The sequence below is a fragment of the Geotrypetes seraphini genome, chromosome 15 (assembly GCF_902459505.1).
Source record: "Geotrypetes seraphini chromosome 15, aGeoSer1.1, whole genome shotgun sequence".
Taxonomy (NCBI): domain Eukaryota; kingdom Metazoa; phylum Chordata; class Amphibia; order Gymnophiona; family Dermophiidae; genus Geotrypetes; species Geotrypetes seraphini.
Genome location: NC_047098.1, coordinates 31,964,163 through 32,031,450, shown reverse-complemented (window position 1 = coordinate 32,031,450; position 67,288 = coordinate 31,964,163). Strand labels below are relative to the sequence as shown.

General features: G+C 42.7%; 2 protein-coding genes and 2 non-coding genes across 4 annotated transcripts; 1 reads left to right on the top strand and 3 right to left on the bottom strand.

The window, feature by feature from the left end:
- The first annotated feature begins 16,032 nt into the window (after nucleotides 1–16,032).
- Nucleotides 16,033–34,280, top strand: LOC117349170 (calfacilitin-like). Its single transcript, XM_033922288.1, has 4 exons — nucleotides 16,033–16,482; nucleotides 18,641–18,723; nucleotides 26,874–26,956; nucleotides 32,799–34,280. Exons 1-4 carry the CDS (start codon nucleotides 16,292–16,294, stop codon nucleotides 33,237–33,239), a joined length of 798 nt encoding a protein of 265 aa, XP_033778179.1. The 5' UTR covers nucleotides 16,033–16,291; the 3' UTR covers nucleotides 33,240–34,280.
- An 11,746-nt stretch (nucleotides 34,281–46,026) lies between these two features.
- On the bottom strand, nucleotides 46,027–63,718 carry RPL23A (ribosomal protein L23a). The gene is made up of 5 exons (XM_033922534.1): nucleotides 63,564–63,718; nucleotides 61,962–62,142; nucleotides 60,425–60,601; nucleotides 50,916–50,985; nucleotides 46,027–46,101 (listed from the first exon to the last, which is right to left on the bottom strand). Exons 1-5 carry the CDS (start codon nucleotides 63,586–63,588, stop codon nucleotides 46,087–46,089), a joined length of 468 nt encoding a protein of 155 aa, XP_033778425.1. The 5' UTR covers nucleotides 63,589–63,718; the 3' UTR covers nucleotides 46,027–46,086.
- LOC117349486 lies at nucleotides 50,503–50,569 on the bottom strand. Its single transcript, XR_004537174.1, has one exon. It is a non-coding gene; the product is annotated as a small nucleolar RNA SNORD42 (small nucleolar RNA).
- Nucleotides 61,041–61,113, bottom strand: LOC117349487. The gene has a single exon (XR_004537175.1). It is a non-coding gene; the product is annotated as a small nucleolar RNA Z17 (small nucleolar RNA).
- Nucleotides 63,719–67,288: the final 3,570 nt, after the last annotated feature.

Below are 67,288 nucleotides of genomic sequence, written 5' to 3'. Positions count from 1 at the left end.
TCATATGGAACCTTGTCAAATGCCTTCTGAAAATCCAGATATACAATGTCGACCGGGTCACCCTTGTCTTTCCGCCTATTTACTCACTTGAAGAAGTGCAGCAATTTTGTCAAGTAAGATTTTCCTTTGCTGAAGCCATGCTGGCTGGTCCTCATCAGTTTGTGTCCGTTAAGGTGATCAATGATGCGGTCTTTTATCAGCGCCTCTACCATCTTTTCGGGTACCGAGGTCAGACTAACTGGTCTGTAGTTTCCCGGATCTCTCCTTGAACCTTTCCTGAAGATCGGCGTAACATTCGCCAACTTCCAGTCTTCCGGAAACCTTCCTGATTTGATCGACAAATTGTCTATTAGTTGAGCAGTTCAGCTACAGTCCCTTTCAATTCCTTGATTTCCCTCAGATGGATGCCATCCGGTCCCGGGGATTTATCATTTTTAAGCCTATCAATCTGCCTACATACCTCTTCTAGACTGATCATCAACCCAGTCAGTTTTCCGTCTTTGTTTCCCATGTATAGCCTGTCAGCTTCCGGTATGTTGTGTATATCCTCTTCGGTAAATACAGACGCAAAAAAATGCATTCAGTTTGTCAGCGATGGTTTTGTCATCCTTTAGCACTCCCTTTATTCCATGGTCATCCAACGGCCCCACTGCTTCCTTTTTGAAATCATTGCAATAGCGGCCACAATAGTGACCCATCAGATTTTGCCACAAACATTAGAGCTAGTTGATGTAGTGTATCTAGATTTTCAGAAAACTTTTGATAAAGTTCCTCCTGAGAGGCTCCTGAGAAAATTAAAGAGTCATGGGAAAGGTGGCAAAGTTAAGTTGTGGATTAGGAATTGGTTATCAGATAGAAAACAGAAGGTAGGATTAAATGGTCATTTTTCTCAATGGAGGAGAATAAACAGTGGAGTGCCGCAGGGATCTGTACTGGGACCGGTTCTATTTAACTTATTTATAAATGTTTAAATATTTTTTAAAAAAATATTTGTAAGAAAAATTAGTACAATCATACTACATCAGAATACAACAATCTCCCCCTCCCAGATCATTATATAGCTTGGTTTCCCCACACGTTATCCATCTACTGCACAATAAGAATCTAACAAGTTCCAAACTTTTGAAAAATTTTAGATATAGAGTATTCCACCATGTACATTATGAAAGTTCAGAACTATTTTTCCAATTGGCTAATATATGTTGGAGTGCCATTCCCATTAATATGTTAAATAATCTAACTTCATATTTATTTATAAATGGTCTGGAGACCGAACTAACACAATCAGAAATGTCCCAAGCATCACCTGCATCTACTACATATGAACTTCTAATATCATGACAACTCAGATGTAATCCTTAACAACTCAAAGAAATGTACAAATTACTCCCTAAATATTTCTAATACTAAATACTTCTAATCTCAGGACAATCCATTTGTAATCCGCCTTGAACCGCAAGGTAATGGCGGAATAGAAATCCCTAATGTAATGTAATAAATCTCATTTTCCTTCCACATCTTGTTTCAAAAGTTTTAACTTTTATTTCACACACATCATCAACATTGGTTTTTTCATGTATACAGACTATATAACCTGCCCTGTTGGCATCTTATTCCTTATCCAGTTCCAACTCTCAACATTTGTTTAATATAATTTAGGCCCCCTTTTATAAAGTCTCATTAGGATTTTTTATCAATGGCTGTGTTGGTATTAGCTCCGACACTCATAGAATTTCTATGCTGTCCAAGCTGCACATACCACGGAAGGTGACGAGGTCATCTGTTCTGCCATCTTGCAATCCGGGCCCTTTGGCTTCTCACAATCCTTCTGCAGTGATTTCACTGCCAAAGAAAATCAGATCAAAATCAAGAGCCACAAGCAGCTGCTCCAGAAGTTTACGCTTCTGCTGATGTAAAAACGCTATTGATTTATCAAATTAAATTGGCAGTTTTTGTAATGAATGTCAGGGGAAGCACAAATCTCCGTTATTCAGCATCCTCTCTGTATCAGCACCACATGACTTTGCTATCTATATCATCTCCTTATTGACACCCAGAAAATCTTCAAGTTCTGTCCTCTGTCTTCACACATCACTTCTGCTTTCAGACCCTTCCTAAGGTCTTTTAATTTGCTGAACACCCCGTAGGCTAGGTTCTGCTCTCACAATGAAAGAACAGACAAGTCCAAGGTATAACTGAACAAACTGGAATTCTTTATTAAATTGCTGTTGAATTAACTGCAGAACTATTTACAACTTCTTTAAATGTTTAAACAGATACAAAGGCATTTCATAACAAAAGCGGCAACACGGTTATTATGGGAGACTTCAACTACCCTGGGATAGACTGGAGGCTTGGAAGCTCGAAATGCGCTAGGGAAACAAAATTCCTGGAAGCTACACAGGATTGTTTCATGGAACAGCTTGTTAGAGAACCGACGAGAGGAAATGCCACTCTGGATCTAATCCTAAATGGGTTAAGGGGACCTGCAAAGGAAGTAGAAGTAGTGGGACCGTTGGGAAACAGCGATCATAATATGATCAAGTTCAAGGTTGAGGTAGGAGTGTCAAAAGGCAAGAGATCCATTGCGACAACTTTTAACTTCAGGAAAGGAAACTACGAAGCAATGAGGGAATTGGTAAGGAAGAAACTTAGGAACACTTCCAAAACATGGCTAACGGTAAATCATGCCTGGTCCTTCTTCAGGGACATGGTGAGCGAGGCGCAAAATCTGTATATCCCCAGATTCAGGAAGGGGTGTAAAAAGAATCGAACAAAAGACCCGGCGTGGATAACCAAAACAGTGAAGGAAGCGATAGGCAATAAGAAAAAATCATTCAAGAAATGGAAAAAGGACAAAACTGAGGGGAGCTGGAAAGAGCACAAGAAGCATCAAAAAGAATGTCACCGTGAGGTTCGGAAAGCCAAAAGAGAGTATGAAGAGAGGCTAGCCAGGGAAGCAAGAAATTTCAAACCATTCTTCAGATATGTTAAAGGGAAGCAGCCGGCTAGAGAGGAAGTGGGACCGCTGGACGACGGAGACAGGAAGGGAGTGGTGAAGGAGGAGAAGGTAGTGGCAGAAAGACTTAACATGTTCTTCTCATCTGTATTTACAAACGAAAACACGTCCAACATACCGGAACCTGAGCAATTCTTCAACGGAAGTCAGGCAGAAAAATTAACATCCATAGAAGTGAGCCTTGAGGACGTTCGTAGGCAGATAGAAAAACTAAAAACTGACAAATCCCCGGGTCCGGATGGCATACATCCAAGGGTTCTGAAGGAATTAAAGGAGGAGATAGCGGAACTACTGCAGCAAATTTGCAACTTATCCCTGAAAACAGGCGAGATCCCGGAAGATTGGAAGATAGCCAACGTTACGCCCATCTTTAAAAAGGGATCAAGAGGTGACCCGGGAAACTACAGGCCGGTGAGCCTGACTTCGGTTCCAGGGAAAATGGCAGAAGCACTGATAAAAGAAAACATCGATCAACATTTTGAAAAAAATGAACTTCTGATAACCAGCCAGCATGGTTTCTGCAAGGGAAGATCGTGCCTAACGAATTTATTGCACTTCTTCGAAGGGATCAACAAACGGATGGACAAAGGAGACCCCATAGACATCATATATCTAGATTTCCAAAAAGCCTTTGACAAGGTGCCCCATGAACGTCTACTCCGGAAACTGAAGAACCATGGGGTGGAAGGAGACGTACATAGATGGATCAGAAACTGGTTGGAGGGTAGAAAACAAAGGGTAGGAGTGAAGGGTCACTACTCCGACTGGAGGAGGGTCACGAATGGTGTCCCGCAGGGCTCGGTGCTCGGGCCGCTGCTATTTAATATCTTCATAAATGATCTAGAAACAGGAACGAAGTGCGAGATAATAAAATTTGCGGACGACACCAAACTATTTAATGGAGCTCGGACTACAGAGGACTATGAAAAGTTGCAAAGGGACTTGAACAAATTAGAAGAATGGGCGGCGAAATGGCAGATGAAGTTCAACATTGAAAAATGTAAAGTATTACATGTGGGGAGCAGAAACTCGAGGTACAACTATACAATGGGAGGGATGTTATTGAATAAGAGTACCCAGGAAAGGGACTTGGGGGTAATGGTGGACATGACAATGAAGCCGTCGGTACAGTGTGCAGCGGCTGCTAAGAGAGCGAATAGAATGCTTGGTATAATCAAAAAGGGTATTACAGCCAGAACGAAAGAAGTTATCCTGCCGTTGTATCGGGCGATGGTGCGCCCGCATTTGGAGTACTGCGTCCAATATTGGTCGCCGTATCTTAAGAAGGATATGGCATTAGTCGAGAGGGTTCAAAGGAGAGCAACACGTCTGATAATAGGTATGGAAAACCTGTCATATTCTGAGAGATTGGAGAAGCTGGGTCTCTTTTCCCTGGAGAAGAGGAGACTTAGAGGGGATATGATAGAGACTTACAAGATCATGAAGGGCATAGAGAGAGTAGAGAGGGACAGATTCTTCGAACTTTCGAAAAATAAGAGAACAAGAGGGCATTCGGAAAAGTTGAAAGGGGACAGATTCAAAACAAATGCTAGGAAGTTCTTCTTTACCCAACGTGTGGTGGACACCTGGAATACACTTCCAGAGGACGTTATAAGGCAGAGTACGGTACTGGGGTTCAAGAAAGGATTGGACAAATTTCTACTGGAAATGGGGATAGAGGGGTATAGATAGAAGATTACTGCACAGGTCCTGGACCTGTTGGGCCGCCGCGTGAGCGGACTGCTGGGCACGATGGACCTCGGGTCTGACCCAGCAGAGGCATTTCTTATGTTCTTATGTTTATGACCGACCCACAATGGCTTTATCCTCTTTCTTCTCTTGGTACTCCACTAAGAGTAACTTTAATCTCTATGTCCTTCCCCTCCCAGAGACAAAAAGAGGGGTCTTCTTCTCATATCAGGAACGTGGCAGAAAAAAAGGAGCCTCCCTTGGTGCTAGGGCTTTGACAGGAGCATGGGATAACTGAAAGCCTGAGCTATGTCCTGTCAATGTCTTCATTCTCTGTCCAACTCCCCAGGGATCATTAGGGCTTGGGGGGGTGGGGAGGGATGGACACAGGACAACCAAAGCCTTGAGTTTCTCACTCACTCTCTTTTTAAAACCTCGCCCTCCCACTAAGATTAGTGGGAGGAGTAGGAGGTCCTCTTATTCCTCCCACTAACCTCTTCTAACCTAGAGATACCAGATGTCCGGATCGACCAGATTTCCTCGTTAAAAAAAAGAGACCACATAGCCTCTGCCTCATTCTACCCCCAGTCACGCCATGTTCCGCCCCCAGCCCTATCACCACATGAGATTCGTCTCTTCTTTCCCGAACTCGGGGCCATGTCTGGAGGGCCGCCGAGCATGCACGGATGTCACACAATGACATTACACATATGCGCGTATGTGTGAGACATCATGTAGTGGTTACAGCTACAGCTTCAGCACCCTGAGGTTGTGGGTTCAAACACCATGCTGCTCCCTGTGACCACGGGCAAGTCACTTAATCTTTCACTGACCCAGACACATTAGATTGTGAGCCCACAGAAACAGATAGGGAAAATACTTGAAGTACCTGTATCTATTCTAAACTGCTTTGAGTGTGGCTGCAAAACTACAAAAAAAAGCAGTGAACAAGTCCCAATCCCTTTCCCTTTCACCCACTGCTGGCCAGCAAACTATGGACTCCTTTGTGATTTTTGAGTTTGAGGTTTCTGCTCTGGTTGAACTTGCTACTATTTGGGTTTTTGCCAGGCACTTGTGACCTGGATTGACCACCATGAAGATGGGATACTAGGCTAGATGGACCATTGGTCTGACCTAGTAAAGCTATTCTTATGTTCTTATGAGATATGCTGCCCTGGAGAGCTTGCATCCACTGCAGAGAACATGACATCCACCAAAACCCCAGAAGTGAAACTGTTTCCTACAGTTTGTGCCAGTAAAGAGGCTGCAGGAGGTGAGCTTTCTTCTCATGTGTCTGGTAGGGCCGCTGCAATGGTTTTCTCTTCATCTTTGGACAACCCCCGAGAGCTGCCTGCAGCTGCTAAGATAGATGGTGAAGAAGTAGCCAGGACTGAAGGTATAAACTTTAAGCGTTTTGGTACTAGCATTGGTGCAAGTAATTTTAGCCATAAGTAGGTTGGAGAAAACTTCCTGATCGTTTGGATAAACTTTCTGCTAGTTTTGAAACAGGGAGTAAAGCATGGGGGATGAATAGATAACATTGTTGAGTGACTTACAAGCATGTAAGGTGACTTTGATTAAACGGAAAGATGCAGGACCATTCATGTATAGTTGGAGGCTCTGAAAAATGAAGTAAGGCATCTTCATTTGAGATTTGTAGGTTTCCCTAAGTCACCTTTTATATCAATCATCTTTGCAAATGGTGAAGTTACTCCTGAACCTAACTTACTATCTCAGATCTTCAGACCAGGATGGAGATGGAGATCATCAGTCAGATATATCAGTGGATAGTTTGGATTTGAACAACTTTCTGGAGAGCTCCTGTCAAAAAATGATCTCTCATGGAACCTTACTAGCCACCTTTTCCTTGGAGCCTGACAGGAACTGGGGTTTGAGATTGTATTTCTGACACCATGATGTATTGTTTATGGGACAATGCTCTTTTTCCTGATTTCTCTAGGGCCACAGATGTTAGGTGGAAGGCTTTTATATCCTTGTACAGTACACACTCAACTAACATCCATGGGGATTGGTAGATGCACGATAAATATCGTTTCTGGTTGCCTAACTAATACTATACCATACCATAAACTGTTCCAGACAAACTTTTGGACATGTGGTAGACAAAGTGTGGGTGTACTCGGGTGTGGCATGCCAAGTTTATACTTAATTTCTGCCAGAAAATGGTTTTATTTAAAGTATTACTGTATTTCTTAGATTTTATTTTGCTGGTTGCTTGAATTCTGGTTAAGAGAGTCTATTGTACCAACAGATGTTGTCTACGGGAGTACAATTTGTCCTACAATTCCCTTGTAAATGCTATGTAAAGCTTGATAGCAATTGAAACATTTTATTGAGTAGTAGAGCCAGTCCATATTCTATGTGGTAACAGTTGCTTCTGGGGGTCCGAGTGGCTGAGGCAGGAGGGAGCCCCCTCCTGTTGATTTTTTTTTTTTAAGTTCAGGGGCCCTCAGGGGGGGAGGCACAACTTTTTTTTTTTTTTAATGGGGACAGATATTGTGTGTGTATAACACACGCACATATCTGTGCCCAGTAAAAAATGCTAAAGCTGTTTTTTTTAATGCTTCTGACACCTCAAGACCTGTCGGAGATTTCGGAGCATTTAAAACCTGTGCTTCATTTTATATATCATGTGGGCATTGATCAGAGTGCTCATTTTAATACTGATGAGCTTGTTGTAATGTATTTACATATGTCAGAGGCTACTACAAACCACGAAAAAGACCGCAATTTGTCATTTTGTGCATCGATAACTGAAATACTTCGATGCTAAACCAATTAAAACTGGTTTAGCCATGATCATTAAATACATGGTGAGTTTTGTGTATCCAGGCCTGTGATTTGCTGTTTTGTGCATTGATAGTTGAAATACTACACTGCTAAACCAGTTAAAACTGGTTTGGCCATGATCATTAAACACATGGTGAGTTTTGGGCATCCAGGTCTGAGACAGGCATGTATAATGTGTTTGAGTCACTGCTCACTGCCAGCAAAGAACTGAGGCGTTTAAAAGTTTGCGAGACACTGCCTTAGCGGATCCAAACCTTTTTTCATATTTGGTATATCTTTTCCTTGGTTTTAACTCCACATCAAATATGATTCTGTTCTATTAAATGTTTAAGAGTTATTTTGTCGCAAACAGAAAGGTAATCTTTCATGACTCAGCTCCCTTGGTCTTTTTCCCTCTTTTTAGCCATGTTGGTGAAGGCTGCTTGCTTCAGTGTCTATTGCACATGTGCAAAGCGTTCTAAGCAATTCTAGCCAAAGAGCTGACACTGTGTTTATGGTGCCATGTAATGATGTTACCACATGTGGAACTGTTTATTTTGCTTCTCCATGGAGAAGTGTTCTTTTTTTTTTTTTTTTTTTTTAGCAGCTAAATAAAATTAGGACAAAGTAAAGTTTCCAAGTGGCTAGCTAACTCTGAAGATCATTTTAAAAATCTACCCTAGAGTAGTAAAAGGAAAGAATTACAAATTACAGAAGTGGAAATAATGATCAACAACCAACTTGTAAGTGATACCTTTTTACTGGACTAACTTAATATAACTCTGACAAGCTTTGGAGAGATTTAATACTGTAGTAGACATTCCGAATATGGCTGCAAAAGGGGAAGCATTACTAATAGGTGATTTTTAACATGCCAGATGTTGATTGGGGTATCCCTTTTGCGAGGTCTTCTAGAAGTACAGAGATCGTGGATTCTCTACAAGGAGAACTGTTCCAGCAGTTGGTAATAGAACCCATGTGGGATGGGGGGGTCTTACTGGATTTAGTACTTACAAATGGGGAGTGTTTCTGATGTTACATTGGGTGATCATCTGGCATTCTGTGATCACTGCATGGTGTGGTTTAATATTAAGACAGGTGTAGAGAAGGGTCATTCAAAAGTAAAGTTTCTAGACTTTAAAAAACTTTGTTCAGATGGGGTTGTCTGGAAAGTTGTGGGCAAAACTGAAAGGAGCAGGTCAACAAACCATTTCGAAAGGAACATACTGATCTCCATATTCACGAGTTCGGTACTCATGAATTCAATTATTCGCAGTTTTCATTTTGCTGACCAACCCTACCTCCCGGACCTCTTCATAACTTACTTTTTAAAGCCTGGTGGTCTAACGGTGAAGCAGGGCATGATCGATCTTCCTACGTTCCTGCCCCAAGCAGAGCCACAAACAAAAAACGGCTGCTGTGAGTTCCTGCTGTAGTCTGGCGAGACCACAGGAACTCATGGCAGCCATTTTTGTTCATGGCTCTGCATGGAGCAGGAGCATACAAAGATCGCTACTACCTTGCTTCACTACTAGACCATCAGGCTTTAAAAAGTAAGTATGTGGAGAGGTCCGGGAGGCGGGAGGGAAGTGGGGGTGGGTCAAAATCAGCCCTACAGTTAGTTATTTGTGATTTTTTTTTCCCTATTCACAGGCCAGATTTGCACCTAATCCCCCGTGAATATGGAGGGAGGAGTGTAAGAAGAAAAGAAGGCCACTTTGTTCCTCAAAAGTAGTAGCTGATTTGGGAATCAATTATCATAGCTGCAAAAGACCAAGCACGCAGCCTAGGGATGGGGCAGGTTAGCGATTATTATGATCCTTATATCCACATGGATTTGCACAGTGATCATAATTCTCTACTCAAATTACAGAAGAGAAGTAAAAAGTCAGCAAAGAGGAGGTGAGTCTTTTTCATTGAACTAAAGACATTTATAGAGTAAGATATGGAGAGCTCTGCTGCCTGATCTGCTGAAGAGACTTGGGAGTGCTTGTAAACAAGTCAATGAAACCATCCACACAATGCGCAGCAGCAGCGAAAAGGGCAAACAGAATGCTAGGAATGATTAAGAAGGGGATCACAAACAGATCTGAGAAGGTTATCATGCCACTGTACTGGGCTATGGTGCGCCCCCACCTGGAATACTGTGTCCAACACTGGTCGCTGTACATGAAAAAGGACATACTCGAAAGGATCCAGAGAAGAGCGACAAAAATGGTTAAGGGACTGGAGGAGTTGCCGTGCAATGAGAGGCTAGAGAAACTGGGCCTCGTCTCCCTTGAAAAGAGGAGACTGAGAAGGGACATGATCGAAACATTCAAGATTCTGAAGGGAATAGACTTAGTAGAGAAAGAGAGACTGTTCACCCTCTCCAATGTGAAAAGAACAAGAGGGCACTCGCTAAAGTTAAAAGGGGATAGATTCTGTACAAACGTATGGAAGTTCTTCTTCACCCAGAGTGGTAGAAATCTGGAAAGCTCTTCTGGAAAGCACCCTCCAGGGATTCAAGAAAGGGTTAGATAAGTTCCTGCTGAACCAGAATGTATTCAGGTAAGGCTATACTCAAATAGGACACTGGTCTTTGACCTAAGGGCCGCTGCGTGAGCGGACTGCTGGGCACGATAGACCACTGGTCTGACCCAGCAGCAGCAGCAGCAATTCTTATGTTCTTATGAAGGCTGCATAGCTTTTAAAAACTAGTTTAACATGTAATTATTTTTTAATCATTTAATTCCATGCATCATTAGTTCTAGCCAGATCATCATATAACATAGATAATAGTAAAAGTTAGTTCATTGCTGGCCCAGTGGCAGTGTTGAGCACTTCCATGTGGTCAGTCTCCTGATGAGTTCCCAGAAAGGATCTTCCACAACCTGACTAAGCTGGGGTTGGGGGACTCTGTTGCCAGCACTCCTAGCCTGTGAAAGGGAGGGAGGGCTGACCAGAATTGGAGCCCATAATACAGGCTTCTGAAAGGAGCCCCTGTGCATGTTTCAGCACTGACTAGACTAGGAACAGAAGGAAGATGGGCCTGATAAATAGGAGAAAATCTTCTAGTAGTTCTGAATAAAAAGTTCCTGGCAACAGAGTCCCAATGCAGGTGCCAGATGAAGAAGGGGAAAGGAGGAGCAACCAGACCCTTCTCCTCTAAATATTGTAGTCCAATAAAAAAGTCTCACTTGTATTTTATTTGTTCATCTTTATTTCTGTATATCAAATTAGCAGGGCAACTGCACCATTTCATGACAAAGCAAAGAAAGTCACCAAATCGTTCCACAGAACAAATGGAAAGCCAGTGAATAAAGTTTATTAATGTAAGGTCTTCTCAAACCCAAGCAATTGCAGGCCAATAAATAAATCCATATTACGCCCAGTAAAAAGGTATGGTATGGTCTGTGTTTCAGTTATAAATAACCTTCCTCTGGGGTCCTAAGATGCATTTGAACTTTAAAAGCTACAAGGCCACTAAATTACATGTGTTTTAATCTACTGTCTCTCCCTTTTATGTCTCCTTTTCTTTATGCATTGTAGTTTTTCCCCACTCCCCTTTTGTTCCTGTCTGTTTGTCTAAAGGGCCCAATTCACTAACCTGCCCGATTATGACTGATCCGTTTCCGATCTGGGCAGGGCCGATCGATTCTGGAAGCCAGAATATTCTAATGGGGGCAATCGTAGGCACACCCCCATCCGCTGACACGGATCACTAGGTAGCGATCCCGACGCCTGCACAGACCATCTACTTTGCCTGTAGATGGTCTGCGCATGTGTTTGCTATCTGTTTTTTTTGTTTTACTTTTTTTTACTGGTCCCGACTCACCTGCTCTCTGCTGCCTTTCCCTGCAGTGCGAGCCCGTGGTTTTAACCCGCGGGTTTAAAGCAGGTTAAAACCACGGGCTCGCCCTGCAGGAAAGGGCGTCAGAAAGCAGGAGAGTCGGGGGAGGCAGAGAGCAGGTCACGGCAGAGAGCAGGAGAGCCGGGGAGCCAGAGAGAGTCGGGGAGGCAGAGGGCAGGTTTATTTCAGGGCTGCAGGGCTGGCAGGACAGTTGGAAACGACGTGAGCAATTGGTCGCCAGCAGTCGCTTCTTGTTGATCGGCCAGCCCAGTCAGTATTCAAGAAAAAAGTTTAGCGAATCGCATCCCTGCCCTCATTTGCATGCACGGATCAGAATCGGATCGGTACACAGGTTAGTGAATTGGGTCGGAGAGAAATCGGATCGCAAACCGAGCGGTACACGATCAGTTTGCTTAGTGAATCTAGCCCTAAGTCTTTTATTCCCCAAAAATATTCTATCACTCCCTTTTTTTAATTTTGCACATTGCGTTGAATTTATGATAAATGCGTTTTAATCAAAATTTTATTAAACTTGAAACTTGAATATTGTTTATTCAGATTTTTGATTAAACGCTTTTTCGAAACTACAAAGCGTTGAACAAGATTTAAAAAAACGAGAATAGGTTAATCTCTAAAATACAATTAATCAATTAAAAGCATCTTTAAAAAGAAAGCACTTTAAATTGCTTTTAAAAATTTTAAAGTTTTTTTCCATTTTTAAGTATATATAATTGTGCAAGTATACAAGTAAAAACATATTAAAAAATGTAACTTTGATTATGGTGAAAGTGCTAGCATATTAGTGATGATGCTTTTTTCGATTTCAATTCACTTTGTTCATTATCACCATATCACTATTTCATATTTTCACACACACAGGGGTCCTTTTATTAAGGCGCGCTAACCGATTTAGCGTGTGCTAAATGCTAAGGCGCCCACAGAATATAATGGACGCCTTAGCATTTAACGCCTGCCAAATTGGTTAGCGCGCCTCAATAAAAGGACTCCTTACTTAATTGCCACATCGCCACGTTTATATTTTCACGCACTTCCTTAAGCATCGTCACCGATTTGCCAGCACTTTCACCATAACACATTACATTGTGTAATATGCTTTCACTTGTAAACTTTTACATCAAGATCGTCCATTTTATGACAAAGCACAGAGGAAATATAAGTCCCCAGATTTTGGTGCTGGGCCTGCAGTACTAATTAAACAGCAAAGCTGTCCTGGATCAGCTCTCTCCATGCTGTTTCTGCTTTCTCTGCTGGACCCTTCTCCAACCTCTTCTGAAAAAAGGAAGTTGTATCAGAGCAGGTGGCTACGCCGCTGGTCCAAAGTACTAATTAAACAGCAGGGACACATAGGACCAGCTCTCTGCATGACAGCCACTGGTCCAAAGTACTAATTAAGCAGCAGAGACGCATAGGACCAGCTCTCTGCATCCTGCTGCTGGACGTCCACCTGTTCTAACTTCCTTTTTTTCAGGAAAGGCTGGAGGCAGATCTCTCTCTTCCCCTCCCTCCCACCCCCCTGAGCCTTGCTTGCTCTGCACCGCTGGAGCTGGGACTGCAGTGGGCGGCGAGTTACCCTTCCCCAAAGGCGGAGCGCTGGACTGCACTGAGGTGCAGCACCGTTGCAAGCTGGACTGCCATTGCAGCCTGGCCCAGATGCAATCTCTGAGCCGCTTTGGCGAGTGCCAGGTAACTACCTGGCACTCTCCTCCCCCCCCCCCCCCCCCCACGTGCTCACCGTGCTATCACTGATTTGAAAACAATTTTGTTATTCTTTTGGGGAGCAAAAATTTTTATTACACTTGGGTTAGGACCTCCTACATTGTATTTTAGAGCATGGCTCTAGCATAGGGGTGGGCAGCCTTTATACAAAGAAGGCTGCATGAATATCATTCCTGGCAGCCGCAGTATTATATAATGTCAGAATCAAAAATGCACAAAGCTCCATAGACCTTCTGTGGAAAATAAATAAGTAAAGCTAAAAATGATGGAAACAAACTGCTAGAGTAGTATATTTGTGAAATATAATATTTCAAATTCCATAACTCTGGTTAGTGATGTTTTTTCTGTATGCTTCCTATGGTCTCACGGGCTGCCTAAAATTCAGTGGTGGGCCACAAGTTGTCCACCTTGCTCTAGCACAAAGTTACCACATTGGCTCCTGTGTTTGGCTGCCATTATCAGTGTGAAAGAAGCATCCAGCCAGTTAGCCACTTTGCCCCTTGAAATATTTCCTCCCTAGACATGGGTCTGTCAGGACGTGAGAGGTAGAGAATGACATGGGGACAAATTTTTCCTCATCCCCACAGGAACTCAATTTCCCTGTCCTGCCCCTGCGAGTTTTGTCGCTGCCCCTGTCCCTTTCCTGTAAGCTCTGTCTTAACCACACAAGCCTCGAACACTTATGATTTTAAAGTGTCTAAGGCTCGTACAGATGAGGACAGAGCTTGCAGGGACGGGGAAAAAATTGTTCCCATGTCATTCTGTAGTGAGGAATATGAAACTCTGAAGGGAAGGCTGTTAAACCTCCCTTGGAGAAGAGTTCACCTTCCAGTCACTGCAAACTAAACAAGTTTATATGGGCACACTCAAAAACTCCAAAGATGTTTGAAAAAAACAAAGTTTCAAAGTCTTTCTATTTTATGCAAGAAATGTCTTCATTTGGTAAAAGTTAAAACTGCCACCACTGAGTTTTTAAATCTTATTTCTAGATACAACTGAACATCACGACCAGTAAAAGTATTTAGCTAATGAAGAACTGTAGATTCACACATGTCCACATTTGTTACTCTCTGATTTTCATCTACATCGGGTCTCCTGAAGCAGGATTCGAAACGGGGCCATGTTGGGACCCCCCCCCAAAGACAATAAACAGAGCTAAGTAACTCAGTGGTGGCAGTTTTAACTTTTACCAAATGAAGACATTTCTTGCATAAAACAGAAAGACTTTGAAACTTTGTTTTTTCAAACATCTTTGGAGTTTTTGAGTGTGCCCATAAACTTGTTAAGTTTGCAGTGACTGGAAGGTGAACTCTTCTCCAAGGAAGGTTTAACAGCCTTCCCTTCAGAGTGTCATATTTCTGAGCAGTTTTTCAAGCCTAATTGGGTCACTTCTCAATCACTCCTTTTCTTCTATTGAAGCCAGTTTCTTTTACTATATCCAATCCTCTTTCTGGTTTCCATTTTATTTGTTACACTTCACCCTGTACCTTGCATCTTTGAAAATAATGCTGTAGTGAGGGGCAAACTTGCTATTATTCCTTTCATGGCTCCGGATCTGCCATCATCTGGGCAGAGGGGGAAAACAGCAGCTGCAGGCAGGCAGGAGGAGCTGTGTCTAGCGATTGCTCTTCTGAGCAGGCATCAGGCACAGTTCCTCCCCTCTTTTAAGGGGCTACTCTGCACAAAAAGCATGCATATGATTTGCATGCTATTTGTTTGTGCATAGTCCTGTAAAAGACACTCGCTCCCAACAGGCTGCTTTTTTTTAACCATTTGTTGATGCATTGTGCATCCTGTTCTAAGAGAAACAGAAACCCGTGTCTTGTGATGGGACAGACCTGGAAGACTTAAACTAAACTAAACCTTAGGTTTGTATACCGCGCCATCTCCACAAGCATAGAGCTCGGCACGGTTTACAGGGTTAGGTTGAAAAGGAGCTACAATGAAGGGTTATAGGAAAGGAGCTAGGAAGATAAAGAGGGACAGGGTACCAAAGAGCGGGAGGTGTTAGATTTTTGAAAAGAGCCAAGTTTTCAGGTGTTTGCGGAAGGATTGGAGGGAGTTTGAAATTCTGAGCGGGGATGTGAGGTTGTTCCAGAGTTCTGTGGTTCTAAAGGGGAGGGATGTTCCTTTTGCAGAGGGGAATGATGGTTTCAGTTTTGGGGAGGATCTAGTAGAATTAGGGTTAGAGGAGTTCCAGAAGAGTGGGATAACGGGAGGGAGGATGCCATGTAGGATCTTGAAAGCTAAACAGGCACATTTAAAGAGGACTCTGGAGTGAACTGGGAGCCAGTGAAGTTTGGACAGGCGTGGGGAGACGTGGTCGAACTTGCCTTTAGCGAAAAAGACCTCTCTACCAAGAATGAGGGGCATCACCCAGAGAGGGTGATCAGGATCCTTCAAGCAGGAACGAATGGTATCCCCAAAACCAGACCTGTGAGTGAAACACTGAGATTAGAACAGCTGTGAAATGGAAATAAAAGTGAAAGCAGAAATATTTAGGCAAATTATTGTGAAAATAAACCACTTTGTACTATTAGGAGAAAGGATAAATGAGATCCAGATGTATCTATCCAAAAGATGCAACAAAAGGACAGATGAAGAACATGGAAGGATAGATACCAGTGACTGCTGGCTGAGGCTTGGTTTGTGCTATTTTGAAGCACAAGCAGAGCAGGGTTTCCCGGATGTTTGCAGCTATCAAAGATTCCGAATCCGAAACTGGTTTTGCAGCTGAGAGAAGCTTGCCGAGTACCTGGGTACCATAGAGAAAACCGGTGTCAATGTTGGTATTCGTTGTAAAAAAAAATAAAAAAATTTTTTTTTTTTTGGTTACTAAAGGTTTAGAAACCTCTCATGACCGTTATGGGAGAAGGGGCACAGGCAGGTCACACAGGTTGCAACATGGGGAGGGCATCAGCGCTGGACAGAGGAACCGTTTCAAAAGCAAGGAGTAGAAAAGAAAAAGTGGCGCGGATGTTTCGTCACCTCCCGGGGAGGACATCTGTAGGCCGCTTGGCGGGCTGCAGAAGTTAGGATCCAGGGAGGAGCAGAGGAGGGTTTGAGGAGAAGCGAACAGCTCAAGTGGGCAGGTCCCCGGCCCGACTCGGAAAGAGGAAGGGAGCATGAGGGCGAGCGAGGAGCGGGGAAGGCAGCGAAAGCCGCGGTGAGCGCGCGCGAGAGAACTTTCCGGCGCGAGACCTCTGCTCTCCCCGCCACCCCAGATGGCTCTCCAGCAGTACCCTGCCTTCCTCGTGCTCTGCTCCTTCCTGGCATTCCGAGCCCTCGGCGGGGTCGTCGGTCGTCTGCCGCTCCCGCAGCACGTGGCCAGGGATGAGACGCGAGCCTGGCGATGGAGGAACCTGAGTGTCTCCCTGGTGCACTCCCTGCTCACGGGCGCCTGGGCGCTTGCCTGGTGAGTGCAGTGGTGGAGAATGATGGGGGGGGGGGGGAGAACAGGGATCTGGGGTGAGACTCAATGCCGTTACAGCGAGATCCAGTCGGAGGAGGTTTAAGGCAGGATTACTGGATCTGCAACTTAAGTCAGAACAAAATTCTATTCCCCCCCCCCCCCCCAGAAGGCTGAGCTATGATCAGACGCTACAGTGTGAGGGGAGGTGGATGATACAGGCGCCTGTTCTAGGAGCCAATGCTTATTTTCTTACAAAATATGAATAAGGGGCTTCATTTTAGCCTGAATTCTTAGCAGCTCCTCTGCAGGTTGCCCTAGAGCAGGGCTAGGCAATTCTGCTCCTCCAGAGCCATAAAATAAGACCTGGAAAAGTCACTAAAGCATCATCACACAAAATGAATTCAAAAGTTACTCATTCACAATTCTTTTCTTAGAACTCTGCTCAGAGACATGAAGGCTGATTACTCCGCCTCACCACCCAATCATAGCAGTGTTCAAAAATTGAATTGACTCTGGAAGATATAAACTTTCAATGGATTAAGTGCTAGCCCAAAAAAGCTATGCTAACACTGTCATTGCTTTAATAATTTTAGTATTTTTTAAGAAATAACTTAGCTTTGAAAATAGTGACTTAGCCTCCAGAGCCATAGGCAGGTCAGGGTTTCAGGATATCCACAATGAATATATGAATGTGTATGTGTGTGAAAGTTGGGAAGTGAGTGTGAGTGATGGGGATTAGGTTCATTGACTGAATTATTCTGATATTTATTAATAAATTAAGTCTTGGTAAGTTGGTCAATATGGGGACAGGTTAACTGTATACTGGAATCATCAATCCCTTTGACGTATGAGGCAATTATATGTGGAACATTGCTGCATATCAAGCCTCCCATGGGTCGCTACAAAGGCAGGCTTTTCTTGATTATGACAGGGATAGGTATGCAAATGATAACCCGTAATTGGAAAAAATTGAGATCGCCTCAACTTTCCGTTTTGGTGGGCCGATTTATGTTTAGGGTATAAATACGAAAAGATGAATGTGGATATGTTGGGGCATAGCAAATTAATTTGGTTTGGGGCCCGTTGACATCCTTTGTTAATTCAACATAGTTGTCTTTGTTTAAATTTTTTGTTTATTTTTTATTTTTATACATATCCAGGACAGGGTGGGTGTGTGTGTGGGGGGGGGGATATCTTTCTGGTTCATTTCTTGATTAAATTGTTGGATGGGAGGGGAGGGATATTTATTTTCTGCATTGTTATTAGTGGAATTTAAGTGCCTATTTTGTTATTAGCTTTGAAAATTAATAGATTTAAAAAAAAAAAGTATTGGTAAGTTTTAAAAGTACTGTAATGAAATGAACTGTGGGAGATAAGATTAACGGTGTCAGGTCAAAAGCGCGCCGGGACAAAGGCGCGAGCAGACAACTGAGCGCAGCGCGGAGGCGCGTGCCGAAGAAAAAGACTGTTTTTAGGGGCTACGACGGGGTGTGTGGGGGGGAACCCCCCCACTTTACTTAATACAGATCGCGCCACGTTGTGGGGGCGTTGTGGGAGGTTTGGAGGGTTGTAACCCCCCACATTTTACTGAAAACTTAATTTTTTCCCTGTTTTTAGGGAAAAAGTTACGTTTTCACTAAAATGTGGGGGGTTACAACCCCCCAAACCCCCCACAACGCCGCCACGATATGTATTAAGTAAAGTGGGGGGGGGCTCCCCAACAAAACCCCCCATCGCAGCCCCTAAAAACAGTCTTTTTCTTCGGCGCGCACCTCCATCTTGCACTCAGTTGTTGGCGCGCACCTTTGTCTATGAACCAAGATTAACATTGAATTGATTCAGATAATGCTTGTTTGTATTAAATATTTAATAGCTGATTTTAAGAATTTGAGTTATCCAATGAATATGTATGAGACGGATTTGAATGCACAGCCTCCTTGAGATGCAAATCTTTCTCATGCATATTCATTGTGGATATCCTGGAAACCTGATCTGCCTGTGGCTCTCGAGGACCGGAACTGCCTACCTCTATGGGCCTAGAGTAATAGTAGAGCCCCTTCCTGTACACATTCAGCTGCAGGAACATCCAGGTGCAATTGAACCTGGAATATATGAATCACTACAATTTGTACTGAAATCTCTTCTGCTTCTCCTTTCTCAGCGTGTTTCAGACCTCTGAGATACTGACGGACGTTGCTGATGGCTATTCTGGTTCTGCGCACCTTCTGATCTGCCTCACCTCTGGTAGGTTCCCACATCTAACTGGTAAAACCTGTAACTTTGCTATTAAACCCACAAGAAGAAAAAAGAGGGACTGAGGGAAATACCTCTACTGTCCAGTAAGAGCAATATAGGCTAAAAATAGCACCGCCTGGATTTCCTTTCTAAACTTGTCCTCGCAGAAGGAAGGAAGCTGTGACTAACTGCAACACTCCCTGCCTTACCCCCTCCCCTCTGTGTTTAGGGGTACCTCTCAAACTTCCTCCATGCATTCCTTGGGGACCTTTTCATATTACCTCAAAACTTGATCAGAGGACTCTCCTTTTGATGTTTGGTTGAACATTATTGGGTTGCTGAACTCATAACTCACAACAAATTTCCCCTCACAAAGCAAAGAAAAAAAAAGGTACACCAAAATACATCTAATGACCAGCTTATATATAAATATCAAGAACAGGGCAGATAATGTGGACAAATAAAAAACTAGGGTCCTGCCATTCTCTCCTCCCCCTTGCAGCTTGTCAGTGCTTTTGAGCACAGAAGGAAGGGAGGGGGCACGAACTTAGGACATAGTATGGAGGGAGGGAAAGGGATGCTGAGGTGGAGGAGGGAATGTAAAGGGAGAATTGTTGGGCATGGGTGTGTGAGTGAGAAGGAAAGAAAGATGGTGCACATGGGGAAAATAAGAAAAAGAATTGTTGGGCATAGGGAGGGAGAGGAGTGAGGTAGAGATGCATGGGGAAGAGAAAGATTAGAGACAAATGTTGGATATGGTGGTGGAGAGGGAACAGTGGGACAGATTGAAAGGGATGCAAGAGGGAGGAATGTAGATGTGGCATGGTGCTGGAAAGGGGTAATAGAAAGAGAAATGTTGGGCATGGGGCTGGTGGGCATGGACGAAAGATGCTGCATATGGTCCAGGTAATGAGGAGAGAGAAATGTTGGATATGGCAATAGAGCGGATGGGAGAGATGCACCCTGGATCTCTCTCTCGAAGTACTTTCTGACCCTTGCTGTGGCTGGTGCATAGTAACCAGGGATGCTGCATCTGCCTGCTAATCTTGGCAAAAGGGACCCTCGGCCACTTTCAGAGGAAGTCCTCAGCTGACATAGCTTGAGGGTCCTCACAAAGTATGTATTCTTCCCAAATTAATAAAGTGTCTTTGCTTATTTGTAAAAGGAGCTCTATCGGAGCCTTTAATTCTGTAGCATAATTAAATGAAATAAGTACTTTTGAATTTTATGGGGATGAGTTTAATTCCAGCGGGGACAGATGGGGATGGGTTTGATTTCTGTCCCCATTCAACTCTCTTCAATGAAGTAGAGCAGAGTTATAGAAAAAATCTGGAGTGGATTCCTTATGCATATGGTACGCGGCCATTGGGAGATAACCCATATGTCTAGAATGTCTCACTGGAAAATATATTATCAAGGTAAGAACATAATAATCTCTTCAAGCACTTCAAACACAAACTTGTTCCAAACTATGGGACCTTCAAATATAAATGAAGTGACAAATTTTGCATTTTGGAGCTTTTCGGTTCAGATAAACAATCTGTACTGGAAAGTATATTGGGGGTGCTTTTAACACCCCAAGCTTTCACAGAGCTGGTTCCTATGCTTGGTTGGTCTCCTACATGCTTGTAATTATGTATTTATTATTTTAGATTTATTAACTACCTTTTTCATGAAGAGATACACCCAAAGTGGTTTATAATTCATTGAATAGTAGTAATCAAGTACAGTCAGGACTCAGGAGCAATTTTCAAAACAATGCAAGTAGTTGAGAAAATGCGCATACCAATACTTTTCTATGGAAAATTATCCATTGAAAAAGTACAACAGGAATTTGGACCTGCGTTTTTTTGTGGATACAGTTCCCCTGGAAAACCAGTGCAGTTCTGAAAATGCATGACTACATGCCTTGTCCTCTCCCCCTCTCTAATCCCCATCTTGGGGCCCATGCAAGAGTGTTAGTTACCCTAGGTCAGGGGTGCCCAAAAGGTCGATCGCGATCAACCAGTAGATCGCAAAGGCAATGCGAGTCGATGGGCTTAGCAATAGACTCATATTGCCTTTGTATTCTGTTCTCCCTGCTTCCCCGACGCCAGGCCAGGCATGTACAAGTGCCAGGCCCACAGCCTTCCCCCCCAAGAGGAAGTTCCGGGCCAGCTAATCGCTGCCTGGTAGGCCCGGAACATCCTCTCCGACGTCAGAATTGACGTCGGGGGGGGGGGGGGGAAAGGCTGTGGGCCCAGCGCTTGTATGCGCCTGGTGTTGGGGAAGCAGGGAGAAATTGGCAATGGTGGCTTGGGGGGACAGGGAGAGAGAAATACAGAAAGAAAGAAAGGGGGGCAGGGAGAGAGAAAGAAAGAAGGAGGGGCAGGGAGAGAGACAGAAAGAAGGGGGACAGGGAGAAAGAAAGAAAGAGGGAGGGAGGGAGGAGAGAAATTTTTGGTTGGATAGTATTGCCTTATATTGAAGAGTACCAGTATGACTCTTTATGTTTTGGGGTGGGGATTTGACTATCTGGTATATTTGCCATTGTGAAAATTCAATAAAACTTATTAAAAAAGAAAGAAATAAAGGGGAGGGGGCAAGGGGAGAGGAAGAAAAAGTTGGACTCATGGAGGGACAAAGAGATGTTGGTTGGGGAGTGAAATGAGGTCTGGAGGTTGATTGGGGAATGGAATGAGGTCTGGAGGAGAGGAAGCATGCAGAAGGCAGAAAGAAAGAAATATTGGATTTAAAGTCAGAAGAAGGAAGTGCAACCAAAGAATCATGAAATCACCAGACAGCAAAAGCAGGAAAAATTATTTTATTTTAAATTTAGTGATCAATCGCATCTCTCTGTTCTGGGGAGTGTTGGGGGGGGGTCTGGGTTTTTTGGAGGGGGTGTCTAACCTTGCTGAATACCCTGGGGTAATCAGAGTCCAGACCCTGGGGGAACCATGTATGTTCTTTTGTTTTTTTTCCTGGGACTGGCAGGTCTGGTCCATTTTGGGGGGCTTTTCATACTACGGGGGGTCTTCGACCTCCCATGTGCCCGGGAGATACCTTTGCATCCCTCTCCATGTTTGCAGGGTGAAAGGGAGGGGGGCTGGAGGGCGGTTTGGAAGAGATTTCTGGGACTTCTGGGGTTCATGGGTGGGTATAAATGACATATGACTTTGTAATGTTCTGCGGATATCCCGCCTCTGTTTGATGTCTTTTGACTGTTTTTCTATGGTTCCGCCTGTTTTCAGTCAATAAAACTTGTTTACAATCTAAATTTAGTGATCAAAATGTGCCCGAATTTATATCTGCTGTCTATATTTTGCACTATGGTCCCCTTTTACTAAACCACGATAGCAGTTTTTAGCACAGGGAGCCTATGAGCGTTGGGAACAGCGTTGGGCATTCAGCCCAGCTCCCTGCGCTAAAAACCACTATCGCAGTTTAGTAAAAAGGGAGGGGGTATATTTGTCTAGTTTTGTCTAGTTGTTACTGAGGTGACATTGCATATTTTAAAGTCATCTGCCTTGACCTCTTTGAAAAAATTCCAAATATAAATGATAATTAACCTTTTCTCTGCGTACAGTTTGCTTTGTATTTTTTTAAATTTTATTGTTGGTAGATCATTTTGACTTGGTCATTTTAACCCTTTCAGGACCAAGGGACCTATTTGTCCCATAACTTTAAAATCCTATAAATTTTGATTGGGATAGTCTACAGTTCTAAATTTGATATGTACGGATTCCATATGATACTGCCTTTATGTAAACAAACTGGTTCCGACATTCATTCATTAGCGTCGTTGCCAGATTGACGAGAAGATTCACTTGCCACATTGTCCATAAGCCAGAAGTGTGATTTTTTTTAAATAAAAATAATGATATTTCACAAAAAAAATCAATTTTTTGGCATCTGCAAGCCCTTTTTACCATAAAAATGTCGTCAAAACCACAAAAATTGGCCTACGATCCTTATGGTCCTGAAAGGGTTAAAAGTAGCTCGCAAGCCAAGAAAGTGTGGGCACCCCAGCCCTAGGTGAACCTTCAATTTTGTGCCTCTCCCCTAATTGAATTTCAGACCTGTGGGCCCCCCTTCTTCCATGTAATTGCAGGATTTAAATGGAACAATCGGGACCCCCTCAGAACAGTCACTTAACCCTCCATTGCCCCAGGTACAAAAACTTAGATTGTAAGCCCACTAGGGACAGAGAAATTACCTGCATATAATATATACAGTGCTATGTATGTCAAATAGCGCTACAGATATAATTAGTAGTAGTAAATTCTTTATTCGTTTTTAAACTTTCAACAAGTGATTTATAATACAATCATGTATACTTTAATATCTCTTATTAATCATTCATCCGTTGAACCATAATATAATTCCTCCCTCCCTCCAATATAACCTTAGTTTCAGATAATTTGAAATTAATCCACCCTCCCCCACCCTATACTTCAATAAATAAAAGAGGAAGAAATAAATCATTAATTATAATCAATCCTTACAATAATTTGTTAATGGCTCCCAAACATCAATGAATTTTTTATAACGTCCCTGTTGAATAGCTAATATTTTCTCCATTTTAAAAATATGGCACAATGAATTCCACCAAAAATTATAACTTAATCTATCATAATTTTTCCAGTTTTTCGTAATTTGTTGAATGGCAACTTCTGTCATTATGAGTAAAAGTTTATTGTTTTTAGAGGACATTTGACTCTTTTTCCTCATTAATGTACCAAATAATATTGTATCATATGAAAGTGCTACTGGATTCTCAAGTAAATTATTAATTTGACTCCAAATAGATTTCCAAAAATTATATACGAGGACAAAAAAAACAACAATAAATGATCCAATGTACCAGCTTCAAGATGACAGTGCCAACAATTATTAGACTTAGAGCAATCTAATTTTTATAAACGCAGCGGGGTCCAGAATGCTCTGTGTAACAGAAAAAAACAAGTTTGTCTCATAGATGCAGACTCTGTACATCTCATCCTCCAAGACCAAATTCGTGGCCACTGAGTAACAGGACTTGATAGTCTACCTTTCAAAGTGGTTTACATATTATATGAAGTAGTGGAGGGTTAAGTGACTTGTGCAGTGGAAATTGAACCCAGTTCCCCAGATTCACAGGCTACTGCACTAACTGCTAGGCTACTCCTTATACTTATATAAGTATCACGGGAAATTTCCAAAAGCTATGCTCCAGATAAATGGACTATATTGAAAACTGCCCCCCCCCTCTTACTGTGGGTAAAAATATGTGCCGATGGATCTTTGAGTTTTTGTGGCCATAAAGGTCTATTGTTTTGCTGTGACCTGCTTCTTGCAGACCTCCTAAGTAACTGGCCCTGGCCCTTCTAAGTCTAATTGTTACACATGTACATGTCTTACTGATTTCTGCACAAAGGGTGGGTCATTCTCAGACACCTTATTTATCCAGGTAAATGGCTTTTGAAAATTGCTATTGCTGAGTCACCTGGATGTGGCTATGATAACTTACTGCCTGTTTTACAAAGCCACATAGCAATGGCCCCGAAGAAAAGATGGCGTACCTGGCTAATATATACTACTACTGTTTATCATTTCTATAGCACTGAAAGTGTATGCAATGCTGCACATTTGACATTCAATAGGTGGACCCTGCTCAGAAGAGCTTACAATCTAATATGGACAGAAAGACAGGATATCAGGGTTGGGGAGTCAAATTCCAGCAGAAAGTAATGGAGGTCTAAGACCAAAATTCATCCAAAACCTGCACTCCCTTTCCCCATCTGAGACAAACAAGTCTAGAGCAGTGGTTCCCAACCCTATCCTGGAGGACCACAAGGCCAGTCGAGTTTTTGAGATAGCCTTAATGAATATGCATGAGAGATTTGCATATAATGGAGGTGACAGGCATGCAAATCTGTGCCATGCATATTCATTAGGGCTATTCCAAAAACTCAATTGGCCTGGTGGTCCTGCAGGACAGGGTTGGGAACCACTGGTCTAGAGCAGTGTTTTTCAACCGCTGTTCTGCGGCACACTAGTGTGCCGCGAGATGTTGCCTGGTGTGCCGCAGGGCCGCCATTAGGGCAGTACTACCAGTCCTGCATTCAGGGGCCCGGAGCTGACAGGGGGCCCGAGGCAGGGGCGCCAGTAGCTCGCCAAGGCAAAGTGAGTCGATCACCCAGGACTCACTTTGTCTTGGCGATCTAATCTATCGAGCCGATAAGTCTTCTTCTCCCCGACGTCAATTCTGCAGTCGGAGAGGAAGTTCGGGCCAGCCAATCGCTGCCTGGCTGGGCGGAACTTCCTCTCCTATTGCAAAATTGACGTCAGGGAGAGCATGCGTCGGCGTCGGCTTTGGGGCCTGTTATCCATTGGTGGGTCCTGTTCCCCGATGGCAGCGGCAGTGGCAGTGGCTTGGGGAATGGCAGGGAGAAAGAAAGAAAGGGGGCAGGCAGGGAAACAGAAGGAAAGAAGAGAAACAGAAAAAAAGAAAGAAAGGTCAGGGAGAGAGGAAGAAAAAGTTGGGGGAGGGAATGAGGTGTGGAGGAGAGAAAGCATACAGGCTGATAGAAGGGAAGAAAGATTGGATGCACAGTCAGAAGAAGAAAGTGCAACCAGAAATCACCAGACAAGGTAGGAAAAATGATTTTATTTTGAATTTAGCAAAGTGGAGGCAGTATTACCACAGTTTTCAAAGGAATTTGCCCAAATAACTTAATAGTTAACTGGGTAAATTCCCAGAGATGAAAACTTCCCTTCACTTACTATGCACAGTTCTGAATTTATATCTGCTGTCTATATTTTACAATATGGTCACCTTTTACTAAACCGCAATAGTGGTTTTTAGCGCAGGGAGCCTATGAGCGTCAAGAGCAGCGCTGGGCATTCAGCACAGCTCCCTGCGCTAAAAACTGCTATTGTGGTTTAATAAAAAGGATGGAGGGTATATTTGTCTATTTTTGTATGCTATAAAAACCAAATACAGAGAGAGACTGAGAGCTGTTGACGAAGAGCTACGTGTGTGTCTTTCTTCGATTCCAGCCAGAATATCAGCTTTGTGTTCAGCCAAACAGGCCCAGGTTTCGCACTGAATAAAGTATTTTATAATTTTTCACTATTCTGTTTACTTAATATTTCATAATAAAGTAATTATAAAATACTATCTTTGTGTTTATTTGATTCCTATTCAAGAGAATTACTTTATATATCGTCAATATAGGCAGAGAGTTAAATTTTTTAACATTTTCTAATGGTGGTGTGCCTCGTGATTTTTTTCATGAAACAAGTGTGCCTTTGCCCAAAAAAGGTTGAAAAACACTGGTCTAGAGCACAGAGCTTCCAAAACCTGCCTTTAGTATGACAATCTAGGTGAGATCTCCATAGATCAATTTCAATTACTGGGTCCTAAAGCAATTCGACTTTTCGTCAACAAGGACTAGGGATTTTTCTTAGCCTGGCCCTGCCCTTTGGAACTCATTGCTGGACAATTTTTACAGTGATCTTTCTTATTCAGCTTTTCGGAAGATGATTAAAATTCAACTTGTTTCAACAGTACTTTCAAGGTTATTTTATGAACTCTATCTGATTTTGCAGGTTGTGCTTGCTATAAATTACAAGTTATTCCATTGATTTTTAACTGATTTTGCTGGCTAACCCTGTTATTTTGCTTATGGTATGTTGTGTCGATTAGCATAATTGCTTTGTATTTGTTTATGTATTATTTAAGATATGCTGTATTGTGCAATATCACCGCTTTGTGCGTGTTTTTAAATTGTTTGTGTTTTGTGCACTGCTTAATACTTTTTGTCAACAGTGGTATATCAAAAAGGATAAATCCAATCATTATTCTGCACTTGCAGGAGAGTCAAACAAATTTTATTTGGCTGCATTGCAGCCACAAAATGAGTGGGAAGCATTGCTATATCACCAACTCTCACCACTAAGCAGGTAATGTAATCTAAGACCCTGTTTAGAAAAAAAAGAAGCTGAGAGTCTTTGAGGATTATAATTATCTCATGTCTCTGGTTTGGAAGTCTTCTGAGTATTGAAGTGGGGTTGAAAGACATGTTTAGAATGAGCTGTCCCTGGTCTGGGAGTATCCAGTTTTTACATATAGCTTATAATCCAGAAAGCAAGATGTCATAATCCTGAGAGGAGGTCTCTCTGTCTGTCTTTTCTAGGTTATTTTATTCTGGATACTGTTGACATCATCCTAAGTGGACAGTCTAAAGCATCCTGGGAGTTTCTTCTGCATCATATACTGGTAAATCCTGGCCATAAACACCAAGGTGCTCAATGCTGCAGATAACATAGGCCTGGGCAGAAATCAGATGTAATAGATATGGAGTCCAGGGCTGGCTCAACCCACTGGACCAGGTGAGGCTCTAGCCCAAAGCGCTAGAGATACAGGTCTCTGAAATCCCCAACCCCAGTGCTTCACCTGGTCTAAGGTTTTCTCCCCTTTTTCTCTCCAGTCCCTAGTCCAACATTGCTCCCTCTATTTTCTCCCTCCCTCCTCCTTCCCCCCCCCCCCAGCCCTCCTAAACATTACTTTGCAGCAGATGGAAGACCCAGGGCTACCGGCAAGCAGGGTAATGTTTAGAGGACAGCAGGGGAAGGAGAAAGGAGAAGGAGCAATGCCGGACTAGGAACTGGAGAGAGAAGGGGAGAAATGCTGAGTCTGGAGAGGGAGAAGAAAGCTTAAGATTTGGGGGTAGACACCATAACCCTTTTCAGCCAGCCCTGATGGGGTTCCAGCTAGAGGGCAGATGCTGTACCATATTTTTCGGACAGAAAATACAATTCTTCACCAGGCTATCTGTACTATAAAGTATGTCTCCTCTATGAGAGTTTGAAGTTCATGTAATTGCACTTCATTGGTGGACCTTCAAAAGGGGTAGCATCCTTTTCAGATCCCCAGACTTGGCCTTCTCCTAATGTTTAACAATACAGGAAACTGCATCAACTTTTAATTATTTAGATTTCAGGAAATTAAACCAATGCTAAACAAGTGTCAGAGATCCAAAGGGCTTGAAATAACGGTGTCCTGCTTTTGTAATGCTACAAAGTGGAGGATAGTTTTAATTTATGGCCTGTTTTACAAAGCTGCGCAGAAACAGCCCCTAAGCCCTTTAAATCTCTGTGGGCTTCGGGAACGTTACTGCGCTGCAGCCGCTAGCGTGGCTTTGTAAAACAGGCCCTTTGTTTGATCATTTGCTTACACGTTTTTACATAAATCCCAACCCCATTCAAAGACCAACAACAAATTAAATTTCCTATTACAGTTCCCAAGCTTCCAAAATATCCTGTTTAAACGTAAACCCTGAATATGTGCAGATCTTTCTGCCTGGAATGGTTTCCGACTTGCACCGGATGTTATTCTGTGTTCTCACTTGTCCTTGTTTACCTAGTAGTAAAGATTATAGGTTCAATATTCAAAAACACTTAGGGACCCTTTTCTTAAGCAGCGCTAAGAAGTAGCCTGTACTATCCCCAGCATGGGTCTTTCTTGCACACTAAGGACACTTTTAGCACAGCTGGGAAATAGCTGATTTTTATTCTGTTTCAGCAATAATGGCCACATGCTAATTTCCGCCAACAAAAAAGGAAATCCAACGAGGTCTGCAGTATATCAAGCAGCAAGCAAAAAACAAAACACGAACTGCAGACTATGTACAGGATGCAGGCAATGTTTATTGTACCAAAAAAGGAATGCAGTGAATATACAACCTTATTACCAACCTAGGGACCCGACACGGTCCGTGTTTCGGACAACACGCCTTCCTCAGGGGTCCATGGTAAATAAGGTATAGGGCAAACTGCAATAAAAGTTTGCTCCCAGATTGGTAAGTTGACGTGCAAGTGTTTCTGAATAATTTTCAGTTTTGTTTGATGACCAGACTTCCACATAGAAACGACATGAAAATGACGTAAGACACATATGCTACAACACCTGTCAATATTTGCTGCTAATTTCCTCCTTAGCGTGTGGCCATTAGCATGTGAGCACTTACCCACACTTGCCTTGTAGGTGGTAAGGGCTCATTTGCTAACCCTGTGCTAATCGGTTAGTGCACAGCAATGTAGCTGCATTAACCAATTAGTTCACCTATTTTTCCAGTGCTAAAAAATTACAAAATTTGTTAGTGTGTGGGCAGCAAACGCACATGCAGAAACTACTGTGCCTCGGGGTACTGTATTTTAACCAGCTTAGTGAAAGGACATCTTAGGAAGGCAGCCTCTGGTGCCTTCCACATAAGAATTGCTGCTGCTGGGTCATACCAGTGGTCCATCTTGCCCAGCAGTCCTCTCACACGGCGGCCCCTAGGTCAAAGACCAGTGCTCCAAATGAGTCCAGCCTCATCCGCATTAGGGGAAGGCCAAGTCTGGGGATCTGAAAAGGATGCTACCCCTTTTGAAGGACCACCAATGAAGTGCAATTACAGGCACATACCACTAGTCAATATACAGCCAAAATATATCTATAGAAGTTTTATTCATTTTTATTTATCAAATTTATATCCTACATTAACTACGAGGTCCTTTTACTAAGGCGCGCTAGCTGTTTTAGCGTGCGCTAAACGTTAATGCGTTCATTATATTCTAAAGATGTGTTAGCATTTAGCACGCTTTAATTAAAGGACCTCTGTAATCTAAGTAGGTTACAATAAAACATTCACAAAGTTAAAACAATACATAAATATAATAAGTTGAGAAGGGGCTAAGGGCAGGGACAAAAGTTATGCACTAATTGGCTTCTGTCTTGATTTCTATATAGAGGTGTGCACGGGGATCGCGGGAATCCCTAACCCACGGGACTCCCACGGGGACCCCCCTCTACCCAACGGGACTCCCACAGGGATGGAAGGCTTTGGAAGCAGGGTACATCCATATAATATAATGGACACGTCAGCCTTAGTAAAAGAGGGGGTTTATAAGTGAATTACCTGAACAGAAAACAAAAAAAGGGTTCCACAAAAGAGATTCCACAAGGAAAACAGCAGTGCAAACACAAAAGAAACTGTGGAATTGATGATCCTGTCAGAAGTAATTGCTGCTTTTTATGGGAACGGGCAGGGTTGGAGGTAATTCCTTGCCGGGATGGGTGGGGACGGAGAGGATCCTGACGGGGACGGGTGGGGACAGAGAGGATCTTGGTGGGGACGGGTGGAGACGGAGAGGATCCTGGCGGGGATGGGTGGGGACGGAGAAGATCCTGACAGGGACGGGTGGGGACAGAGAGGATCCTGGCGGGGACGGAGAGGATCCTGATGGGGATGGGCGGGGACGGAGAGGATCCTGGCGGGGACGGGCGGGGACAGAGAGGATCCTGGCGGGGACGGAGAAGATACGGGCGGGGACAGAGAGGATCCTGGCGGGGATGGGTGGGGACGGAGAGGATCCTGACAGGGATGGAGAGGATCCTGACGGGGACGGGTGGGGATGGAGAGGATCCTGAAGGGGACGGAGTCAGGGGAGTTAGGTGAAGAGGTATGTTGTAATTGTTTTTTTTAAGTATTTAGGTCTAAACTAAACATATGGGTCTAGCCCTATGACATTATAATATGTATATTCAGGACTGCTACTTCTTATAATGGCACTTGGCATTTAACTTGATAACAGTTGCCATGCCAGCTAAAAACTGACCCCTGGGTTTTTATGATAAATATTCACATTAAACATTGCATTATTTCAGATCATGTTTCCCTTTCACCTAATTTTCCATGGATGAGACTGGTCTCTCTCCTCTGTCAATGTTAATACTATCGGAGGCAGTGGTCAGAGAATGTTGTACAAATTCTTTTCTTTCCGTTACCTATGTCTGAAGAGGTGGAATGTCCAAAGCCTATGTACCCTATCCACATGACCTCTCTTGATATACTGCCTTTCTGTGGTTACAATCAAAGCAGTTTGCATATTATTTGCAGATCCCTATTTTGTACCTGGGGCAATAGAGGGTTAAGTAACTTGCCCAGAGTCGCAACTGAATCCCCGTACCCAGGCTGCTGCGCTGACCATTAGGCTATGTATTTCTTTGGCCATCTGGAAAAAAGAACTGGAATTAGTTTATGGATACCCTTAGGCTGCAAAATAGCTGTTTAGTATTTTGTATAAGTTGAAGAAATGACGGCACTCTCTTACCCTGCTGGTTTTGCAATACTCATTACTCTATTGTCCTGAAATTGTTTCCAATTAGGCGATGTAACAGAATATATCAGGTTTATGTAGTAATTTAAGGGTGTTTATTTCCTTGGCAGATTGCTGTTTAAATATAAAACCTATGTCTTTGCCAGTCTGGATGCCTCTAGATCAGTCAGTGGAGTGAGACAGAGGTGGGGCTGTGGTTTATGTAACCACAGCGTCTGTAGCTAGAAGAACTCGACATTTTCCTCTGCAAGAAACACACCCAGAACATGCAACAGTAGGCATATAAATCCACTTAAGAGTAGACTTACACACAAATGCTAGCCTATAAACCCAATTCAGAGCATTCAGCAACATTCCTAAGTGCCGTGCCTCTTGCAGAGTGCATTTTCCACCCTTCCTTGTGTCTTGCATTTGCAGCTATTTATCATTCTTGTGTTTCTCAGTTCTGTCTTGTAAGTTGTGAGATACCAGTCTTAACTAAGGTCAGGCAGATGTTGCAGCACCTAAAGAAGCTGGATTCTCAAAAATCTGCGTAAAAAAATGGGCCGCTGTTGCAGCTGTTATAGTAGCGATTTTTTTAAAAACAAGTCATTCTTCAAAAAACGCTCATGCAAATGAGGTTGGCGGAGAGTAGCCTAAGTTTGCTTGTGCCCATCGCTGGTGAAAGCAATGAGCACATGTGCAGAATAAATGCAACCCCCCCCAAAAAAAAAAAAAATAACAAATTGAGCCTCCGAAGTCAAGTAACCCTCCACCTGACAGTGAAAGAGATGCACATTATCTCCCGCCGCCAGGCAACACCCCTCCTGGCAGCGGGAGAGCTGTCCAATCTCTCCCACTGCCAAACAATACACATGTCGCCAAGCAACACCCCTTACCCCGCCCCCTGGCAGAGGAGAGTTGCCCAATCTCTACTGCAGCCAAACAATACTCCTCAACCCCCTTCAGCAAAGGGAGAGATGCCCATGCTCTCCCATTGCCAAGCAACCCCCCCCCACGCCTCTGACGACCCCCCGCCCTTACTTAGATGGCTGGCTGGAGGGATGCCTACTCCCTCAGCCAGCTGGCTCGCCTCTTCAAAAATGGTGACCCTTCTCCTCCCAGGTTGTTTAAGGCTCCTCTTAAGTGTATGGCCTTACGCATCTGGGCAAGCCCACCATTTTGAAGAGGCGGGCCAGCTGGCCAGAGGGAGTAGGCATCCCTCCGGCCAGCCATCTAAGTAAGATAAGGGGGAGAGGGCAGGGGTCATCAGAGGCACAGGGGAGTTGTGTGGTGGCGGGAGAGCATGCGCATCTCTCCCGCTGTCAAGGGGGGTTGGGCGGTGTGTTTCTCAGCGGCGGGAGAGATTTGGCATCTCTTCCGCTGCTGGAGGGGGGGAAAGTTTTTTGGCGGCGTGAGAGCATGGGCATCGTACCCGCTGCTGGGGGGGGGCGGTGTTGGTTAGCAGCGGGAGAAATTGGTCATCTTTCTTGCTGCCAGGGGTCTGTGGAGTTAGTGTCGACGACGTGGCAGGAGAGTGAGCATCTCTCCTGCCGAACTTCAATTTGGGTTTTTAAAAAATTATTATTATTTTAATTTGCATGGAGAGGGCGATCTGAACTATCAAGCCTTACTTTCCTGTCGCTCAGGCACTGGTCAGAAAGTAAGACAATGACAGCTCAGACCTGTCAGTAAATGTTTGCTGCAAATGTGGCACAACAAGGTTAGAGAATCATTCAGCAATTATAGAGAATCGCTTGGAGTAATCATTTCAGTATTAATGACCTCATTGTACTACATTTGCATGGCAGTATTAGAGACTGCTAGAAAACTCAGAAAAGACCTCTGTAAGCCATTTTGATAATCTGCCGCTAAAATACATGCATGCTAAATCGGCTAGAACCGTTTAGTGAGCACGATAAAGGCAGGTTTTAGTTTTCAAAATCTGGCCCTGAGTTATTTGTGTTTTATCTTCTCAGGTGGCACCTCCCTTTCTGTATGCTGCCTTCACCCGTCACTACCTGGCAGGTGGGGTGATCTCTCTCTTTGTGGAAGTGAACAGTGTCTTTTTACACACACGTCTGCTCCTGAAACTCAGCAACGCCCAGGACTCTGTCTTCTATAGGGTCAACAAGTACACCAACCTGCTCACCTTCGTCTGCTTCCGTCTTGGGGCCCAGCTCTATCTCACTAATTTCCTGATGCACAAGATACTCCAACAGCAGCAGGCTGGGGCTCTTCTGCTGACTTACAGTTCACTTGTAGATTGGCTGATACTTGTTTCTCTCTGCTCTGTGGATATAATGATATTGATCTACCTGTATCGCTTGGTCCGAGCTGACTTTCTCCCATGGTTTAAAGATCATCTCAAACAAAACAGCAATAGTCACCGTTACAGTAAGAAGTTTCTAAGTGACTGATTTGAAATTAAAATGCCAGTGTCAGCGCTAGAGACCCTGGCATACTTCACAACTTTTTTAAACAGTTCTGGAAGAAGGGATGTTGCAAAATATTGCCATGCCACGGTAATTAGAGGAACCAACCAAGGTCCTTTTCTGACTCTTGCAAGCCAAAGTTACCTACTCCCATCACCAACTTCTGCATTTGTTTGTGATACATCTTATACTTTTTTCCCCTCCTCTGGAATCTCTGGAAAATTTAATAATAAAAAGTGACTGTCCTTCTGCGCCAGGAGTACTTATCTTCTGGAAAATACATTGTCAGAAACATCAAATCCAAGAGGAACACAAGCCAAGTGGCCCAGAATCTGAGTTTGAACTAACTGGTGAAAATGGTTTCTTATTTTTCATAAACTGTTTATTGGGGGCTATGGACCACCAGTTGGAATGCGAAAGTCTATTTGGGTATGAATTATTGGGCAGCTTGGAGATTTGAAGAGGTTTATTGCAAAATCACATAGACAGGGATCATATTACAGAGAGCAGAGTGGCATTTTTATAAAGCAGCATCTGCAAGGATTACAGCAGGATGTGTGACTTGAACACAGAGCAATGACAATCCTGTTTCACTATGAAATAAACATTTCAGTTTTTAATGCGTGAATAATTAAGCCTGCTGATGTTAAGTAGAAACAAAGAACAATAGGCAGACTGTTGACAAAGACATTTTTATTTCTGACTACGTAAAATAAATCTGAGAGGTTTTTGAAGGGTTTGTTCTCTTCATCAGGTCAGAATGTACTAGACCTAAGATCACCCAAATATACAAGTAAGCTGCTCTGAAGGGAACAAGATCATCAGAAAACTTAGGGACCAGTGACAGGCTAGAAAGAGAAGTGTGCCTATTTCCAGATGATATGAAAATCTCTAATATAGTTCATATAGAACAGGGATGCCCACACTTTTTTGACTCGCGAGCTACTTTTAAAATGACCAAGTCAAAATGATGTACCAACAATAAAATTTTTAAAAAATCACAACGCACACTGTACGCATAGAATTGTTAATTGTCATTCCTATTCCGGGGTTTTTTTCAAAGAGGTCAAAGCAGATGACTCTATGCACTGTCACCTCAGTAACAACCATACAAAAATAGACAAATACCCACCCCCCTCCCTTTTTACTAAACCACAATAGCAGTTTTTAGCGCAGGGAGCTGCGTTGAATGCCCAGCGCTGCTCTCGACGCTCATAGGCTCCCTGCGCTAAAAACCACTATTGCGGTTTAGTAAAAGGACCGTATTGTAAAATATAGACAGCAGATATAAATTCAGACACATTTTGATCACTAAATTTAAAATAAAATCATTTTTCCTACCTTGTCTGGTGAATTCATGAGTCTCTGATTGCACTTTCATCTTCTGACTGTGCATCCAATCTTTCTTCGCTTCTTTCAGCCTGTATGCTTCCTCTCCTCCACACCTCATTCCCTCCCCCAACTTTTTCTTCCTCTCTCCCTTGACCTTTCTTTCTTTCTCTCTTCATGCCCCCTTTCTTTTTTTCCTGTTTCTCTTCTTTCCTTCTGTCTCCCTGCCTGTCCCCTTTCTTTCTTTCTCCCTGCCCTTCCCCAAGCCACTGCCGCTGCCATCGGGGAACAGGACCCAAACGCCACTAATGGCCACAAACACGCCCCAAAGCTGACACCACCCCATGCTCTCTTTGCTTTGGGCCGATCAATCTTCCTCTCCCCGACGTCAATTCTGCCGTCGGAGGAAGTTCCGCCCAACCAGGCAGCGATTGGCTGGCCCGAACTTCCTCTCCGACGGCAGAATTGACATCGGGGAGAGGAAGATTGATCGGCCCGATAGATCGCCAAGGCAAAGGGAGTCCTGGATGATCGACTCACTTTGCCTTGGTGAGCTACCGGTCGATCGCGATCGACCTATTGGGCACCCCTGATATAGAAGGTAGGAGGTAAAATAAGATTTAAAAAAGAAACTGTAAAATAGTCAAAGTATTACAACAAGATGGCTGTGCTAAGTGAGACTAAAGTCCAGCAAGACTCACATTCTGGCTCCAGGAATGGCCATTCCAGGTCTCAAATGCCTGGTGGATCTCAAACTAGATAAGTGTTTGATTGTGGTAGTTTTCTGGGTCTTGCTACATCTGAATAAAAAAAACCAACGTTCCAGCCATCATACTATGGCTTTCTTCAGGGTATGCTGTGTGTCTTTATATATATATAGTGGGTCCACGGACCTGCCTGAGAACAAAGCAGTCTGGGGATAAAGAAATTTGAATTTTTTGAATTTGACCCAAAAACTGCAATAAAATCTAAGTGGTTTACATTACATTTACATAAAATCAAACTCATATTATTGATTCCTAGCTGAGCACCCAGGATTATTTCCCTATATACTGTATATAATTAACTTGTCCACATTAAACTTCATTTGCCATTTAGATGCCCAATTTCCTTGTCCCTACTGAGATTCTTCTGTAATTCATCACAAGCCTCTTTTATTTTAATATCCTTGCCTAATTTTGTATCATCTTCAGATTTAGCATCCATGTTTTTTCCATAGGAGCTAAGGGTGCAAATATTTTGTTTTTGCCCTTCCAGTAGTTGCTTTTTGGTTAATATTAATTCACTATGATCTACTATGTTGTTAGTACTTCTTGATCTGTAAACCGCACAGAACCACGAGGTTGTTGCAGTATATAAGAATGTTATTTGATCACTTCACATGGTTCTCCTTTTCATCAGATAATTATTTGTGAATATGTTGAACAATACAGGACCTAATATGAACCCTAGGGGCACTCCACTGTTGACCCTTTTCCAAGTGGAAAATGATTTAGTTTTGTGTCCTGTATTTTAGTCAGCTTCTAATTCACAAAAAGTGATGTTTTTTTTTTTATTTTCAAATCTTTATTCCTTTTTATTTCTCTCAACAAGTGTACAATATTATTACAATTAATTCACATAACTCACTTGACATTCTTACACAATATTATTATACATGTTTTAATTCCCCCCCACCCACCTCCCATCCCTTCCCATATCAATAAAATAATCTATCCAAACATATACATACTTAGACATCCCTCTTCCTTAATACAATTAATCATACTTTAACCTATCCCTCCCCCCACCCTTTCTTCCTCAAACTCTTTTTTCATTTTATTATATACATTAATGCACAACAAATATATCTCATCATAGTACATATATCCCCTAATATTTCATAACAACATATTTCCAATAATTTTACCCCCTTTCCTTTTCTATTCATACATATATACCATGTTTCTTATATCCATTAATCAGTTGAAATATACCGCTATTTAATTGGATTATCCTATCCCCCCCACCCACCCCCATTTCTACAAATTATCCCCTAAGGAAAAAGAATAAACCTTAATCATTATAATATTCAATTAATGGCCTCCACACCTCCTGAAACCTTTTAAAATGCCCCCTCTGTACTGCAAGAAATCTTTCCATCTTATACATATGGCATACTGAGTTCCACCAAAAACTACAATTCAGTTTAGAACAGTCTTTCCAATTAGTCGTTATTTGCTGAATTCCCACACCAGTAAGAATCATCAGTAATTTATTGTTTGCTGCAGATATTTGGCATTTAGCCCTCATGCACATTCCAAAAACCACTGTGTCATAGGACAATGCCACATGACTCTCCATCATTAGGTTAACTTGATCCCAGATTGATATCCAAAATGCCTGAATACATGGACAATAAAATAAAAGATGGTCTAAAGTTCCAACTTCAATTTTACAATGCCAGCATCTATTAGACTTAGAGCAATCTAATTTTTGTAATCTAGTAGGGGTCCAGAATGCTCTATGCAACAAGAAGAACCATGTTTGCCTAATAGATGCCGACATCGTACCTTTAATTCTCCAAGACCAAATACGTGGCTATTGAGATGCATTAATCTGATGCTTAATCTCAATGCTCCAAATATCTCTTAATCCATTTTTTGGTTTCTTATTCAAATAATTAGATATAATTTTATACCACTTTGCGGCCTGGTGTCCCAGAAAATCTGCCTGGAAACATAAGAATTCTAAGCTGTAATGATCATTTAAAGATTTCCATTCAGGGAACCCCACCTGAATAGCCTGCTTCAATTGCAACCATTTATAACTTTGTTTTTTATTCAGACCATATTTATGTTGCAATTGTGAAAAATCAAGCAGCTTACCATTATCAATTACTTCCGTTAAGGATCTTATACCTGCTTTAATCCAATCCTTCCAGACAACCTTAAACCCACCTATTTGTATCTTGGAGTTTACCCAAATAGTCTGTTGTTTCGATTTTAAAATAGAATCAGTAGTTAATTTGTCTACAAATCTTAATGTTTTCCAAGTATCCATTAATACTCTATTGTCTTTACGTATTCTAGGCACTTTTATACCAAGCAGAAGATCAAGCCTAAGTGGAAAGATAAGTGATCTCTCCACCCGTAACCACTCTGGTAGTTGTTCCAAAAGCTCTGAGAGGACCCAATACATACCTTGGCGCATGATATAGGCCTGATGATACCTATAAAAATTGGGAAAATTTACCCCACCCTCCTCAATTGGTCTTTGCAAAGACACTAGAGCCACTCTTGCAATTTTACCCAGCCAAATAAATTTAACCAGAATACTATTTAATTTTTTATAGAAAGACCCCTGAAAAAACACTGGTATCATTCCCAATTGATAACAAACTACAGGCAAAATCATCATTTTAACAGTTTGAACTCTTCCCCACCATGACAAATGTAAAGGATTCCATTGCTCACACAACTCTGTTACTTTTTGTAATAAAAATTTTTCATTTATTCTCATTGTCTCTTCTAGGTGTTTTATTCAACCAAATACCTAAGTACTTTATTCCATCCTCTTTCCAAATAAAAGGGAAATAATCAAGTATACCTTTTGTACAATGCACATTTAAAGGTAAAATCTCTGATTTAGTCCAATTTATTTTGTATCCTGAGAATTTTCCAAATGTATCTATTACCTCCAGTAGACATGGAATTGTTGTTTCCGGATTCCTCAAATGAAGCAAGATATCATCTGCATAAGCGGATACTTTATATTCCACTCCAGCACATGGAATACCCTGTATGTCCTTTGCCTGTCGAATAGCTAACAACAAGGGTTCAAGAACTATATCAAAGAGCAAAGGAGATAATGGACAACCCTGTCTAACTCCCCTCTGCAATTTAAAAGCATCTGAAAAATTATTATTTATGTATAAACGAGCAGTTGGGGGAGCTATACAGTGCTTGAATCATTTGTATAAATCCGGATCCAATACCAAACCACTCCATAGCTTGATACATGAAATTCCATTCTCAGCTTCTCACCGAAAAAGCCGGATCATTAATTTGTTTTGTTAAATAATACATCTGAAATGCCAGTCTAGTATTATTAGAAGAGTGTCTTTGAGCAACAAATCCAGTTTGATTCATTCCTATTATATGCGGAAGAGCTTTAGCCAATCTTAATGCTAAAATCTTAGCTAATAATTTACCATCTACATTTATTAAAGATATAGGCCTGTAGTTTGAAACCAATGTTGGATCTTTATTTGGCTTTGGCAAAACAATAGTTAAAGATTCTGCCATAGTGCCTGATATACAACCTTTATTCAGTTGATCCTGATATAATTTTATTAAATAAGGTAAAAGGGAAATTTGAAATTCTCTATAAAACTCTACTGTAAATCCATCTCCACTTGGAGCGGTCCCAGCTCTAAGGGATTTCAATGCCGTTTGTAATTCTTTTAGTGATATAGGTTCATCTAAACTTCTTTTTATATGATCAGGAATCTTAGGACCTTCAACTAAACTCAAAAAATCCAACCCATCTTTCTCTTTATTTAAATAAGACTAAGAAGAATACAGCGCCTTATAATACTTCAAAAATTGTTTTAATATACTTCCAATTTGAGAATGAGAATTCCCTAACTCATCTTTAATTATACCTATTTTCTCCTTCCTTTTTTTTTTTTTTTTAATAATTTGCCAATAGTCTTCCAGCCTTATTTGTACTACCATAATACGTTTGCTGAGTAAAAATATCTTTCTTTACTAATCCAGAGGAAATCTCATTATATTCACATTTTTTTTAACAATATTTGAAATGTAGCTTGTTCCCATTTGTTAATCAATTTTAATTCTAAATTTTTAATTTCTTTTTCCAAACTTAAATTGCTTCCTTAGTTGTTTCTTTTTATATGCAGAATATGATATAATTTGTCCTCTCATCGTTGCTTTGAAAGCATCCCATAAAATTTCAATCGACATTTCCTCTAAATCATTAAACAAGAAATATTCACTAATTTTGTTCTGAAATTCTGTGCAAAATTTAGAATCAGCAATCAATGTATTATCAAACCTCCATACAGTTTTGGAATTATCTTGATCTACTAAGTTAACTTCTATCCACACACCACCATGATCAGATATTACTATTGGTTCTATGTCAGCTTTTACAACTTGCTGTACCATCTGATCTGAAACAAAAATATAATCAATTCTTGAAAACGATTGATGAACATGTGAACAAAATGTTAAATTCCCGATCATTAAAATGAAGAATACGCCATATATCTTTTAAATTACATGATTGTATCAAATTATCTAATCCCATTGATTTCATAATTCTACTAGGCTTTTTATCCATTATTGGATCTATAACAGCATTGAAATCCCCTGCCACCACTAAATTAGTAGTAGCCAGTGGCAAAATTAATTGTTGTAGAGATTTAAAGAATTCACTTTGATTCGAATTAGGGGCATACACATTTAGTAACGCCATTGTATTATTGCCCATGCTCATGTCAACAAGTAACCACCTTCCTTGAGGATCTGCTTTAACCATATTAAATGTTGCTGGACATTTTTTATTAATTAATATTGCTACTCCTGCTTTCTTTTTTTATCGCTGGTGCATATAAACATTGCTTTATCCAATTATCTGACAGCTTCATAGACTCTATTCCAGACAAATGTGTCTCCTGCAGAAAACAAATATCTATATTTTGTTGCTTAATATATGACAATACCTTTTTCCTTTTTATTGGATGATTGAGGCCATTTACGTTCAAAGAAAAAATTTTAAAACCCATTATATAAATTAAATATAATATACAAATATATCCTTCTCAAACATATATTATAAACTTTTCCTTTTCCCTTAAACCAAAATACAAGCTTACCCTCCCTCCCCACCTTCTCTGTCCCTCCCAAATACCCATCCCCCCTCCCTCCCCACCCCCATCATAAATGAAGACTTCGAAACGCACATACTGACTGTGTAAAAGGAAAACTCCCCACAGGCAACATCATACTTAATCTACCCGCTTCCCTATAACTTCTTATTAGCAATGAAAAGACAAAAATATATATATATATATTTCCTTCTTTATTCCTTTTTTTTTTTTTTCCTCTTCTCTTTTTCCCCCTCCTTTTTTTTTTTTCATCTAACCCTTAGTATCTCATATAACATACAAGAAATAAAAACTTCAATCTTTTATATGTATTTCCCAAACCTTCCCCATTACTCTATAAAAAATCTATTAATAACTTATACATAAATTTCAAAGGCATTTTTATATCCTTTATTATATTTTTTTTCCTTTATTTTTTCCTTTTCTCTTCTCCCTTTTTTTCTCTTTCCCTTTTTTTTCCCCCCTTCCCCTTTACTTCTTTCAAATACTATAATCCTAACTCCTATTCCCCTCCTCACTTATATAAATAACCCTTTACATTTACCCTTCAACCCCTTTCAAAAATTAGAATAGTCATTTAAAACATTAGTCATTTCCATTTTTCCAAGAATTAGACAGCATTTATATATCATCATTCATATTTCTCATTTGAAGACATCAAACCTATGATCTTCTCTCTTTTATATGGATCAGGAGTCCAGACTATTCCAATTCAGACTTTCTTCATTAAACTGTCTTTACCAATCTACATCCAGCAGATCACTCAGCAACTTTCTCAATTCCATTGACCACAAAGCTCAGTCCAGAATGTTGTCAATCTCCACAGGTAAATTTCCTCTAGCTCAGTCCATTATACTGACAATCCTCATGGTTGAATTTCCTCAAACACAGTCCAAAATGCTGCCAATCCCCACAATTGAATTGCTGCGAACTCAGTCCAGAATGCTGCCAATCTCTTCAATTAAATTATCACCATCTCCAGCTATAACACTGCCAATCCCCACAGCTGCATTGCCTCAATCTCAGTCCAAAATGCTGCCATTCTCCACCTTTAAATTGTCACGAGCTCAGTCCAGAATGCTGCCAATCTCTTCAATTAAATTACCTCCATCTCAGACCATAACGCTGCCAATCTCCATAGTTGCATTACCTCAATCTCAGTCCAGAATGCTTCCCATCTTCACAGTTGGATTACCATAATCACAGTCCAGAATAATGCCATTCTCCTTAATTAAATTACTTCCATCTCAAACCATAACGCTGCCAATCCCCATAGTTAAATTGCCTCATGCTCAGTCCAGAATGCTGCCAATCTTCACAATCAAATTGCCTCGAGCTCAGTCCAGAATGCTGCCTGCCATTCTCCACAGTTAAGTTTCCTCAAGCTCAATCCAGAATGTTACCACTCCCCATATTTAAATTGCCTCGAGCTCAATTCAGAATGTTGCCAATCCCCACAGTCAACTGTCTCAAGTAATGGAAAATGACAGTTTTATATTCAAAAATAATACCCCGCTATGAATAAAGTCAAATAAACATAACCTATGCATCACACTATTAAAACATTAACAGACTTCTCATTAATATTTTCATTTTAGGTATTCATCGGGCTTTCACATTTATCTATATATTCTTTTAACTTCTCTGCTTCTTCAAAACTGAAAGTTTTGTTGTTATGAGTCACCCGCATTATAGCCGGGTATACTAATCCAAACCTGGCACCCATTGCTCTCAATTGTGGGCGTAATTCTAATAGCTGTTTTCTTTTATTTGCAGTTTCCTTGGCAAAATCCGGGACTATAAATATCTTTGCATCCTGACATTTCATATTTTTATGTTCCTTTGCTAATTTCAGGATCTCTTCTACTTGCTGATATCTAAGTAGCTTACATATTAAAGGTTGCAGTCCCTTTTGTCTGCTTAATCTCTTTGCTGGAATTCTGTGCGCCCTTTCTATCTCCAACGGAAACTTACTTTGAATTGGTAGAATCTTAGGTAGGAAATTTAACAGAAAAGTAATAGGATCACCCTTCTCAATCTCCTCTGGTAATCCAAGTACCCTCAAATTGTTCCTTCTTGCACGATTGGACAAATCCACAAAATCCCTTCTTAATGCTTCAATTTCTTTATGATCTTTTTTACACAGTACTTTTTCCTCCTCACATTTTTCCACCCGTTTTTCTAAACATTCCATTTTAAAATCCACTGCATTTAACCTTTGAGTTAAACTCACTATCTCTCCTTTCACCTCCTTTATGTCTTTTGAATTTTCCAAAACGATATCTTTTATCGTTTGTATTTCTCTCATAAGATCTCTGTTATCAATTTCATCTGCTGGCAACGGCACCATCTGCGGGGAAGTGGAGTCAATTTTTGATCTTTTAACAGACCCCAATCCAGCTCCAGCCACGGAAGATTTACTTTGTCTGCCCGACGCCATTCTTATACTTCTTTTCTCTCACTAATTTTGTCTTTCCTTTAAACTTTTACCGCTATTTTTTAAAATCAAGCTGCCTGTTACCACAGAGCTGTTTCCTCACACAGCCATCTTCGCTCGCCTCAAAGCCACGCCCCAGTCCATGATGTTTTAAAATTTCTTGGGGTGGTTTCTCATGAAATACTTTGTCAAATGCCGTAGATCAGCTTTATTAATGCTTTTTTTTAAGCCTTCAAAAACCTTTAATAAAATGGTAAGGCAAGGCTTACTGCTGTTAAAAACCACGCTGACTCATTCCTGTTAACCTGTCTATCTACATGCTCAGTAATTTTGTTTTTTAGAATATGAACATAAGATGGCCATACTGGGACAGACCTAACCTCCATCCAACCCAGCATCCTTTTTCCATCAGTAGCAAATCCAGGTCATAAGTACCTGCCACGATCCCAAAAGAGTAAAACAGATTTTATGCTGCTTATCCTAGAAATAAGCAGTGGATTTTCCCAAGTACATCTTGATAATGGTTTATGGACTTTTCTTTTAAGAAATTATCAAAAAAATTTTTAACCCTGATAAAGTTTCTACCATTTTGCCCAGGCTCACCAGTCTATAGTTTTCTGTATTACTATAGGAGCCCACGTTTGAGTTCTTTCAGAACTCAGGGGTGTACAACTTATTAATCTTCTTTATTAGTAGAAAGAGGAAGCACTGTCGGGCTGGCAGCACTTAAACAGGCTGCTTGGCCTTGTCCGTCGGAGATTTCACTGCCATGTTACTGATGACATCATCAATATCGTGGCAGAGTGAAATCCCCAACGGACAAGGCCAAGCAGCCTGGTTAGAGTGCTGCCAGCCTGACACTGCTTCGGATGAAGGCAGGGTTCGCTCGCGGTCAGGAAGGATGGAGGTTCAGCTGCAGGGGGTGGGAGGGGGCTCAATGGTTCTGCACAAGGGATGGAAGAATAGAAGGTGGGCAAGGGTTATGCTGCATGAGGGAGGGAAGGAAAGAAGCTAAGCAAGGCCGCATGAGGGAAAGGATAAAAGCTGGGAAACTTCTGCTACACAGGGGGATGGGAGGAAAGATGCTGCGCATGTGGGGGAGAGAAAGGAAAGAGAAAGAATTGGGGTGAAGAGGGAGGGATGATCCTGTGCATACCCTGAAAATAAGACCTAGTGCCTGTTTTGGGCCCCAAATGAATACAAGACACTGTCTTATTTTTGGGGAAACACAGTACTTGTGCAACCATATTACACCGAATCCTCACAAATTGGTTCTAGGTGGGTTACAAGCAGCATATTGCTACATAGTAATATAAAGGTGGGGCAGGGCTAAGGTTACGTGTCCTTTATTGACTTCACAAAAATGATAATCCTATGTGTATGGCGCATGAGTTTGCACTAAGTGCTGTGCCATTTGTCAGCATCAGGGCCTCAATTCAGCAGGCCACTTCCCTTGTGTACCAGCCAGGAACCCTTCAGTCAAACAAGTGCTGGAGCAGGGTCAGAGTCTGTGCCAGGTACCTCAAGTGACTTGGAAGCACCATATTCAGAGGGCAAATAGTTCATGGTGGCAGCTTCAATTTTGGCAGGAACATTAACTATTTTTTTCTGAGGCCCTCCAAGTACCTATAAATCAAAAACGTGGTCCTGCAAAGGGTTTGAGTCTGAGACCACTGGTCTGTGATATATGTATGTACCCTATTCCAGACCAGGATAGAGAGCCCTTGAAGTATCCTACGGTTGAAGCTGTGGTATCCGCATTCATGAAAAATATACCAGTAGCATGACTCTGAAGGATCCCCAGGACTACCAGATGGAAGTACAGTGGTATCTTGGTTTACGAGCATAATTCGTTCCAGAAGCATGCTCGTACACCAAAATACTCGTATATCAAAGCGAGTTTCCCCATAGGAAATAATGGAAACTCGCTTTGATACATTCCCATCCTCCAAGGCCAGCGGCGCTACTCTATCCCCCCCCACCATGAGAACCAGCATTGCTCCCCCCACGATCCCCCCTCCCCTGCCGCGATCTGAAGTCCCCCAGACCCACCCGAACCCGCTTCTTTCTTCCATCTCGGCACCGGCATGTCTTGTGCGTTGGTGCCGGTGCCCGAAGATCGGCCTCCTCTTCTAGGAGATCTTGGAGAGAGCGTGAACTCGCAGGCCTTGAGCATGCACAGATGCTCAAGGCCCAGCAAGAAGAGGAGGCCGATCTTCGGGCACCAACACTAATGCAGAGGACATGCCGGTGCCGAGATGAAAGTAAGAAGCGGGTTCGGGTGGATCTGGGGGACTTCAGATCGCAGGGGGGGGGAGGGCGCTCATAAATTGAGGCAAGCTCGGTTTCCGAGGCGCCGATTTTGCGAATGTTTTGCCCGTCTTGCAAAACAATCGGAAACCGATGCACTCGTAAACCGAGATACCACTGTATTGCTGACACAAAGCACCAAACTTTGCCAGCTTCAAAACAGTAGTACAAGCACTTCCTAAACTTCTGAATAAACAGCAGTATTAGAACAAACATTTACTTCTGTTTTGACTCTGGTCTATTTTTATTTACTGCTAGTTTAGAAGTTTGGTGCTCTTAACGTTATATGTTTTTTTTCTGTGGTGGTATTTATCCACTTAATGGTTTTTGTTTGCTTGTTTTAAGATATAAACCATGTTCGTACAAAATCTTGATATGTTTATTAACAGTTACAGCCCATGACAGTCCCTGGAAGGGGCAAAACATGACCATGTCAGGCTACTGTCTATTTTAAGTGTAGTTTATTAATATCTTTTACCACTGTTCAGGCACTAGGCCTGATGGGCCGCCGCGGGAGCGGACCGCTGAGCAAGATGGACCTCTGGTTTGACTCAGCGGGGGCAACTTCTTATGTCCTTATGTTCTTTTGAAAGGACTTTTCCCATCTGATACTTATCAGAAAACTATACTTTGCATGCAAGTGCAACAGCTCAAGACAAGGAAACCACTCACCCAGAGAGATTCTAATACCTCATTCTTCAACATAAGAGATTTTTTTTTCAGGCCTCTTATGTACCAGAAAGATAAACACACAAATTGCCCTAGCTATAGTCAAGGTGTACCAGGTACAAATCATGCACAAATATGACAAAAATGATTTTATTGATTTTAATTCACTCTGTACAGCTCTTAGCAGAACAAACTCAGATGATACCAATCTGAAAAACAAAAACACAAGGCAGTTAGTAAAACAGGATGCAAGAGCACTTCTGTCCCCCTCCTTTCTCCCCATTCACCTTCATAGGTAAAAATATGGCTCACAGCTTTGCTGGCGTGCAACAAAGAGTGCCAATGACTAAACTAAAATCTCAGAAATTCAGTCATTTGGGAGCTTTCATTTTTGTTTAGTATAGAATTAAAAAAATCCACTATATAATATGTTATAATATATATATATATATATATATAAAATCGGAGGTATGTATGTGTGTATGTATGTGTGTATGTGCTGCGATCACGCAAAAACGGCTTGACCGATTTGAACGAAACTTGGTATGCAGATCCCTCACTACCTGGGGTGATATGTTCTGGGGGTCTCTCGGCCCACAACTCTATGTTGCTTGCTCAAGGGTGGGTTCCCCCAACAATTTATATGTTCTTGCTCCTGGAGGTGAAACTAAAAATTTTGTTTATAATCACGTTTTGCGTTAGTTGTATTATATTCATTTTGTCAAATATTTCACATTATAATTTGAATATTGTACTTTTTATACAGCTGTAAAAAAATAATTTCATTCACCACTATAAAGTATCTTTTTTTGCATCCAATTACAGTGTTATTGCTATAATTAAATACCCGTGCAACGCCGGGCCTTCAGCTAGTATGTTATATAATGTGTATATGGTGATTGGAAAGCAGTTGAAGGGTGGGTGGTGGGGGAGGGGGTAAAAATATTATTAGAATTTTATGTAGTAGATATAAAAGTGATATTGTGTAATAATTTGTTGTAATTTAATATTTTGTGCACTTGATGTAAAATATGAAAATGAATAAAGAATATTAAAAAAAAAATCCACTATAAAAAATAAACAGGACTCAATGGTACAACAAGGAATGCAACAACCACCCCCCCTCCAACCCAAATACACACGTGAGCCTCAGGAATCTGCGATAACAGCAATTTTTATTAGGGGACCTGCTAAAACACAGCCTACTTCAGGGCTCAGCCGAGATCAAAGTTCCAAAGGTTTAAAAACTCCAATCGGCAAAGATTAGAAGATTATCGAGGTAAGAACCTTTCTTTTGTATATGTCTTGTAGTCCTGAATGATAGGGTTATGCATCTGAACCCACAAGTTACTTGCAAAATGCTGTCAATCTATGAAGTTTGCCTCCTTCCCAAGAAGCTGCTCCTGCCTCCCCAGTTTGTATAAAAGCAAAAATCAAGCAATTCTGTTCTGCTCTAACAAACATATCAGTTAACATGATAACATTCAAGTAACTGAACAAAACAGATACCAAAACCAATTGCAACCAGCACCGTTATATATAGCTCATAGCTACTTGCATTTGTCCTGCTACCAAGTAGAGAATTATACCAGACTACCTTCTTGCATGGTGGGTTTCCCCTCCCCCCAAGCTTATCAGAGACAGCAAAGTTTCCAAATCCAGAGATCCTAAGGCAAGCGAAACCCATTTATAGGGAGGGGCTTAAGGACTATTAGACATCTACAAGAAAAAGATTATTGCAGTAAGAACCTAAATCTTGCTTTCGAGTGCATGACAGTGACCTTTCCCCGGTAAAGAGTCTGCTGACTGAGAAAGTCAGCCTGCACATTTTCCACTCCCATTATGTGCGTGGCTGAACGAGTTTACAAATGAGCTTCTGCCCCCCCCTCCCCCCGAAAGAGTTGAGCTTCTAGGCATAATGGGGTGCTTCTAGTGTCTTCTTCCCTGTTGATATAGGTTATCGCTGTCACATTGTCCAAAAAAAAACCCTGCCTTGCCTTCTAGAAATTTTTTCAATGCCTACAGTGCTAGCAAAATGGCTCCGAGTTCTAGCCGATTTATGGACCATTTTTGATAAGCCAGTGTCCAACGACCCTGAACTGGGTGTCCGCTGCAATGACCCCTCCCCCCCAACTGTAAAGGCTGGTATTGGTCGTTAATATCTCCTAGGAGGAAATGCAGAGGCACAATCCTCGAGAGGGAAGCTGTCTGCAGCCACCACTGCAGGCTGTTCCTCACTTCTGGTAACTACAGAAGTGGTTGCTGAAGAGAATCTGTCCGAGAAGACCAGTGAGAGAGGAGAGTCTTGAAGAACTCTCATGTGCACTCCCAGCCAAGGGACCATGTCTAAGGCTACCACCATCAACCCCAGGACCTGCAGATAATGCCATGCAGTGGGAGTCAAGACTCTGAAGCAGGTCTGATATCTGTTTCTGAAGCTTCAATCTGCGTGGTTCTGGAAGAAAAACCTGGCCCAAGGCCATATCAAACAAAATTCCCAGGTACTTCAGGTGCTGTGTCTTCTCCAGTTGACTATCCATCCCAGCTCCAGGAAGATTTGGACAATTCAAAACTGCTCATTCTCCCTTCTCCTGATTAGCCAATCTTTCAAATAATGGTGCACTTGGATCCCTGCCTTGCGGAGGTTCACTGCTAGCATCACCACAACCTTGGTAAAGGTGCAAGGTGGCACTGCAAGGCTGAAGGAGAGTGTAGAGAACTGGAAATGCTGCTCCAGCACATGAAACCACAAGTACTTCCTCTGGGCCAGAAAAATGGCAAAGTAGAGATAGGCTTCTGGCCAACAGAGAGGCAAGAAATTCCCCCAGTGTCACTGCCACTATGATTGACCAAATGGTCTCCATGTGGAAGTGTGGTACTTTCAGTGCAGCAGTGACAGACTTGAGGTCCAGAATTGGCCTCCAGTCATCTGAGCCACTTTGGCACAATGAAGTATACGGAGTATCTACTCAAGTCAGATTCTTTGTCCAGAACTGGCTCTATGGCATGAAGATCCAGTAGCTTCTGCACCGTTGCCTAGACTCAGAACTCTCTCTGGCTAGCTGGGGAATCTACAAAAAGGTCCAGAAGAGACGCACAAAACTCAATTTTGTAACCCTTGAACAACTTCTAGGACCCAACAGGCCGACAGCCTGCCCTCTATCGTGGGGGGGCTTGGCCCCTGTTCTGGCATCATTGCACTTTCTTGGAGGCTGGAAAGGGGCAAGAGCCAGAAGCTTGCTGTCTCCTGCTCCCGCTGAACCTCTGTCGTGATCCCTGAAAGGACCTCTGTGTAGCTTGGCTTCCTGCATAAGGGCAGAATCTTTGAGCACCTCAAATTCCCATGTCCCCGACACTAAGCTGTCTGGGGTCTGCTGTCCAGCAAGGCCTTAAGTGAAGGTCTATAACATTGGCCATCAGGTCATCCAGACCCTTACCAAATAGCATCTGCCCCTGAAAGAGAAACCTCTCAGTGTGGCTTTAGAGGCTGAATCTCCTGCCCACTGCCTTAGCCAGAGCTTCTGCCAGGTGGAGATAGCAGAGGCTGAAACTTTGGTCATGGCTCTGATGTCATACAGTGTCTGCTATATAACCTACCCCACTTTCTTCAAGGTTGGGACTCAAGACAAGGTGGGTGTGGCAAGCACGTGCCACAAAGAAAACTGCAGCTGCCAGCTTAATCCCTAAGGCCAAAGCTTCAAATTGTTTCTTGAGGACCACATTTACTTACGGTCCTGAGCATTCTTTAACGTCATACCTCCACTAGGCAAAGAGGTTCACTTGGTGACCTGTGCTACCAGTGGATCCACCTTTGGCTAAACAAACAGCTGCTGGAAATCCAGGGTCATAGGGTAAAGCTTGGACACATACGCCCACTTCAGTTTGCTCTTGGGCAGTGGTCATCTCAAATGCACGATCTGGACTCTCCTGTTCCTTTTTGGGGGTTAGTTTGTCGCATCCTCAGCAAAAGCTCCAACACCAAGATAAAATACACCATGGGAGCTATTTTTTTTAACCAATGATGCTCAGCAAATAATACGCATGCTATTGGTGCAGGACATTACCAGTAAAAGGGGGGATGAACTATGCCTTGTGCTGTTCAGAAGAGCAATCACTGGGTACACTTCTCTCCCAACCATCAAAAAAAAAAACAAAAAAAAAAAACCATGCCTACAGTGACCCACTGGACTTTAATCAGTGAGTTTTGAGAATCCAGCCCAGAGTTTTTATGTTTATCCAGCGTGCCAAAGTAAGCATTTCTGATAATTTTTTTTTTGTTATTGGATGTACATTGGAAAGCATTCATTGAACCTTTTGGAACATCAAAGCAGTTACCCCTGCCGGGTCCCCTAATAAAGATTGCTTTCTTCACCGATTCTGGAGGCCCGCACATGTTTCTGTATGTTGAAAACCACCATCAAGGACAGGATTAGAAGCCAAAATACAAGAAACAAACATTAGGCATGAGAAGCACACAACGCTACACAAGGACAGGCTCACTGATTAACATGTTACAAATCTGAGAAAACAAGTGGTAAGTAAAATCAGCTAGCTAGAACACAAAACAGCAGTTTCTTATTTTACCCCCACCCATCTCAAGAATGTTTCTCATGCATCAGTGGTTCCTTTGACTGCATCACTGCACTCAGCACAATTTTTGTTTTACATCATTTGCATGAGGAAACAAGGCCAATGATCCACTGCAGTAAATCAAAGATCCCACCTGGACCCAACGTTGAAAATTAATCCAGCAAACAAAAGAGATCCCCTTATTCCTCATTTTTCACTTATGCTGTTTCTAATCATTAAAAAAAATTCTCTTCTCCTGCTCTTTCCTGAATTTCAGTATTTATTGCCCCATGTGGTTAAGTCATACACTACCTAAAATGTCAAGGAAATGCATCCCACATAATATTCAAAATGGCTCGCCCGCCTAGTAAGATGGGCAGGACCTGCTTTCTGCAACTACAGCACCTGAAGATATATACAGAAGCTAGATGGAAAAATAAAAAACATTTCTTACTTTGTTGGCAACATCTAATGCATCATAGTCTGGGGCAAGACGGACATATGCCTTCTTCTCACCATCAGGTCTGAAACAAAGAGGACAAACAAATATTTTCAGTTCTTTCTCTATACATCAGGGATTTCCTTGGATACATCATTAGCATCAGCACTGAAACACACCACACTTGGACTTGAAAGCAGGTGATGGATGTTACTTATAAGATAGGTTAGAGAGAAACTTAATCTACAATTGCATTTATTATACAACCTCCAGACACACAATGCCCCCTGGCAAATGCAGCTTATGAGAACCCAGAGATCATAAAGTACAGCTGGCAGAAAGACCAGCTATGCAGCAATTTTTTACCTTGTATTTTGGCTATTTGAGAAGATCTCAGAGTATAACTTTGGATTCCATTTTAGCATTCTACACCTACAAAGCATTTTAAAGTATTTTCTAATGAATTTAACTATTGCCAACGATGAGGTGTTATAAGGAGAAATTAGATTCTTACCTCTAATTTCCTTTTCTTTTAGTCCCTGCAGACCGGCACAGAAACTGATGGGTTATAGCTCACCTTGACCAGCAGGTGGAGACTGAGACACAAACTTTTGGCTGTAGTACAAGTGAGCTGTGCAGTCTCAAGTACAATCAGCCTGGCAAATCATCAAACAGAACTAAGAAACTAATAACTGAACAGCAACTTCACTCCCAAAAGGAGAATAGCAACAAACAGAGAGAAATACTGTTGGATATTGATTAGAACAAGAACCTTCAAAAACATCCCCACAGCTCGCCAGCTACGCCAGACGAACCAAATGCTGCTGTTCTTTTAAACTCCTGACAGATCAGACAACAAGATACCACAGAAAAAAAAACCTATACTTTGCACAAAATTCCAAATAAAACACAACAGGATGGGGTCTCTACTGGTCTGAAGGAACTAAAAAAGAAAATTAGGTAAGAACCCAATTTCTCCTTCTTTATCGTCCCTCCAGACCAGCACATAAACTAATGGGATGTACTAAAGCAGTTCCCCATCATCCCTGAAAGGCCGTCACAAGAACACGCTCACTGAACACCGAGTCCAGACATGCCTGAACGTCCACACGGTAGTGTCACACAAAGGAATGGAGAGAAGACCAAACCGCAGCTTTACAGATATCCACTGGAGGTACAAGAGAAGACTCAGCCTAAAATGCCTGACCCTGAGAGGAATGAGCTTTGAGAAATTCCGGAACAGGCTTCTTCTGAAGAAGGTACGTAGACGCGATAGCCTCCTTGATCCATCGTGCAATGGCAGCCTTAGAAGCAATGTCCTCCTTATGAGGCCCCGCTAAACAAATAAAAAGACGATCTGATTTCTGGAACTCCTGGTTCCGCTGAACATTAAGAACGAAGGATCCTATCGATATCCAACTTGGGCAGCTGTCTCTGCTCCAAAGAGTGATCCTGACTACCCAAGACTGGGAGGACCACAGACTGGTTGACATGAAAATGCAAAATCAACTTCGTCAGAAAAGAAGGAACCAGCTGCACATGACCTACTCCCTAGACCCACTCCCTAAAGAACTCCAGGAAGGGAGGCTTACACAAAGAGGCCTGCAGTTTGGAAACATGTCTCACAGAAGTAATGGTCACCAGGAAGACCGTCTTAAGAGTTAAGGTCCTTTAACATGCAGGAGCCAAGAGGCTCAAAAGGAGGGCGCACGAGCACGGAAAGAATCAGATTGAGATCCCAGGCTGGAACCAAAGGCTGCACTGGAAGACGGAGCAATTTTGCTGCCCTCAAAAAACATCACTTCCGAAGAAGAGGCCAAACGCCAACCATGCAACAACCGTGGAACATAGACAAAGCCACAAGCTGAAAACGGAGTGAGGACCAGGCCAGGCCCTTATCCAGACCATCTTGCAAGAACTCCAAGATGTGAGGTAAAGAAGGACGAAGGGGAACCACGTCACGCATGGAACACCACTCCTCAAAGAGACGCCAAACTCGCACATAAGCCAGAGAGGTGGAAAGTCTCCGGGAACCCAAGGGTGGAAATCACCTTATCTGAATAACCTTTTTTTACTTAGGTGGTTCCTTTTAAGAGCCAAACTGTAAGACAAAAGGGACCCGGATCGAACATTGGACTGGGACCCTGCATCAGAAGATCTGCCACGAGAAGACGAACCAGATCTGCATACCGTGGGTGCTGGGGCCAGTCCAGAGCCACCAGGATCACATGGCCGATGTGACAAGCAATACAAAGAAGGACTCTGCCCACCATCAGACATGGAGGAAAAACATACAGGAGGCCATCCATCAGCCAAGGCTGCACCAGAGCATCCAACCCATCGGCCTGGAAATCTCTGTGCCATCAGCGCTTTGGCACTGACACTCGTAGCCATCAGGTCCATGACCGGCTGGCCCCACACTTGCACAATCAACTTTAAGGCTGCGGGCCCAAGACACCACTCACCGGGATCCAGCACTTGAGAACTGAGGAAGTCCGCCTGGACCTTTTCCACTCCCACCATGTGGGAAGCCAAGATGTCCAGAATATGAGTCTGCCCAAGCCATGAGCAAAGAAGCCTCCTGCACCACCAAACAACTCTTGGTGCCTACCTGATAATTGACGTAAGCCACTGCTGTGGCATTGTCCGAGAGAAGCCAAACCGATTTGCCCTTTAGCAACATCTGGAATGCTAGCAATGCCAACCATATGGCTCTGGCCTCCAGAACACTGATCGACCAGGCTCCTCCTCCAGAGACCAGCTGCCCTGAGCCAAGCGACTGAGACATTGAGCTCCCCAACTGAGGAGACTGGCATCCATTATAAGCACTGTCCACTGAGGATAATCTAGACTCACTCCCTGCACCAGATTAGAAGACTGTAGCCATCAGCTGAGGCTGCGACAAACTAACCCCCAAAGAGGAACGGGAGAGTCCAGATCGTGCATCTGAGGTGACCACTGCCCAAGAGCATACTGAAGTGGGTGCATGTGAGCCCAAGCCCATCTGACCCAAGACCTGTAGAAAATCCTACACCCGAGGACACCGACAATAAATCAGGCAGCGAATCTGCAACTGCAACTTGCACATTCGGGCCTCTGGAAGGAAGACTCTCCCTAGGCAGGTGTTGAAGAGAACTCCGAGGTACTCCAGGTGCCGAGATGGAGCTGACTGGCTTTTGGACAAGATGACCACCCATCCTAGCGACTGCAGGAACTCCACAACCTGAGTCGTAACCCGTGAGCTCTCCTGAAAGGACTTTGCTCAAATTAACCAGTCGTCCAGATAGGGATGAACAGAATGCCATCCTTGTGTAAGGCCGCCACCATAACCACAATAATCTTAGTGAAAGTCCATGGAGTCGTGGCCAGATCAAAAGGAAGAGCACAAAACTGATCGTGCTTTCTCAAAATTGCAAGCAAACGAAGGAAATGTTGGTGGGAGGCCCGAATCAGAACATGCAGGTAGGCCTCCATCAGATCGAGAGAAGTCAGAAACTCCCCAGGCTGTACCACCAGAATGACAGATCTCAGGCTTTCCATACGAAAAGACAGAACCCGGAGCACCCTGTTGACACCTTTCAGATCCAAAATGGGCACTACAAAGTAAATGGAATACCTGCTGGTTCAAACCTCCAAGGGGGCACTGGGACCACTGCTTTGGCAGTGTTTAACAAAAAGTCTGCTTCCTCTAAGTCACCTGAGAGGACACTCCCGCAGCCAGACTCCCACCAGCACCAGGGGAAAGATCTGCAAGGAGTCATTGGGTTGGGCAGGCGGCGAAGGGGCTTACCTAGGAGTCACCCCCCCCCCCAGCAGGCACCCTGAAAGGATTGCATGTGCTGAAAAAAATGTTTCCTGGAAGGAAAAGCCACCACCCCCAACCAGGGCAGTATTGACGAAAATCAAGCAAACACCCCCAGGTGATGCCACCCCGCAAAGGCGGGCTAGGACAGTTCTCAGGAACACGGGGCACCTTAAGAGTCAGTTAACACCTGAACCAGCTTATCCAACTCCTTGCCAAACAGGAAAGAGCCTTGAAAATAAAATTTACTAAGCTTAGCTTTAGACGCCACATCCGTCGACCAATCTCAGAGCCACAGGGTACGGCGAGAAGCCACTCTGAGAGCCATAGACTTGGCCAAATCCCGCAGCAGATCATACATGGCATCTGAAAGATAAGAAACGCCAAGCTCAATCTTAGCCACCTCCTGATCCACCAAAGATTAGTCATCAGATTAGCGGTCAAGAACTCGCCCAGACCACCAGAAACAAGCCCAGGCCACCAGACTACCACAAATCACCGCCTGGACTGCCAAGGCAGCTGTCAAAACTTTACTTAAGAAGAGATCCAACTTACGATACTGAGAATCCCGCAAGGCTGAACCGCCTTCAACTGGCACAGTATGCCTGCGCGCGATAACCAAAACCACCGCATCCACCACAAGAGACTTAACGGTATCCCGATCCCCATCAGAAATGGGATAAAGGGCGCATGCACCACAGCCCGAATATCCTGATGCATAGGAAAAGAATGGGAGGCTGCCTGGGGGGTCCACCAAACGCAGAGGCTCTTTCATGTCCTCCTCAAAGTGCAAAACCGATGAAACCTTAAGAATAAGCTCCTGAAGCTCTTCTCAGTGAAAAATGCACACCACCAACACATCCTCGCCAGCCAATGTCTCAGACAAACAGTTTCATCTGTCCCGATAGGATCTTGGAGATCCAACAAGGGGTTCAAGTCCTCATCAGGAGAAAACGCCTCTCTAAACAAAAAATCCTTGTCCCACGAAACCCGTGACCGCTTGGACGAAGATGGGGGTCTGGGCTAGAGCCAATGTTGAGGGGGGGGCCGAAAAGGGGTAAATGCAGAAGGCAAGCCTTGCCCCCCCCCCAAAAAAAAAAAAACAACCCAGAGACCCTCGGGGAAGAACAAGGATCTCCAGCCACCTGCAAGTATGTCCTGTACATGGTCAAAACAAAACATGGGGCAAACCCCTCTGGTGATAAAGCAGGACTCATTGCCAAGGCAGGAGACCCAGCAGAGATACCTGTTCCTGTCTCTCTAAGACAGGGGAAAAGTCACCTGAGGCTGCAGACATGATGGCGGAGCTTCCTGCCAATACACCCGCTGAAAAACTCCCCCGAAACCTGCTTAAGCAGTAAAGAGACCTGGACAGACCCAGCCACTAAAGCAGGCAAGCTGGCAGCCGTGAAAAGGGAGTCCCCGGCATTATCGGCTGTAAGGAAAACCAACTTTCCCTGACCAATCCCTGTGTGGGCAGTAGGGGAAGCCCGGGTTTCCCTACTATCTTACTGCTGATGAGTGGTGCACGTGCAAAGGGGAAACCTGCTCGCTGGCACCCAAAGCCGACGAGGGTTCCACTTCATGCGCATGTCAGCCGTATTGATCGCGCGCCTGGAACACAATGAGCACTTTCTAAACGTCTTAAAAAATGCTCATTGTGAAAACCGCTACAAGGGAAAATAAAGTACCGGTTAATAATAAAAATCGATTAAACTTAATTGAAGGCTTCCCTTCAGACTGGCACTGCCTCAGGACTTTTTTTTTTTTTTTTTTAAATACACCATATTTTTCACTCCATAAGAGGCACTTCCCCCCCCCCCAAAAAAAAAAAGTGAGTGGAAATAAGGGTGCATCTTATAGAGTGAATTTACCCTTCCCCCCTGCACCGGAAGTTGCATCAGAGACGACTTTTCTGCAGCCACACGCGATTTTAACGCTCCGGCTGTTGGTCGGAAGCACATTTAGAGAAATTGCCTGCCGCGAAGGTAAGGAGGGAGAAAGGGAGGAAAAGTGGGGTGGAAAGAACAGACACTGAAGGGACCTGGAGAAGGTGGGGCGGGGAGGAACATACACTGAAGGGAAATGGGAAGAGAGATTCCAGACTATGGGGGGAGCAGAGGGAAGAAGATTGATGGCAGACCAATTGGGGGGTGGGTGGAGAGAGAGATGGAAGGGAGAGGCACAGTAACAGAGCATATGGAAGAGACAGAGAAGGCAGACAGTGGATGGAAGGAAATGAATGAGAAGACAAGGAAAGCAGAAACCAGACAACAAAGGTAGAAAAAAAATTTATATTTATTTATTTTTTTTTGCTTTAGGATAAAGTAGTATATTAGTTGTGTTGATAAAAATTTATAAACAAAGCCCTGCCAGCTGAACATCTCTTTCTCTAGTTCAGCAGCCAGAACTTTGATTTATAAGGAAGGAATAAGCTAAATATTGCTGTACTGAGGCTTGTATGGATGCTGTGGGGGCGGGGACAGTGGTTGCAGGACAGGGCAGGGACAATGGTGGTGGGGACAGTGGTCAAAGGATGGGGGCGGGGACAGTGGTCTTGGGGACGGGACAGTTGACGGGGACAAATAGTTTCCCCGTGTCATTCTTTACAGCACACAAAACACAAAGAACAAGAGCAATCAAAAAGGTTTAACAAATACATTTTTACTTTTCATCCCCCCCTTCAAAAAAAAAAAAAAAAACCAACCCAACCAGGTCACCCCCCCCCCTCTACACACACACACACATAAGGGCTCTGGGACTGAATTTAAAGGTGCCAGGGGCTGAGACTGCCTACCTTAGATCTGCCTTGTACCCTGTCCTGGAAAGGAGTGTGGGGTTGGGTGCAGAGCCTAGCAGGGAGCGAGGGGGGCTGGGTGCAGAGCCTGGTATATATTAGTACACAATTTGGTTCAGAACGTTTTTTTTCTTGTTTTCTCTCCTCTAAATCTAGGGTGCATCTTATGGAGCGAAAAATACGGTAGCTTTAATTTACAACTGAACAAACCCCACTAGCTCTCTAAGTTATATGCCTTGCCAGTATTTGGTGGCAAGGCTTACAGCTGAGGCACCTCTAAAGAAAAAAATTTGGAGTTGGGGAAATGGGGGAAGGGACTCGACCAGTCAAGTGTGGTACCCCCAAGGTCAGACAGACCCCCCCCCCCCCCAAGCTCAATCCGGCACAACTGGGGACCAAAAGGCCAGTAGCCAAAATCTAACATCCCTACACTAAACCAAGGAAAAACTACACAGGCTTACCACCTTCACCTGCTGGAGATTGAGAACACACTGATTGTACTTGGGACTACACAGCCCATGTGTACTACAGTCAAAAGTTTGTGTCTCAGTCTCCACCTGCTGGTCAAGGTGAGCTATAACCGATCAGTTTCTGTGTCAGTCTGGAGGGACAATAAAGAAGATATTTTCTCAAATCATCAAGAAAGGGAGACATGGTGAGATGGATGACAAATTTTAAATAGATTTCTATTTGAAAGGATCTTAAAGGTGGCTACCAAGCTGCATAAGAATATTTGAATTGGGGAAGAGATTGATGGAGATAGAAACCAGGTTAAATAAACATGAGGTGGTGCAGATGAGTTACCGTATATACGTGAATATAAACCGAGGTAACACCCCCCCCCAAAAAAAAAAAAGATGAAAAAAAATGTTGACTCGAATATAACCCAAAATTAGAGATTTAGGTATGCGAGTGTCGTAAGTAATGTCATAAGTAAATCACTAATTTTTCAGTTGGGGCTGTTTCGAGCCCAAAAATGCTAAAGGAGAACCGACAAATATCTTCCAACTAACCAGTTTCTTAACTTCTATCCCCACCAGAACACCTGGCTTCAGTCACACATGCAGGAAACAGAAAAACTCTTTTCAAATACAAACTCAAAGTACTATTGTACACAAACGAAACCCTAATATGCCAGACTTCACATAGTACACCACAAAATAAATACCATAAATGCATTTCTTACTGATTAGTTCAAATTATTAAAATAGATGTTAATTTTCAAAATTGACTATTTCAAACCACTAAATTGAAAATAAAAACATTTTCCTAATCTTTGTTAACTAGCAATTTTATTTTTCTGATCCATCTTGCTCCCTCTTTGCTCTTAACTCTGTTTTCAGGGCCTCCTTATGCATTTGTTTCTCTTTCCTCTCCTTCACCTCTTGCACTACATCCATCTTTTGGCACTGATTTTTCATATTCAGTTTTCTTCCATTTTTCTGTCTCCATCCAAGTGCCACCATCTTTTTCCCCCACCCATGTGCCACCATCTCTTCCCTCCTCTTCCCCTTCACTGCAAATGACAATGATTAATCCAACAGACAGTTCCAAGGAATTTGCCAGGTTGCTACTGCCTGAATTCTGCCTCCTCCCCAAAGTTGCCACTGGATTCTTCCCTTCAACTTTTTGATTTAGCAGTAAAAACATTGTTTAAAGTTGCTAAGGGGGTTTCAGTCTGAGATGTGAAGGAGGTAAAGAGGAAAATGGGTGAGATGTGAAGGAGGTAAAGAGGAAAAAGAATGGGAAAGCTGGTGATGGGAGCTGATACACCATGAGGTGAGTGGTGAGGTAAGTAGGGTTCTGTCTTGAGAGAAAGGGAGACAGCAAGAGGAGCATAAAAAAAGAAGGCTGGGGTAAGCAGAAGTGGCTGCAGATGCTCAGCAGATGTTAGACAAGAAGGGAAAAAAACAGGAGGGAGAGAAGGGGAGAGTGTGGGACTGGCAGACAGGAGGAAGTTGCTACAATGGTTTGCAAGAGAAAGAACTGGCGACATGCTGCTGTGCTGGGTACAAGGGAGAGAGGAGGAGTGAAGTTACTTAGCACACCATCCCCCTCCAGCAGGGCAGGATATTATGTTAGAATTGCTAAGTGCTTATTGTTGTGGAGGAGCCACCTCTCCTTCTTGGCCTTCCTTCTCTCAAAACTATGGTTATAAAATTTGGTGTGTAACACTTTGCATGGTACTAAGGTATCAGTCGTTAGAGGTACTTGCAACCTAAAATTGTTGAGACATACCAATTTAGATAAATCTCTGATACCCAAGGACAAAAAGGTCCCCATTGAGACCCAACTTCTGTCCAGACAAGAACAGGGCCAGAAAAAAAAAAAAAAAAAAAAAGACACCTCCTATCCCTTCCAACAGCCACAATCTAAGAGCCTAACAGGACTGGCACAGACGTACCATCTCCACCTGCTGGAGACTGAGAACAGATTCATTCTAAGAGGAACTGCACAGCCACTTGTACTGGTGATAGAATTCAGTATGTTCTCAGTCTCCACTTGCCAGTCTGGAAGGACGCTAAACAAATAATGATTTAGATAAATTCTTGTTATTGCTACTATCTGTATGGATAATTCCCTAACATTTATCTTTCATAAAAAGGAAGTCACTGGAAAAAAATAGTCAACTGAAACAGGAAACAGACAATATGGACCTTATATTTTCCTTTCATCATGTAGTATCTTATATAAGCTAACATCTATGGTCTATAGACCAGCTTCTGTTCCAACTGCTATAGGCTAAGATTCTAGTTTTCTTATGTGATAAACAGGAACAGCCAACAGTCAGCACACACCTTGTGTGCACAAGGGACATTTATATCCTGGAAAAGGCTAAATCAATCTGACTAGCCATTCCAAGCTGGTATGTTGGTATTTCAAAACCAACTGAACCCAGATATTACTGTTCAACTAACATCTCACCTGATCAGTGTGTTCACTTTTGCCACATCAATATCATACAATTTCTTCACAGCCTGCTTGATCTGATGCTTGTTGGCTTTGACATCAACAATAAATACTAGTGTGTTATTGTCTTCAATCTTCTTCATCGCCGACTCAGTGGTCAATGGGAATTTGATGATGGCATAATGATCGAGCCTGGTAGAGAATTTAGTTTGCCATATTTAGTTATTCACTTTATTGTTCAAAATCCCAAAACAACGTATAATATCTCCCTGGAGGAACAATCCTAGCATTGCTACTTCTCTCCTACTGCTCACACTAATCACAGAGATCAAGGCACCACACTCTAATGTAGCTAGTCCAACTTTCATTCTTAGAAAAGCCATTGCTATTACTGTGACAATCACAACTGGGTCAAAATTAAATGAAAATTAGTAAAATGTACTCAAATTAGCATAAGTTGTAATTATGCCACTAAAAAAGACTTCTATTTGTTACAGAAGACAACTGACATAGCAGTAGATGGACAAACAGATGCTGTACTAGCTGCTGATTGGTCCAGAAAGCTCAGCGACGATCTGGGATGGTGCTGTAGCTATCACAAAGGGACTCTCCATCTGCTCATTCTGTCTTGGGTACATCAGTAAATATTAAAGCGTAATCACAGACTTTCAGACTTTGATCGCTTTGAAATCATCATGTGTACCCTAAACATTCCAATGTAGAGCAAACAACAAAGGGGAGAACCAACAAGGGTCTGCAGTCAGGAGTACGAAGGCAAAACCAAAACAAAGAAAACTGCAGATGAGTACAATGATGCAAGCAAAATTTATTATAACAATAGATAAAATGCGGTTAAAAACACCTAAAAACAAATAAGTGGACCCGACACGGTCTGTGTTTTGGAAAACACGCCTTCATCAGGGGTCCCAAATGAAGAAAGAATGAGTTAAAACTGTAAACAAGCTATTATCTGCATAGGGAGAGCTCCGGGAAAAAGAGTCTGTGCAAGTCTTGCAAGAGTGCAAAAGTCTGTGCAAGACTTGCACAGACTCTTTTCCTGGAGCTCTCCCTATGCAGATAATAGCTTGTTTGCAGTTTTAATTCATTCTTTCTTCATTTGGGACCCCTGATGAAGGCGTGTTTTCCAAAAACACGGACTGTGTCGGGTCCACTTGTTTGTTTTTAGGTGTTGTTTTTAACCGCATTTTATCTATTGTTATAATAAATTTTGCCTGCATCATTGTACTCTCGTCTGCAGTTTTCTTTGTTTTGGTTTTACCCTAAACATTCAACATGAATTGAGAAACTGTATTGGTTATCAACTAGTGGGTATCAATGTCAAACATGTTCTGGTGAAAACTTACAAGGATAGGAGAAAGGGAGTGCTGGCATAGTGTTAAAATTAATTTTAAACTCGTGCATTATTTTCTAAAACTTTCAAATGTGGAAAAAAAAGCATCATAAGATGGACATCCTAGAGAAGAAAATTACACATCGATGGCAATTCCACTCTTTTTCCAAACCCAAACCAAAAGTGATAACAGTAACGTACTTATTTCTCCTGGGAGCACTCTTCCTTGGATATTTAGGCTGTCTCCTTAATCTCAAGGTCTTAGGCCTCCTGAAGGTGGGGGAAGTCCTAATTTTCTTCTTTCTGTGGCTATGTACCCCTTTTAGAACAGCCTTTTTAGCCTTCAGAGCTTTTGACTTGGCCTCGGTCTTAGGAGGAACAGCTGTAGAGGCAAGAAAGTGTCACACAAATCTGCAAATTCTTGTTAGCACACACTGATTTGCAGTCAGGGCCTCTTGTGGTCTTGCTACAGGCATATAGGGACAGATTCTACAACCAGCGCTGGTATCGGTCAGTGCTTCCAACTGACGCTGGGTGTGTGTCAATCACATACTAGCACCAGCTGAAGAATCACAGTCACATGTAAAGTAGATGCTGGAAAAGTAGGCCAAGGTTTTACTGGCCTACATTTCTGGTGTCTACTTTACATAAGAATTACATCCACAGGGGCTCCTACCAGCACATATGGTCACTTCCGGTGCAAGCCATGCCCACTTTGACCATAGGCGCTAATAAGTGCATCTGTGGACAGGACAGTGATGACCTGTTCCATAAGCACTTGCGGTTGCCTACTTTTTTCAAAATATTTATTGAAATTTTAAATTGTTATAATACAAAAGATTCATAAACATGAATATAAGGAGAACATCATTGATCACCAATCAAACCAATTAAATTAGGTGGCAATAGGACATCTATCATCTTCTAACTTTTGGCATCCCTATGAGAACCAGGGCCATAGATAACAAGAGCATTTAAACTTTTTTTTAACTACACTAAATACTAAGAGAAACAAAATTCAGTGGCACATTGTACAGTTTAAACAGAAGATTAGATCTCAGAATAAGTCATATTTAATTTTCTGAATCTCATCTTCTGAACCCTACAGACAAGGGCATAAACTCCTGAATATACGTTTTGCAAAAGATGCTAAAGCATTAATGTACAGCATTCTCCCTCTCGAAATATTAGACACTGTAGCAAAGGCCAGATCTCTAAAGCTTTTCCGTTTTGCACCGGTCGTCTTCGCAGTTTGTCATGGTTAAAGATTTAAATGGTAAAAAAAAACCTACGCATTCTTTCTTATGGATACACTTGCTAGAGATTCTTAACCTACTGAAACGTAAAAGATGCGATATAGTTAACTAGACATTTCAAGTGACGTGCAAAGGGCGAAGTTTACTGATGATGATCCTTCATGTGTTCCAAGTACATGAGGGACAGGAAAAAAAATCAGCCTTCCATCCATGAGCGGAGGACTTCCTTCCATGCCACCATACGCGATGAAAAAGCACGAGATGCACCCTCCATTAAGGCGGGGGCTAGGAGAGTCAGTTCTCTAGTCTTTCCCCATACACAAAAGGGATCCTAAGGACCCCAACTCTGTCCCCCTTCCCCATCACGAGAGCACCCAAAGGCCCTGGCTCTCCCCACCACGAGGGCCTTCGTCCCCACTAGCAGCACGTTGCCCCCTCTCCTCCTAATCCCTTTGCCTTCCTTCCATGGCCTCGCTCACACGCCTTTCTACACTAGTCGACTTTTTTGCCCATCACCGGGACCCCCCAATTCCCCCCGCTCTTTCACCTTCCTTCTTCGGCTTCGGCGCCATATTGGGAAAAGGAGCGAGACAGGGCTTCTCGCGCAATATCACAGGGGCTCCCGGCCCAAACACTGCGAGAATCGAGACTTCCGGTACTGCGTGGCATGGCGGGAAGTGTAGTATCTCTAGTTTTCCGGTCCTCGAGTCTGCGGCTCTTAACACGTTGCAATTTCCCCACTGACAATATCTCACATTCTCCGTCCATAGCAGGCGTGTGACTTTGGTCACATTTTCCTGATTTTGGGCTCGTGAGTTCTTATTTAAAAAAAGGACATTTTCCTCATTCTCTAGTTTTGAGAAATATATTCATTATGAAAGACTTTTATCATATTGAGAGACTTTCATTTTTACCCATTTGGTGATTTTTCCGGAAGTGCAGTGAGGGTAGTGTTGGAAACTGGTTTGGGGGATTAAGGGGACAATAAAGGAGAGCATGTGTTGTGCACATTCATTTCCACTACCTAAAACAGGGGTGTCAAAGTCGATCCTCGAGGGCCGCAATCCAGTCGGGTTTTCAAGATTTCCCCAATGAATATGCATGAGATCTATGTGCATGCACTGCTTTCAATGCATATTCATTGGGGAAATTCTGAAAACCCGACTGGATTGCGGCCCTCGAGGACCGACTTCGACACCTGTGACCTAAAACATCTGTCCATGCTAGTAGAAACCAGAGAAAGCGTCTGTCCATTTACTGTGTTACTAGGTTACTATCTTACTGTGATACAAGGCAGCAGAGGGCAGTAGTTTACTCTAAAATATACATAGTAACTTAGTAACATAATATATAACTGTAGATAGATAAAGATAATTTTGACCCTTGGCTTCCAGTCTTCCCAACTGAGAGTCTTAACTCTGGAGGAGGAATCTATTCATTCACTTTTGCAAAGCAATACCAGCTTCCTTGTCACCCCTATACATATATATATATATATTTCTTCCCTAAATTCTCAAAATTGTGCTACAGTGTTAGCCTGTATCACCCCTGCTGGAAGTTTTTTTTCAGGTCTTTTCATTTTCCGATTTGATTCCTATAAAACCTGCACTTAATCCAACACCCAAACCCCCTTGCCATGTTTTATCACCAAGTTTTGTAATAATCCCTACAGTCACCAAAATTGATGAGGCTGTAGTCCAAAATATTCAGTCTTTCCATGGTCAGTGATGTTTAAACTTGAATTATGGTCCCTCCAGGAAATGTATCCTAGCCTTCTTGGAAGTCTGATACAGCTGTACCATTACTGGCAGAGCTGTGGTTTGTGTATGGGTGTTATAGGCTAATTGTAAGCTTTGTGCCTACCTCAATTAACTTCCATGCCCCTATTCCCACCTCCCTGAGATTTTGACAAACTAAGTTTCAAGTTTATTAGGATTTTATATACTGCCTATCAAGGTTATCTAAGCAGTTTTTACAATCAGGTACTCAAGCATTTTCCCTATCTGTCCCGGTGGGCTCACAATCTATCTAACATACCTGGGGCTATGGAGGACTGAGTGACTTGCCCAGGGTCACAAGGAACAGCGCGGGATTTGAACAAACTAATCATGATCATCCAACACCATACATCCCAGGATGATCCAATAAAAATGCATGAGTGTTGGAGTATTTAGTGCTCCGGGCTGTGGTACAAACGTCTACTGAGCCTTAGTAAAAGTGTGTGTGGGGTGGGGGGGGGGGGATGAGAGAAATATATATAATGTTCATATTAGCCCTTGGCCATTTATAAAAATTACCATGGGAGCACTTATCACATCTTGTTTTTGTAAGTGGTAAGGGCTGTTATCTGTGTACCAACCAGATTGGTCACCAGCAGAGATAGATCCTTTCTCGGAGCTCCATCAGGACTGATGTAGAAATTGTATGCAAATGATAGTGTGAGGTTAGTTGCACACAGTTTTCTGGGCACATGATGTAGAAAAGTGTTTTGTGTAGAAATTAACCCTGCACAAAACATTGCTTTAGATACTAGTGCACAGCATGTTAAAATCAGTGATAATGAGGCTACCAGTTATTGGGAGAAAATTCTGTAAATGGAGCCTATATCAGCAAGCACCTAGCAAAATGGCGTCAGCTGCATGACAGTCAAATGTAGGCGCTGTTTGCAGAATTGCACCTAGCAGTGTGTACAGTGAGTTAGGCGCCAGTATATTAGGCCAGGGTTTTCCCCTGTTAAGGTATCCTGTCCTAACATTAGAAAGATGATTTGGGTCTCCAAAAGTTAGTTAAAAAAATGTATTAAAATTAGTCCAACAAAAAGATTATCTTATTTCCATTTTCTATATATAAACATTTATGAATACAGCTACAATATTATTTTATTCTAAAGCAACAAAAAACAGTTTCTACCTTTTGTCATCTCTGGTTTCTGCTTTCCTAATCTTCTCTTCACTCTCTTCTTTCCATGCAGCGTCTGCCATCTTTCTCTGCTCCTTCCATCCACTGTCTGCCTTCTCTTTCCCTTCCATAAACTGTCTATCTTCTCCCCCTCCCATCAAGCCTGTGCCCCTTCTCTCATTTATACATGATTCATTTCAGCTTTCCCCCCTCCTCTCTGACTCCACCATCTTGTCCCATCCTCTGGCCTCTCCCTTTTTTCCTCTCCTCTAATCTCCTTTCCTTCCTTCTACCCCACTCTATGGTCTGGCATCTGTCTCCTTCCCTCCCTCCCACACCCTGGCATTTCTCTCCTGTCATCTCTCTCTCTCCCTTCCCCTCCATGGTCTGGCATCTCCAAATCCTCCTTCCTTCCCCATGGTCTGGCATTTCTTGCTCCTCTCCCTTTCCTTCCCTAGTCTTCCTTCTCCTCTCATCCCTCCCTCCCCCTGGATGGGTACCCCCTCTCTCTCTCTGTTATCCCCACCCCACCACCACTGAAAACTTGTGTTCCATCATCAGCAGTGGCAGCCTTCACAACTCACTGCTGTGGCCAGCATCAGGCCTTCCTCTCTGCCAGTCCCACCAGCTTCCTGCTTTCGGAAAGGCAGAAAGGAAGGCCCAACGCCAGCCAGAGCAGCAAGTTGTGAAGGCTGCCGCTGCCATAAATGGGAAGAGGTTCCTAGACTATGGAGGCCCAGGGCAGCAGCCCTGGGACTACCCCCTTATGGTCTGCACCTGAGTTTGACACCCCCTTTCTAGGGTAAATGCAATCAGATCTTTGAATCTATCTCATAAGACTTCTCAGCAGTGGTCTCAAACTCAAACCTTTTGCAGGGCCACATTTTTGATTTGTAGGTACTTGGAGGGCCGCAGAAAAAATAGTTAAATGTCTTATTAAAGAAATAACAGCTTTGCATGAGGTAAGTACCTACAAATCCAAAATGTGGACTATCTGAAATTAATAGATGCAATTAAGGAAATATTTATAAACTATAGTTTATAAATCTTTCCTTAATTGCTTCTGATAATTTCAGCTATACACAGCTGAAAGTAGCGCAACATGCAGAAAGTGAAAAACTGAGTATCAACTTCAAGAGACAAGATTTTGGATCAACTATTTTAGGACCCTCGGTATTATAAAGAATGATTCTTTATGGAAAACTTGTGCCTTAAGTGTCCAGTGGTCGCTAACGCAACCGCCTTCAGCTCTCACCTCCTCCAGCACCGGACACTCGCACAGGCTGCACTGCCTCCAATGGTTACCTTACATTCTGGAACGTTGCCCGCCTCACTGCTGTAACCTCACGCAAGCGCTTTCCTGCATCTGTACGT

Excerpts from the sequence above, each read along its gene's own strand:
- LOC117349170 (XM_033922288.1), top strand. The coding sequence starts at position 16,292 with ATGGCTCTCCAGCAGTACCCTGCCTTCCTCGTGCTCTGCTCCTTCCTG. Across the intron at positions 16,483-18,640 it reads GGCGCCTGGGCGCTTGCCTG|CGTGTTTCAGACCTCTGAGA; the intron begins GTGAGTGCAGTG and ends CTCCTTTCTCAG. Across the intron at positions 26,957-32,798 it reads TTCTTCTGCATCATATACTG|GTGGCACCTCCCTTTCTGTA; the intron begins GTAAATCCTGGC and ends TTATCTTCTCAG.
- RPL23A (XM_033922534.1), bottom strand. The coding sequence starts at position 63,588 with ATGGCGCCGAAGCCGAAGAAGGAAG. Across the intron at positions 62,143-63,563 it reads GCCGAAGCCGAAGAAGGAAG|CTGTTCCTCCTAAGACCGAG; the intron begins GTGAAAGAGCGG and ends TTGCCTCTACAG. Across the intron at positions 60,602-61,961 it reads AGTGCTCCCAGGAGAAATAA|GCTCGATCATTATGCCATCA; the intron begins GTACGTTACTGT and ends ATTCTCTACCAG.